The sequence below is a fragment of the Natrix helvetica genome (genome assembly GCF_964273705.1).
Source record: "Natrix helvetica genome assembly, chromosome: 1".
Classification (NCBI taxonomy): domain Eukaryota; kingdom Metazoa; phylum Chordata; class Lepidosauria; order Squamata; family Natricidae; genus Natrix; species Natrix helvetica.
In genome coordinates, this window is record NC_138548.1 from 347068005 (window position 1) to 347140093 (window position 72089).

The 72089-nt window shown below is 42.5% G+C and overlaps 1 protein-coding gene across 3 annotated transcripts; it reads right to left on the reverse strand.

Annotated features, from left to right (window-relative positions):
- Window positions 1–2356: 2356 nt before the first annotated feature.
- On the reverse strand, window positions 2357–43394 carry LOC309383736 (neural proliferation differentiation and control protein 1-like). Of its 3 annotated transcripts, none has more exons than XM_081936573.1 (9): window positions 43357–43394; window positions 24315–24467; window positions 16582–16695; window positions 13806–14021; window positions 10610–10676; window positions 10259–10343; window positions 8160–8236; window positions 7210–7303; window positions 2357–3482 (listed from the first exon to the last, which is right to left on the reverse strand). In XM_081936573.1, exons 1-9 carry the CDS (start codon window positions 43364–43366, stop codon window positions 3417–3419), a joined length of 882 nt encoding a protein of 293 aa, XP_081792699.1. In that variant the 5' UTR covers window positions 43367–43394; the 3' UTR covers window positions 2357–3416. The 3 variants fall into 3 exon arrangements, with proteins under 3 accessions (XP_081792699.1, XP_081792700.1, XP_081792698.1); XM_081936574.1 differs by lacking the exon at window positions 43357–43394 and adding an exon at window positions 40600–40634; XM_081936572.1 differs by lacking the exon at window positions 43357–43394 and adding an exon at window positions 28736–28813.
- Between the last annotated feature and the right edge of the window lie 28695 nt (window positions 43395–72089).

Here is a 72089-nt window from a genome sequence, read left to right on the forward strand (position 1 = left end):
GGTTATACAAGCAAAGGATGAGCACGTGCAGCTCCATTTGCACCAGCAACAGGTGCTTGTGCTCACAGGTAGCGCTCCATTTGCGTTTGCACCCGCCAGATGTGCAAATGGAGCTGTACACATGCAACTGTCGCCCACACGGAACTATCGCCTCTCCCCTCCCCCCACCAAGCTGAAAAGGTTGGGGAACACTGATCTAGGGTAACTTAAGTGCTATGCTCTTGATGCTCACAAAGTTGCAACACAATGAGGCAGGGACCCCAAAACACATCGGTGGCCCTCTTATAAGGAGCTACGCATGAGAGTGTCAGGCCTGGAAGCCATCTTTTGCATTAGGCCTTCCGACCTGCCACATTTAATGCTGTGGGAAAATGGGAGGGGGGATTATATGGAGCATGAGAGATATATAGTCAAAATAACACTCCTTTCTCAGAGAGTCAAGGACATCTTGCCCTGCAGCTGCAATGAGGTGACTGGGAGGCATCTCCAGTTGGGACGGTGTCCGATTGGGCCATGTGATGGACATGTGGGTGCTGGGCAGGGGCTTGGACTTTTATTTGGGTGGGGAAAACCTGGAATCTTTCAGATTCGGGTTTTCCCAGATGTGCCAATATGACATCTCTAATCAAATGGAACTTTGAGGAACTTCAAGCCTCGGAGTCTTCTTTCGTGAAGGGTGTTACTTGGAATCCTGACATTGAGCTTCTTTCTAGCCAAGAGGAAGGGAATTCAATTGCCCCAGGACTTACACATCCAAAGTAGGAATTTGAAACTATCAAAGGATCATTTCAAGGCAGAAACAGGAATATGTTTTTTTTTTAAAGTCATTTCAGTGTTTTGGATTCCTCCAAATCCTCCTTTTGACTTGACCGCTGATTTCAGTAGTTGAAAAATAATAAGAAAGAACAGCACATTGACACACAATGGGAGAGATTAGGTCTAAGTGTTGGGGATGGGATGATATTCAATAAGCATCTTGTCCCTGACAAACTTTTGGGAGTTTGTTTGCAGTCCCGAAAAAGAAACCCTCTACAGAAACATCTTATTGCTGTTCCCTCTCCTTCCTTTATAGACAATCCCAAAATCTGTTGGCCACAAACAAATCCACCTATGAAAAATCCACCTACAATTTCCACTACCGCTTCGGGCGAACCGGTCTGAACCGGCTGAATACCACCTCTGATGATATCCAATCCCCACAGGGCATCAGCTGCCACACTCTGTGATTGTCAGATAATTGAAGGGGAGAAAAATACTAGGAAGGAAAAACAACATCAGTTTCAGCTGGCTCCAGGATGGGTGGCGAGAACTTCAGGAAGGGTGAATCTCCCCTAGACTTTGCTTCTCGATCATTTTGGCCATTGCAATGGAATATTTTAGCATTACTCATTGCTTAAGACTCTTAAAAAAACAACAGCATGGTTTTATAAATACATACATAAATAAAAAAAACCATTGGGTCGCTAGCCCCAGCTTTGTTGAACTTGCAAGCTAAAATTCATCTAGAAGGAGTGGTGGTGTAGGAGATGACCAGGCTGAGCCCGAGAGGGGATTTCTTTGAGGGCCGGATCAGCATTGAAGTTCTCCGTCACGGGCAGGTAGTGGGGGGACAGAGCAGGGTGGAGACGGGACGGATGCCTCCAGCAGCATTTTACCAGCCAAAATGGGATGAGGGAGGTGCACTCAGCCCCCCAAGCCTTGTTTTCACCCTCCTCAGCCTCCAGCAACACTCTGCCTGCCAAAAACGATCTGTGCCGAAGCTGCCCGTTTTTGACCGGCAGAGTGCTGCAGGAGGCCAGGGAGGCTGAAAACATGCTGCGGCAGGCCCACATGAGGCCTGTTTTGGCTGGCAGAGGCACCACAGGCTGGTCCTTTGATATTTTCAGGCCAGCCCCATGGGCCAGATTTAAGCCACATCCGGTCCGCAAGCCTTGAGTTTGACACCCTTGCCCCAAGAGATCTACCATATTTTTCACAGTATAAGACACACCCTTTTCCCTCAAAAAAGAGGCTGAAAATCTCGGTGCGTCTTGTACACTGAATACAACATTTTGTTTTGCCTCCCAAAGCCTCACCCCTTCACCAAAATGGCCATGCATAGCCTTCTGGAGGCTTTGCAGAATGCTCCTGGGGACTGGGGAGGGAAGAAATGAGCAAAGAACGGGCCGTTATTTGCTCAGTTTTGCCCCCACAGCCCCCAAGAGCACTCTATAAGCCTCCTAAAGGCTATACATGCCCTTTTTTATGACAAGAAATGGGCCTGTTTTCACGAAAAACAGGTTGTTTTTTTGCTTATCCCCCCCCCTCCCCGCAGGGGCATTCTACAAGCCTCCTAAAGACTATTCATGCCTTTAAAAAAAAAAACAACCCGGGGCCGTTTTTGCAAAAAAACGGGCCTTTTGGGGGAGGTTTGCAGAGTGCAAAAACTTTTTTTTTAACTTTGCCTCTTCAAAACTTTGGTGCGTCTTATACTCCAGTCCGTCTTATACTCCGAAAAATATGGTAAGTCCAGCCCACCTTGAATTCCTTTCTTAACTCCTGCACATTCCCTTAATGGTGACTTGGCCAGATTTTTCTCTACAGCTTAAGGTTGCAATAAATCTTCATACTCATTTGAACTGCCTGAATCTCCTGATCTCACCAGTGCTTGACAGGTGGCCACAAATAGAAGTATGTGAAAAAAAATTTTTTTTCATTTAAAATGATATCTATCCAGCAACAGCACCCAAATGACTTATGCAGTTGTAGTGGGACAAGGGCTGTTCCAACCATGGAGCAAAGTGAGACAGGAGACTTATGTTATCATCATGAAAATGTAGCAAATTATATACTGTTTCTATTATTAATATTATTGCCGAGGAAAGGTGTTTTATGGGATTTTCCACCTCTAGTGACATGACAAATTGACTAGCTTGTATATTATATACAGTATGTGTATGTGTATGTGTAAGAGTGGACACCACTGATGAGCAAAATGCTTTGGGTCAATCTTAGATCTCTAACGGTGACTCTCCATTCTCTTTTTGTACATGACAAATGAAGTCTTCTGCTCCTTATATCTCCACAGCTAGATTGGATACAATAATAAACCCTCCCAGTTCGAGAGTTGATGGCATCAGGAGAGCTTGACTCAAGGTCTCCAAACGATCATAGGAACTTCCAGGATAAAAGTCCATTGTCAGAAGACCTTCAACTGAAGCAAAAGCTATGATAGAAAATCTCCTAAAAGCCTGAAAGCATTCCCCTAGTAGTAGCACAAGAGGATATAGGAATAGGTGGGATGGATATGATCTTCCTTCAAAGGAAGAGGACGGACAGGAGGCACCTTGGGGGGTGTTTGTACATTTGAATCTTTCCTACATGGATCCAGTAGATGACAAGATAAGATGAAGGAAGGAAGACAAACAGGAGGGAAATTAGGGGGGACATCGGTGGAGGGTGGAGGTGTCGAAGAGAGGGTTGTGGATCTCCATTTCTCCACTCTGGAAAGAGAAGAAGACACTCAATTAGTCAAAGCGTTCTTTTAAAGGGGGAAAGTGCATCTAAAATGTGTCTTACTACATTGCCATCTCCATCAGTGGATAGGCAAACTACAGGTTTGAATGTGTCCCTTTGAAAACAGTGAGATCAGCCCAACCTACCTCACAGGGTTCTTGTTGTGGGGGCAAAGAGGAGGAGGAAGGAGCATTGGATATATGCACTGCAGTGGTGGGAACCAGTAGTGGCACATTGGTCTGGGTTGCAGAACCAGCAGCGACCCAGGCTGGTCATGCCTCCGAACCAGTTCCCCAGTCACCACAGTCGCCACCACCATCTTGCTTTTGAGTTCTGTGCATGTGCAGAACAATTTACGATCGAATCCCGCAGCGTAAATTCAGCACACACACGTGTGTGTGCAAAGTGTGTCCACGAGCGAACCGGCAGTTACGCTGGCTAGAACCCACCCCTGGTGCACTGCCTTGTTCCTTAAACCTCATGTGCAGAGCAAGGCTGCCGATAGTGATTGGAATGTTTGGGCATGTGCTTTCCACCGAGAGATTGATGATCAGCCCTTGAAACCAAGTCAATTTTTTGCTTTGCAGTTGCTAGGAAACAAACCAAAGTGAACAAAGTATGAGCAAAGGAAAGGAACTACAGCCTTGTGTGGAGGAAGTGATGTTCGTGGTCACTCAAAGATCACGGAAAACATCTCAACCAAAGTCCATCAAAACCTGGAGGCAAATTCAAAACATTTCTGGATTGCTATCTCTTCCTTTAATCTCCTTACTTATTCTCCAGTTTTAAACCCCTCTCAGGTGGATACATCTGGTTAGTTACTCGATGGGACTATTAAAATGGAGATGACCAGACTTAGACGTTTAAAAACAGAAAAAACCAGAAGAAAAACCAGGGGCAAACTACTTCATTAGTATTGCCCAGTAGAAGTTGAGTTCAACTCAAAGGAGCAGCTGCTGCTTCTTCTTCTTCTTCTTCTTCTTCTTCTTCTTCTTCTTCTTCTTCTTCTTCTTCTTCTTCTTCTTCTTCTTCTTCTTCTTCTTCTTCTTCTTCTTCTTCTTCTTCTTCTTCTTCTTGAAATTTTAATGCTATTTTATTCATTTGTTTACCTCCTCCATGCACATGCATATGTATATGTTTATTTATTGTTATATTTGTATATTTTTATGTGTTTTAATTGTAAGCCGCCCCGAGTCCTTCTGGAGAGGGTGCGGCTAATCAAATAAAATTTGATTTGATTTGATTTGATTTTTCTTCTTCTTCTTCTTCTTCTTCTTCTTCTTCTTCTTCTTCTTCTTCTTCTTCTTCTTCTTCTTCTTCTTCTTCTTCTTCTTCTTCTTCTTCTTCTTCTTCTCTCTCCTCCTCCTCCTCCTCCTCCTCCTCCTCCTCCTCCTCCTCCTCCTCCTCCTCCTCCTCCTCCTCCTCCTCCTCCTCCTCCTCCTCCTCCTCCTTAGATACAGAATAACTCATTTTAACATATAGCCTGGAGCTCTACTACCTGTGATTCACAGGCAAGATATCCCCAGCCTCTTTTCTCCATTCCCTGGGGCCATCCATAATCCAGCTATTGAAACTGGTGGCAAACTGTCCAATTATGGCTTTCCCTCCCTATTTCAAAAGTAATCAGAAAAACAGGTGTGATTTAATGCTTCTATTTCTCTAAAAGGGAAAGGAAAAATACTAAAAGAGAATCAAATATTGTGTCCTTACTGCTTTCACGTGACAGTGCTTCTCATTACTCCAAAGGCTTAATATATATATATATATATATATATTTTAACAAGGCCTGGCTATACCTAGAAAAACGTTGATCATCTATACATATTAACTGTTTTGGTATATTCAATTAATTCCTATAGAACCACAGCTATCTCTGTATATAGATATCTACTGTCACAGTGCTTAAAAGGCAAAGGATCTTTATCAGCAAAAATATGCCTTTTTCTTCTGTGTGCTCTGTATTCTATTTAGATTTACCTCCTGATGTTCCTGTATTCCTGACTTTCTTGTCTGATGTAAATATAAACGTTGAATATATCTATTTATATAAAACTACAAGTTCCTGTCGGTGTCTCCGATTTCATTTGGAACCTGCTGCACAATTTCCTGGCAGGATCTTTATCAGCAGAAATAGGGAAGGGTGGAGAAATGGATCGGAATCAGCATAGAGCTGGAAGGGAACTTGGTGGTCTTCTAGTCCAGCCCCCTGCTCGAGCAGGAGATCCTACATACCATTTCAGACAAGTGACTGTCCAGTCTCTTCTTAAAACCCCCCAGGGATGAAGCGGCCGCAACTTCTGAAGGCTGAATGGAAGGTGGACGAATGGTGGTTTATTGCCTTATTATAACTAGGAATAGTTTCTTGGCTGGGCCTAAAGGTATGGATTGGGGGCAGGGGAAACTGGGGGTTGGAGTGTGTTAAGAGGTCAATGCAAAATATACATCCCAACAATCACAAAAGGACTACGATAAAGTTAACACATTACTAACATTTTCCAAAGAAAAATTCAGTCCAGTATAATCATTCTCTTGAAAGTTATCCTAGTGGTTTTGGGGCCTGTTAGATGTAAGGCCCCCAGAGCAGTTTAAAACATAAAAACTCATTAAAATAATACCAATCAAATTGCATGAAGGGTAGTCTCAGAAGCGCATTGACTGTTTACATGAGCAATTTGGCTAAGAATTGTTTACAAAGTTGTGTCTCCACTCGAGTTGCTATCGTTTAGCGGCGCACCTGAGGCTTTGTCTCCTATCTAGATTATGCTAGATTGTAAAATATGCGCCTTGCTTATTCACTCAGATAAGTAGATTATGTCTTGCTGAACTAAAGACATTAAAAGAGATAATTTATATATTTGCTATCTTTGTACACTGTACCTCTCCTCATTATTGCAAATACAGGCAGTGGTGGGATTCAGCCAGTTCGCACCTATTCGGGAGAATCGGTTATTAACTTTCCAAGCAGTTCAGAGAACTGCGCGCACTACCACTCGCACGAGCAAACGGGTAGTAAAATAAATTGAAACCTACCACTGATTCTGGTGTTGTTTCTAGCCTAATCTTTATTGCTCTACTTGCACAACTGCCTCTCCGGTTAACCCTCATTACATTGTAACAGCTAAGGCGAAGTGCCCATCGATGTGAGTGACATTGAGTTGACCACGCCCATCCAGTCACATGACTACCGAACCACGCCTACCCAGCTGGTCATTTGGGCAGAGAACCGGTTGCTAAATTATTTGAATCCCACCATTGAATGCAGGTAATCCTTGACTGACAACCGCAATTGAGCTCAAAATTTCTGTTGCTCAGTGAGACATTTGTTAAGTGGGTTTTACCCCATTTTATGACCTTTCTTGCTGCATTTCTTAAGTGAATTGCTGCAGTGATTAAGTTAGGAAGAAGGTTGTTAAGTGAATCCGGCTTCCTAATTGAGTTTGCTTGTCTAAAGGTTACAAGAGGGGATCACCTGACCCCAGGACACTGCAATCGTCATAAATATGAGCCAGTTGCCAAGCGCCTGAGTTTTGATCACATGACCACGGGGATGCTGCAACGGTCGTAAGTGTGAAAAGCAGTCATAAGTCACTTTTTTCAGTGCTGTCATAATTTCAAACCATCATTACATGAATTGTTGCAAGTCCAGGATTACCTGTACATACATACATACATACATACATACATACATACATACATACATACATACATACATACCGGTGCCAATCCAGGACATTCATATACCGTGTAGTCTCCACTTTCACTCTCTGATTCTGTAGGGTTCTGCTCCATTGTTTTGGAAGATTGTCTCCTGGGGAGAAGGACACAAGATAAAGTGATGGGATGTTAAAAGAGAGAGCTTCAACAGATAGACCAGACTAAGCAGTCCGCTTGACAGGAAGGCTGAAGCTCTTTTTATCGAGATCAGCCACAACGACAGAATCTTGCAAGTCTGATTGGGATGAAACACCTCCTGCTTCTTATACTCCAGTGAATAAGGGTGTGTTTGTGTATGTCTGACTGGGCCGCTTCCAAATGTTGTCTTGTTCTGGATTTAAAAGTGTTTAAAGAATAACAGAGTTGGAAGGGACCTTGGAGGTCTTCTAAACCCCCTGCTTAGGCAGGAAACCTTACACCACTTCAGACAAATGGATAGCCAACATCTTCTTAAGAACATCCAGTATTGGAGCATTTACAAGTTCTGGAGGCAAGTTGTCCCACTGATTAATTGTTGTAACTGTCAGGAAAGTTCTTCTTAGTTCTAGGTTGCTTCTCTCGACATCCCTGGGGCCCTGGCCCCTGACCCATGGCAAAGGTCAAGCGGGCGGCCTACTTACCTTTGATGAGCCTAGCAGAGCGGGCACGGTGTGGAGGTGACTGGCGAGGCAATTAGCTGGGTCGCGTGGCAAAGGCAACATATATAGGGCTGGGATGGGCGGTGTGAGTTTCGAGTGGGTGGGGTGAGCAAGCGTTGAGTGGGCAAGTGAGCTTTGAGCAGGTGGGCGGGGTGAGCGAGCAGCGACCGGGCGACCGGCAGGGCCAACCAGAGGACTCTACCCATTTGGCAAACCAGGTCAAATTTCTCCTACCGAACCTGTGCAAACTGGCTGAATACCACCTCTGATTTCCTCCCACCTCCAGGGAAAGTTCTAGAAAAGAACACTTACTCCTCGCAAGTAAGAAGTTTCTTCCGATGCTGATAGTGATGAACTTGACAAGACTGTGCTAGCCTGGAATCCATATACTAGGAAAGATGAACAGAAGATGATTAAGGAGAGCCTCATGACGTCAGGAAAATCATCTAGTCAAGCATCCTCCACCAACCCAATGTCTCTTTTGAAAGCCCATAAGCAAGACAGTTATGATGATGGAAGGTTGCCCGGATTCCAAGGAGGGAGGGAGTGCATTCCAAAGTAGCAATCAATAGACAATACAATTTAAATACCGTATTTTTCAGAGTATAAGATGGACCTTTTTCCTTCAAAAAAGAGACTGAGAATCTGGGTGCGTCTTATACACTGAATACAGCATTTTTTGCCTCCTGAAACCCCTTCCCTTCACCAAAATGGCCGTGCATAGCCTATATAAGGCTTTCAGAGTGTTCCTGGAGGCTGGGGAAGCATAAATGAGCAAAAAACAGGCCATTTTTTTGCTTAATTTTGCTCCCTCAGCCGCCAGGAGCACTCTACAAGCCTCCTAAAAGTTATGCATGCCCTTTTTTTGGACAGAAAACGGGCCTGTTTTCGCAAAAAAATGACCCATTTTTTGCTCGTTTTTGCCCCCCCCCCCACTCCCCAGGAGCACTCTACAAGCCTCCTAAAGGCTATTCATGCCTTTTTGGGGGGGAAAACGGGCCCGTTTTCATGAAAAACGGGCTGCTTTTGGGAGGTCTGCAGTGTGCAAACCCCTTTTTTAAAAATTTGCCTCTTCAAAATCTTGGTGCATCTTATACTCCGGTGCATCTTATACTCAATAAAATACGGTAATCTGTGATGGAGAAAAGGGGTGAAAACAGCTGCTCCTTAACAGTTCCCAGAATATATGGCTTGAATAATAGCCTGTTTTAATTTGGCAAGATTCTGTCTATGGGCGAGGAACAATAAAGAAAAATGCTTAGAAGAGCTTCAATATGTCTTTCCTGATTTTTGGAGCCCTGTAGGCAATAATGCCAATTCAACCTAACTCTGATCTCTGGGACATTATCCAACTGTCATCATGATCAGGGGTCTCCAACCTTGGCAACTTTACGACTTGTGGACTTCAACTCCCAGAATTCCTCCGCCAGTACTGCCTGGGGAATTCTGGGAATTGAAGTCCACAAGTCGTGAAGTTGTCAAGGTTGGAGACCCCTGATTATGACTACTAGAATATCCTCTGGAAACTTTGACTTTGGGTTTTACCAATTAGATAGCTTTGTTGTTACAGAAATGGCTAGTTTCTATTATTATCAAAAAGTAAAAAAAAGTTGAGGGTAGATCTTAATAACTTATCTTACTGCACCAAAGGAGTCAACAGTCAACGCCTTCTTCTTTTTCTTTTTCCCTTGCTTTTCCCCGTTATCCACTCCCCTTTTTCCTTTCCCAATTTTCCTAATATTTGCTTTTGTATTTTTTTTGTATGTCATATTATAAATTAATAAAACTGTAAGAAAGCAATGACTACCAGAATATCCTAGAACCATGACGGCGAATGTATGGCATGTGTGCCACAGATGGCACGAGGAGCCATATCTGCCCACATGTGAGCCATCAGTTCCGGTGCGCATGCATGCGCCAGCCCGCTGATTTTTGGCCTTCCGGAGGGGCCGGGAGCGGCTGTTTTCATCCTCCCCAGGCTTCAGGAAAGCCTCTGGAGCCTGGGGAGAATGAAAACTCCCCCCTCCCCATGCGTGAGGTGGGGAGGTCATGCACCCATGTGCGGGGAGTTGCGCACACATGTGCAGGTGGGCAGGTTGCATTGAATTGTGGCTGTGGGCACGTGCATGTGCACAATAGCACATACATACAATTTTGGCACGCCTTTCGAAAAAAGTTCACCATCACTGCCCTAGAATATCCTGCTTCCCCTCCCCCCCTCCTCATCTCCATTCCGTTGAACCCAATCTACTACGCCCCATTTGGTTGAGTTCGTACGATACGACGTGAACTATGATTTCCAAACCATAAAGACTGGCTGCACGCAACATACTACAGTTTATCCTGTCCTATAAGCAAAAGTCTTTCGTTAATCTTTTGTTAACAAATTCCATTTTGCAAAGCCAACGTACTGCACTGGGTTGATGGTATCGGTACTGGTTCGCCCGGGTTTCTGTGTATGCCATCTTTTGAGCCAAACGTACTTCTTTCTGAAGCCTGCAAATGAATCATAGAAGTTTTTAGTGAAATGCAGCAGCAGCAGCAAAAAATATGAATAACTCCAACGCATTGTTCTTGTTTTCCTGATTCATAGATCATTAAATCTGCAGCCCAGTCCACCCTCAGCAATGGGAAAAATAAGGAATGAAGGAAGTTACCGAGCATGGGAAGAGTTTCTCTCGTCTCAAACACGAAAATCATGATCCTTATAATAATAATAATGGAGAAACAATATATGACAAAGGGGACGATTAGATTCATACCTGTACCAGCAAATGGCTGCAACCACCAATCCAGAAACTCCTGTCACTGTACACATGACCACAAGTGCTGAAAGGAACACAATGAATTCTGAGTGTTGGACAACAAAATACTGCTTTGCTAGCTATGCAAACACAAACACAAACATTTCACTATTCAGCTCTTTCGTGACCCATCTTTTCTGGTTCCTTGAAGAAGACTAAACTAAGGAAAGAGTTAAAAATCTGAGGTGCTGTGGTCACTGTACACATGACCACAAGTGCTGAAAGGAACACAATGAATTCTGAGTGTTGGACAACAAAATACTGCTTTGCTAGCTATGCAAACACAAACACAAACATTTCACTATTCAGCTCTTCTCCTCTTTCGTGCCCCATCTTTTCTGGTTCCTTAAAGAAGACTAAACTAAGGAAAGAGTTAAAAATCTGGGGTGCTTAACAATATATAACTATGTAAAATTAATAAGAGTTTAGCGGGAAACTTGAATCTGAATCGCGCTTTGTCCAAAAAATAGGCTTTAGGGTGTGTGTGTGTGTGTGTCAAAGAATGGAATTTCGAAATATGTATACCACTAAAAAGAAGATATATGTAAAATTATAAATATGAAAGATGTTTATTGGAATGCAACTATCAATACCAGCAAATATTAAATGAAGGGTGCTCAGATGCTGAAATACAGCATGTCAATTAATTGGAGAGAGTGGAAAGGAAAGGTATAGGTAAGGAGAAAGAGAGGAGACAGGAGAGAAGGAAATAGAAGGGAGAGGAGAAGTAGGAGAGAAAGAAGGAGTGGAAAGAGGAGAGAGGAGAAGGAGAGAGGAAGGGGAAGTAGAGAAGAGAGGGATGACAGAGGGAAGAAAGTAGGTAGGGAGGAGGAGAGAAGAAGAGGAGATAGGACGGCAGTGAAATAGGGAATAATGGTATACTTGTGGTTATCTGCATGAAATTAAAATAAAATAAAAAAAACTACTTCAAAAAAAGAAGAAGACTAAACTAATGCAAACAGGTGCAAAAAGCAGCTTTAAAATTGACAAGGAAGCCACCAAAGTGCTGGATAGCTTCTACTGTCCAAGATCAACCATCCACAGTAAAAGAAGAAGCAGTCAAGAAATATGCTGCAGGCTAGCACTTAGTAGAGCAGCCATTCCATTGGTTAATTATTCTAAATTATCAGGAAATTTCTCTTCAGTTCTAGGTTGGTTTTCTCCTTCATTATTTTCCATGTATTGCTGCTTCTTCTGCCTTCAGGTGCTTTGGAGAATAGGTTGACCCACCTCTTCTCTGTGTTTCTCCCTTGCATTCCCTGTGATACTCTGTGGAAATGAAAATTGGATTTTGAAGAAGCAGGATAGGAAGAGCATGGACCCTTCTGAACTTTGGTACTGAAGCAGAATTGGACTCCAATTATCCCACTTTGGACACATGATATAAAGAGCTAGCTCTTTAGAGATGGATAGAAGACAGAAGAAAAGGATGGAAAAGATCCAGCAAGGGTGATGGGACTCAGCTACAGTAACGATGTGAGTGTGTTAAAATACCAAGTTAGAGGTAGATTGTCATGGGGAAAATCCATCCATGTGGTCAGTAAAAGTTAACAACAACTTGAGAGCAATCAGTCAGTCAATGTCAGTCACAAAGAATCAGGACCACATGCTAAGATCTAGTTAAGTTGATGTATTGCTCATGCCTATATATAAGGATCTAGTCAACTAACGCTCAGCACTAAATTGGTGCTAGGTAAGAGTTTACATAATTCAAGATGGGTTAAATTTAGCAATAGGACTTAGACATATGCTGCTTCACAGAGCTTTACAGCCCTATCTAAGTGGTTTACAGTCAGTATATTGCCCCCAGTAATCTGAGTCCTCACTTTACTGACCTCCAAAGGATAGAAGGCTTAGTCAACCTTGAGCTGATGAGAAATGAACTGCCAAATTGCAGGCAGCCGGCAGGCAGCAGAAATAGCTTGCAGTAATGCGTTGTAACCACTGCTCTTCTTAGACTGCTTATGGCAGCGATGGCGAACCTTTTTTGGCTCGCGTGTCACAAGTGGGGGGAGCGCAGGGGGGTCATGTGCGGGCATGCCGCACCCATAATGCAATGCATGACCCCACAGTGTGCATGCGCGCACAACAGGCGCGACCCCCCCATTTTTACATGCTTTTTTCACCCTCCCCAGGCTCCAGAGGCTTTATAGGAGCCTGGGCAGGGTGAAAAGAGCCTCCCTCGCCCCCCCAGAGGCCCTCCGGAGGCTTCAGGGACCATCTGGAGACTTCCCTGAAGCCTTCAGAATGCTTAAAATGACCCTCCGAGCAAACTGGAAGTGACTTCAGGTTTGCTCGGAGGGTCGTTTTAAGTGTTCCGAAGGCTTCAGGGATGGCCCGGAGGTTTCCCTGACGCCTTTGGAGCGTTTAAAACGAATTTCCGAGCAAACTGGAAGTCACTTCCGGTTTGTTCGGAGGGTCGTTTTAAGCTTTCCGAAGGCTTCAGGGACCGTCCGGAGGCTTTCCTGATGCCTTTGGAGCGTTTAAAATGACTCTCCGAGCAAATCGGTTTGCTCGGAGGGTCATTTTAAGCGTTCCGAAGTTCAGGGAAGCCTCCAGACGCTCCCTGAAGCCTCCGGAGGGCCTCTGGGGGGGCAGAAAATGGGGAAAATAGGAAAATGGGGGCGAAAAAATGGCTTTTAAAAACAGTGAACTTAGCTGGCCAGTGCGCGCATGCGCGCCGGCCAGCTGACAGGGCAGCACCTCACGTGCCCTGACAAATGGCTCCGCGTGCCACCTGTGGCACACGTGCCATAGGTTCGCCATCACTGGCTTATGGGAATCTAATGACTCTAGGCCAGGGATGTCAGGGGTGCCTCTAACAGTGAAAACGGAGTTTGGGAAGGTTGCCCGCAGCAGAGGGTTGCAGGAGGCCATAGTGGCTGAAAACGGAGCTCGGGAGCCTGTTTTCGCTGGAAGAGCACTCAGGTCACCACAGGAGTCCCCAACATGAGTGATATCAAGCTGGCTATGCCCACCTTGGCCACGCCCACTCCAGCCCCCTGAGGTCAAACACAACCCTGATGCAGCCCTCAATGAAATTGAGTTTGCTCTAGGCTGAGTACTCTCTTGACTCCACCTCCAGACTCTGCCTATTCTTCTCCTACAGTCAGTCAGTCAGTCAGTCAGTCAGTCAATCAATCAGACTACTCACTGAGAGTCACAGCTTTATTCATGCTAGTAACTGGAGGACGCAACCTCTGCTTGAAGTCCACTCTGACTCTCCTCGGTGGTGTGGTGGCTGAAATTGGAGTGATTTCATATGACTGAGAGGAAACTGGAGAAGTGTTCCCGGAATAGGAGACACTGGTTGGCTGAGAAGTCGGGAAGTCAGTCTGAGAGCTGGATGGTTCGAATACCTCAGTAATGCCTGTAAAATCAAAACACATTCATTTTAAAGAATGTCATTTTTTCCCCTGCCTGCTTTCTATTCACTGCTGTTTAGTACCAGATCCTGCAAATTTGTCTGTGAGACAAGTCTTTGTAATAGTTTCATCCATCTAGCAGCAGCGCTAAGCCTAAAATTTGGCAATAAGCAGTAGTGGGCTGCTGCCGGTTTAGACGGGACCCGAACAGGTAGTTCCGAGTGCTGGTTGGCCCCACCCACCTGCCCTGATCTTATCCGATCCTAGATATCTCAATTTCCGGCTCGTTTCCCCCCACCCCACAGGTGTGCAGGAAGGCGCTCCCATTTTAAAAAAACACCCTTGTTTTAGGGTGTTGCGCGCAAGTGCGGAAGGCATGAGTGCGTAGTTTGCATGTGCAAAGTGTTCATGCATGCACGCTCACATTTTCGGCGAACTGGTTGTTAAAGTATGTGCAGCTGACCTCTGACAATAAGCCATTCTAAACAATTTTGGAAATCTGGTCCAGTAAGCAATGTTGCTCAGAGATGATAAGGAACTGACAACAAGTGTGACGTTCTGTCTTTAGTCTATGAGCTAATTTTTATTCTAGGTGAGAGAAGTAATTAAAAAATAATAATACACATCCCCATCCATTCAGCTGTTTTCCTCCAGATATACAATAGTAGAGGGATCGCCTGGTGTCTATCTTTCTATTCCTGTTCGACTGTTCTACTATCCATCCATCCATCCATCCATCCATCCATCCATCCAGTTATCTAGCTATAACTGGAAGAACTGAAGGCAGCTTCCTTTAGGGTTGTTTATGCAAACTCTCAAGTACTGTTTCCTGTGGGTTTGGAGCAGGATTTCTCAACCTTGGCAACTCTATGATGAAGGGTAGACTTCAAGTCTAGGGAATTCTGGGAGTTGAAGTCCACTCATTTTAAAGTCACCAAGTTTGAGAAGCATTGCTCTGGAAAATACTGTGCTTTTTGATTGAGAGAGAATGTAAATTCTTGCCTGTAGCTCATCTGCTTTCCCCTCTTCCTTATTTTCCCTGCCTTTTGTCCTTTTGCTGCTATTATTGTTGTTGTTGTTATATTCAGTAAACATGAAACTCAGTCAACTGAACTTTTAAAAATGTATCACAAATGTCATTGACTGGCTCTGATGCTTCATATGGGTTGTTGTTGTTATTATTATTTACATTTGTTGATGTTTAATCAATAAGCCTAAGAAATACTGAAGTAAACAGTCTGTTTGCTTGCTGTCATCTGGATGCGGGGAATGACTGGGAGAATGCTGGATGCTGTTTGAACTGGAAATGATCTCATTTTCCAACACAGCTAAGAGATAAAAATAGATAGTGGATAAAATCATAATGCATATTCTATCTTTCCCAGGCAGTACAAATATCAGAGAGACAGGGAAATAAAAAGAGATATAGACTTGCTGGAATGCTTTGGATCAAAAGTTATTGGAAAGTAGACATTGCCAAGTAATTTGAGGTGTGGGGGTGAAGCACAATCCAATGTCAAGCTCTCCAAATTCTATGCCAAAGTTTCCATGACAGTGGCAATCAGAAGACCCGACAATCTCTTGATTCATGAATCATTCCATTTCCAAGGCATTATTATGCAAATACTAAATGCACTTAAGAAATGAATGCAAAGCAGATGCTGATCTTTACACGTACTCCTTGACCTACGACCACAATTGAGCCCAAAATTTCTATTGCTAAGCAAGAGGGTCGTTAAGTGACATTTGCCTTTGTCTTGCCACAGTTGTTCAGTGAATCACTGCAGTTGTTAAGTTAATAACACAGTTGTTAAGTGAATCTGGCTTCCCCGTTGCCTTGGTTTGTTGGAAGCTGGTTGCAAATAGCAATAGCATATTTAGCATACTTAGACTTACATACCATTTCATAGGGCTTTACAGCCCTCTCTAACCAGTTTACAGAATCAGCATATTACCACCACCACCCCCGAATCTGTGTTCTCATTTTTACAGACCTCAGAAGGATAGAAGGCTGAGTCAACCTTAAGCCTGGCCAGAATCGAACTACCAAACTAGGCTGCAATATTGCTTACTAACCATTGTGCCACTATGGCTCTTAAAATGGTGATCACATGACCCCGGGACACTGCAACCATCATAAATTCATTTCTGTACCAGTTGCCAAGTGTGCTAATTTTGATCACGTGAAGCTGATCAAAGCTTCACGTGATCAAAATCACGTGAAGTAAGCTACAACAGTTATGTGAAAAACAATCATAAGTCAGTTTGTTCAGTGCCAGTATAACTTCAAATGGTCACTAAAGGAGTGGTTGTTAAGTGGAGAACTACCTGTATGCAGTCACTTGCCCTGCCTGTGTGTGTGCGTGCGTGCGTGTGTGTGTGTGTGCTTTCTTCCTTGATAGTTAGTTACTTGATTAATCTGCTTGATGGTTTGAAATTATTAAAGAGAATTGGGCCCCTTATGCTAATTCCTTGCATTAGATAGAACACACACACACCCAAACACACACACAAATATTTTTTTCCCTTTTGGAGAAAGAAAGAAGAGTTGGTGAGTTTACGTACCAGGTATGGTGGTCTCCATCGTGGACAGCTGCAATGCCTTTTCATGCTTAGCCAAAAGATAACGCAAAAGACCAGGCAAATCTTTAGGTCTCTTTTGAGTTTTGAGTTTGCTTTCTGAAAGAGAGGAAATGGAGGGGGAAGTGCGGTCAGTAAACACACACACACACACTAACACTCACTAGCAGTGCAAGTGTTTAATGTTTGACATTCAGTGTCATGTTGATGTGGAGACTCTAGAAAGAGTGCAGAGAAGAGCAACAAAGATGATTAGGGGGCTGGAGGCTAAAACATATGAAGAATGGTTTCAGGAAATGGGTATGTCTAGTCTAGTGAAAAAGAAGGACTAGGGGTGACATGATAGCAGTGTTCCAATAGGGGCTGCCAGAAGGAAGAGGGAGTCAAACTATTCTTCAAGGCACCTGAAGGCAGGACGAGAATCAACGGATGGAACCTAATCAAGGAGAGAAGCAACCTAGACCTGAGGAGAAATTTCCTGACAGTGAGAACAATCAACCAGTGAAACATCTTGCTTTCAGGGGTTGTAGTGCTCCATCACTGGAGGCTTTTAAGAAGAAGCTGGACATCCGTTTGTCTGAAATGACATAGTGCAGAGAAGAGCAACTAAGGCGATTAATCATCTTTAAGATGAATCATCTTTAATCACCTTAGTTGCTCTTCATATAAAACATATGAAGAATGGTTGCAGGAATTGGGTATGGCCGGCTTAGAGAAAAGAAGGACTAGGGATGACATGATAGCAGTCTTCCAGTATTTGAGGGGCTGCCCCAGTAAAGGTAAAAGTTCCCCTCGTATATATGTGCTAGTCGTTCCCAACTCCAGGGGGAGGTGCTCATCTCTGTTTCAAAGCCGAAGAGCCAGCACTGTCCGAAGAAGTCTTCCATGGTCATGTGGCCGGCATGACTAAACGCCGAAGGCGCACGGAACGCTGTTACCTTCCCACCAAAGGTGGTCCCTCTTTATTCTACTTGCATTTTTACATGCTTTCCAACTGCTAGGTTGGCAGAAGCTGGGACAAGTATTGGAAGCTCACTCCGTTATGGGGCACTAGGGATTCCAACCGAACTGCCGACCTTTCTGATCGACAAGCTCAGCGTCTTAGCCCCCTGAGCCACTGCCTCCCTGGGGGTTGGACTAGAAGACCTCTAAAGTCCCTTTCAATTCATCAGGATGATAATGACGATGACGACGATTCTTCATCACTCCGATTGCCATCCTACTGCACTGTTTTGAATCGTGAAGTTTCCAGAGGAAGCTAAGTAATAAAACCAGATCTCTGCTCAGTTGAAGGTGCAGTCAAGATGTCAAGAGGAAGCGAAGAGAGAAGCAAAACCGTCTGAAAGACGTGAGAGTCACAAGAAAATGTAACAGTGGAAGGAGTCAACCTTTACAGCATATTCCTTTACAAGAAGTCCTTGACTTACAATCATAATTGAGCCTGGCAATTGAATCATGACGGTGATAAAGCCACTCAACATGAATTTTACAATCTTTTTTTTGCAGCGGTTGTTGAGCAAACCTATTGCTTGCTATGGGGCGATTTTTGCAAGAAACCAGAATCAAATGTCAGTTTCCAGAAAAAAAACCATTGTAAATAGCAGTCACATGACTGTGGGGCACTGCAAACAACCATAAATGTGGGCCAGTTTCCAAGTGCCCAAACCACAGTCACATGACCACGGGATGGGGAGAATTACACACTTTAGAATCAAGTTGTAAATAGGTTTTGGATGGTTCATTGTAACTTTGAACAGTGATTGGTCATAAGTCCAGGACAACCTGTACACTGTGGCTGAAAAATTCTGGAATTTGGTTTGACCGGTGGCAAATCATTTTCTAGTTAAACACAGGGGAGCAAAGACAATAGTTTCACTGGGATACTGTGTGCCTTTAAATCAAGGGTCTCCTAACTTGACAACTTTAAGATGCATGACTTTCAATTTCCAGGATTCCTCAGCCAACCATGCTAGTTTGGGAATGCTGGGAATTGAAGTCCACAAGTCTTAAAGAGGTCAAGTTTGGAGACCCCCGATTTAAATGATGGGTTCATATATAGTGGGTCGAGCAGAAGGAATAACCATGAGGAACAGGAGGAACAGCTGCAATCCAGACAATTGTCGGATAAAGGAATCTGAGTCTGGTACAGAACTGTAGAATACAATAGCAGAGTTGGAAGGGACCTTGGAGGTCTTCTAGTCCAACCCCCTGCCTAGGCAAGAAACCCTATACCATTTCAGACAAATGGCTGTCCAACATCTTCTTAAAGACTTCCAGTGTTGGGGCATTCACAACTTCTGGAGGCATTTTCTGTTCCACTGATTAATTGTTCTCACTGTCAGGAAATTTCTCCTCAGTTGTAAGTTGCTTCTCTCCTTGATTAGTTTCCACCCATTGCTTCTTGTTCTGCTCTCAGGTGCCTTGGAGAATAGTTTGACTCCCTCTTCTTTGTGGCAACCTCTGAGATATTGGAACAATGCTATCATGTCTCCCCATGTCCTTCTTTTCATTAAACTAGACATTCGCAGTTTCTGCAACCGTTCTTCATATGTTTTAGCCTCCAGTCCCCTAATCATCTTTGTTGCTCTTCTCTGCACTCTTTCTAGAGTCTCCAAAACTTTTCTACATCGTGGCGACCAAAACTGAATGCAGTATTCCAAGTGTGGCCTTACCAAGGCATTATAAAGTGGTATTAATACTTCACATGATCTTGATTCTATCCCTCTGTTTATGCAGCCTAGAACTGTGTTGGCTTTTTTGGCAGCTGCTGCACATTGCTGGCTCATATTTAAATGGTTGTCAACTAGGATTCCAAGCTCACTCTCATAGTTACTACTGTTGAGCAAGGTACCACCTATACTGTACCTGTGCATTCCATTTTTCTTGCCTAAATGTAGAACCTTACTCTTTTCACCATTGAATTTCTTTTTGTTAGATAGCGCCCAATGTTCAAGTTTGTCAAGATCCTTCTGTATCTTAAGCCTATCTTCTGGAGTATTGGTTTTTCCTGCTAGCTTGGTGTTATCTGCAAATTTGATGAGTTCCCCATTTATCCCCTCATCCAAATCATTGCTGAAGACGTTAAAGAGCACTGGGCCTAAAACAGAGCCTTGGGTTACCCCACTGTAATTTTAGAAAGAGATTCTCTGACAAAACCCTGCCTGGTTCTCCTGAGGGGAGGGGAGAGTGTAAATGTATTCAGACTTGCAGGATTGTATTTCTTTAACCTTATAATATTAGCATTCATAAATTTACTACTCTGGCCTATCTTGAAAGATTGGCACCATCCGCCTAAGTCAGTGGTGAAATTCAATTTTTTTTACTACCAGTTCTGAGGGCATGGGTTGGTGGGCGTGGCAGGGAAAGGATACTGCATAATCTCCATTCCCACCTCACTCTGTGGCCAGCCAGAGGTGGTATTTACCAGTTCACCGAACTACACAAAATTTCTGCTACCGGTTCTCCAGAACCTGTCAGAACCTGCTGGATTTCACCCCTGGCCTAAATCAAGATGTACCTGCTTCTTATCAGAAATTTTACTACTAAAAAGCTAAATGGAAGTCAAGCGGAACATGAAGAAATTTAAGTATGAAAAAAAACCCCGCACAAAAATCCAACCATCCATCCTTTTCCCAGCAGTTAATTTCACCAAGAGCTCTCTTTTATTAGCTGGTGGAATTAAAATTGCCCGTTTTATGATAATGGTGATGAGTTATGACAAGCAATATAAAAGCACTTCATAAAAATAAAGAGGTACGTCTGCAACTTGCCTTCTGCCACAAAACAGCTTCATAATCTCTTTTTATTGGAAAAAGACAGAAATCAGAGGAAGAGAATATTAGGGTTTGCAATTGCTCCTGTTCTGACCCAGGGCTTAGATCAGAGGACAAATAATGTATCCAGTCTTTACAATGTTGGCAGAATTTTCAACTCTTGTTCTCTGATCTTGACTGGTAGCTTCTGACCCTTTAATAACACGCCCATCTCCAAGTGGAGGTAGAGAGAGGGGAGTGACAGATTGCAAGGTCATCACTTGGAGAAAAAATCTCTTTGGGTGTCAGAGTCATAACCAGCCCGGAATACCACTAGTAGGAACTGGCTGTGGAGCACTTTATAAGCCATGATCACAAGCAAAGAATGGTTACTGGGAGCATTTTTTATCTAGCCCACTTTGCTTACTAATGGCCAAAAGCTTCAACTGTGCACCGTTTGCACAGATATGTTGACCTTCAGCTGTGAAGACAATCATGTAAAAACTGCAACCCTATTCAGTTCCAGTGCTTTGTTTCTTGATTCTTGATCTTAACAGAACAACAGAATCGGAAGGGACCTTGGAGGTCTTCTAGTCCAACCCCCTGCTTTGGCAGAAAACCCTACACCATTTCAGACAAATGGTTCTACAGTCTCTTCTTAAAAGCCTCCGGTTATGGAGCACCCACAACTTCTGGAGGCAAGTCGTTCCACACCTAATGAATTGCTCTTTTAGGAAGTTTCTCCTCAGTTCTAAGTTGCTTCTCTCCTTGATTAGTTTCCACCCATTGCTTCTTGTTCTACCCTCAGGTGCCTTGGAGAACAGCTTGACTCCCTCTTCTTTGTGGCAACCCCTGAGATATTGGAACATTGCTATCATGTCTCCCCTAGTCCTTCTTTTCATTAAACTAGACATACCCAGTTCCTGCAACCGTTCTTTATATGTTTTAGTCTCCAGTCCCCTAATCATCTTGGTTGTCCTTCTCTCTAAAAACCACCTGACTGGTTTTAGATGATGCTTTGGAATGGAAACACATGTGGAGCTGTCTTAGTGGCTCTTGATTTTGGTCCATAAACTATTTTCTTTCTGGCTCTCTCCATGGGATAGATCCATGATGGCAAACCTATGGCACACATGCCACAGATGGCATGCGGAGCCCTCTCTGTGGGCACATGTGCCATCGCCCAGCTCAGCTCCATTGCACATGCTCCCCTCCAGCTGATTTCTGGGTCTCTACTGTGCATGCGGAAGATGTGCGTGCATGCACGGGGGAGGTCGCGCACACATGTGCAGGGGGAGTGCTGGTGATGTGCCCCCCCGTCGCCCATCTTTGCTCCCAGGAGTCTTCAGTGAGGCCTGCTAAGACCAAAATGGGGTGCACGGTTTGCGTACGCATACACAGGGGTGTGTGTGTGGCATGCAGGGGGGTGTTGTATGTGCATTGCATTATGGGTGTGGGTACACACGCATATGCTGTCACATGTGCATCAGTGGTGAGTTTCGAAACTTTTTAGAACCTCTTCTGTAGGTGTGGCCTGCTTTGTGGGAGTGGCTAGCCAGCCATGTGACCAGGGTGGGGGTGGCTTGCCAGCCATGTGACCGAGTGGGAGTGGCTTGCCAGCCATGTGACTGAGTGGGAGTGGCTTACCAGCCATGTGACCGAGTGGGAGTGGCTTGCCAGCCATGTGACCGAGTGGGAGTGGCTTGTCAGCCATGTGACTAAGTGGGCATGGCCAACTTGTAAAATGTGATGAAACTCATTTAACAACGCTCTTGCTTAGCAACCAAAATGTTGGCTCAAAAACTCTGGCATTTTAAGTACGCAAGTCTTAAAGCTGTCAAGTTACAAGACCCTTGCACCCCTAACCCTTTAGAAAAAAAAACCCAGGGGTGTTCAAACTTGACAGCTTTAAGACTTGTGGACTTCAACTCCCAGAATTCCTCCAGAAAAGGGAAAAAATATGTACTTCATAGTCAACTGTCAACCTCCAGCTTGAGAATCCAAAGAAAACTTCGTTCCATTTCCAAAAATCTTAACTGTTTATTGGATACATTGCATGGTAATGTCAAAGGAAAACTAACTCTGAAATTCCCAGACACCCGTTCATAGAATTAAACAATAATTTTCCCAGCCAAACCCTCCAACCTCCATGTAAACAAATTCACTTTGCTAAGGGAACCGTCTGCTTCAACTCCACACCTGCTACGATGTCCTTGAAAAGGTTTCAGGTTCTCACAGTCTTCAGTGGAATCATAGAGGTTTTGTTTCTCCATCTAACCCATTCTAAAGCAACACCTTCCCCTCCTTAGTCTAATGGCAGTTGAAATGAAGAGGCACGCAGCTGCCAAAGTTTCATTTTTGATAGCAACAATTTTTGAACCAGGGTACCTCAAATGGGCTAACTTACAGAACATCTCCAAAATCCAAGACTCATGACTTCTGGAGAATAATATTTGGGGAAACTGTGGCTGTTACTGACTGCTGCTATGCATTTCTACATTCTGTGACAGTTCCCAGCCAGTCTCATAATCCTTTGCTCCCTACCCCATCCAGCAGCAACCACTTGCGTGCGTTCTGGGAAGGGAAAGGGAGAACAAAGGATGGGACGGGAGGGGAGGGCAGGGAACTCAATGGGGAAACTGGCAGGAAGTTGAGTTTCACTCCTGCTCCCACTGCTTTTTTGCCTGGGTCATTCTGTTGTTTTTCTGTTTAGGTAAAGAAATACTTCGGAAACAATGACACAGAATTGAATGCTCTGTTTAGTGGCTAATCTTACTCTCCTGAAATGCTATGGTAGATATGTAGGAGAACAATCCATGACACTGGAAGATTTTACCATCAGAGCTCTTATCCTTCAACGCAATTTAATAGCACCCACACAATTTAATACTGGAATTCCATGATTTAATGGGGGGCAAGAGACATTCTTCCCCGTGCTTTTTCCCCAATCAGTTTCACCACGATCACCACAAATGGACTTTCGCACCTCCATTATAGAAGCATCATTACTATCTTTTCTTCCTTCAGTGCACCAGGGAAAGTTAAGTTCCACTGCTAACCTACACAGGGCTGGGCTTCAAAAATTTCAGCAACAGGTTCTCTGCCTGGTTGTTGGGTGGGTGTGGGTGTGGCCATGGTGGGCATGGCCTAGTTGGCCTCCTTCATCACAACGGCGGGGTGTGTGGTTCGCCTTCCCCAGGCTTTAAAGCTGCTTCCCCCAGGCTCCAGGGGCCCTCCGGAAGCTGAAAATGGGCCCATTTCCGGCCTTCCATAAGTTCCGGGAAGCCCATTTTTCGCCCTCCCCAAGCTCCGCATTGTCACTGAGTTTATTTGGTTTGCCAGCTGTGTCTACATTCTGAGTTATAAGGCAGAATGAACTGTTTCTTATCAGCAATGATTTACTGCGCATGTCATACATTCCATTCCTTCATCTTTACTTCTTCTTTGTCTGTATGCCAAGGCAGACAGGAACTCTGCCAAGATGTGATTATTAGCTTAGTAAATTTGTATTTTTACTTTCTTTACAATAAAATGTTTTTCTTAGAAATGCCTCAGGTTTATTTTTGCTTATTTCAAAAGTATGCTTCAAGGATTTGCCACGATCTCATACCTCGTAAATCCAGGGCTCAATTCACACCCTGACACGCATGGGCCCTGTACTTACCTAGCATCCAAAATGGGCCATGTGGAGACTCCTGGGAGGGGCAGAGTGAGGTGGGCAGGGCCAGCCATGGGTGGGATCTGGAGGTTCTCCGAACTGGCCATAACATTAGCTATAGGTTCTCTTGAACCCAGACGAATCTGTAGCAGCCGACCCCCGACCCTACGCCCTTTATTAAACTCTAAGTTGAAAGTCCTCTTCCCTGCCATGAACCTCTTGGTCAGGTTGCCTTGCTCTTCCCAGTAAAAGTTTGGAAAACTCCAACCCTGCTGACACTTCAAGCTTTCAAACCCCACAGGACTTACCATGTTTTGAGCCTTTTTTCGGCACACAGTTTCCATTGGGATCCTCTTCATGACCGGGGAAGCAAGAGCCACAGCTTGGTGCCCCATCTGGCCCGCAGCCCATTCGCTGGTGAAGTAGGCAGTTGATCTTGTACCTGGCAGGGCAGAGGGGGTCTGCAAAAAAGAGCACACTAAGAGTTAGCCATAGCACTTCAACTTATATACTGCTTCACGGTGCTTTTACAGCCTTCTCTAAGCGGTTTACAGAGTCAGCGTATTTCTCCCAACAATCTGGGTCCTCATTTTACCCACCTCGGAAGGATGGGAGGCTGAGTCAACCTTCAGCCGGTCAGGATCGAACTGCCAGCAGTGGGCAGAATTAGCCTGCAATATTGCATTCTAACCACTGTGCTACCACGGCTCACAGAGATAAGGAACATTTGCTTTAAAGATAATGGCATTGATGTCATCCATTCAGTCATATCCAACTCTTGCTCAGGGGGTCTCTCCACAGTTTCCGATCTTGCACTCCTCTGAGTTTTTCCTATGTTCTGGCTGGTACTAGCTTCGATGATGTCTGATCATTGTGTTCTTTGATGGCCTGGTTGCCTTTTACTGCAAATTCATCCAAAGATCATTGCTTTCTTCAGTGAATTCCCCTGCATGACACGGCCAAAGTGAGCGAGATGCCCTTTCATGGTTTTGCCTTCTAGTTGACAAAGCTTTAAGGAAGGAAGGCCAATTCCTTGAAATTGTCTCTGCTTTGCCAACCAGCTTCATTCTCGGTCCAAAGTGCCTCCAACTTCTTCCTCATTTTCAGGCATTCTGGAACCTTGACATTTAAGGTCTAAGCAACATGCCATGATGAATCCCCTTGCTTGCTGAGAATGATGGAAACTGGCATACAATAAATTGCACAAATTAGCATATTATGATAGAATAGATGAGTTGTAAGGGACACTGGAAAATATGCAATCCAAATCAATTCTCAAACCATAGTACAGGTAGGTAGTCCTCAACTTACAACCATTTGGTTCGTGACTGAATGGTACTGAAAAAAGTGACATGACCATTTTTCACACAACCGTTGCAGCATCCCCGTGATCCAAATTCCGACGCTTGGCAACTGGCATGTATTTCTGATGGTTGCAATGTCCCGGAATCATATTATTCCCATTTGGGACCTTCTGATCCGTAAAATCAACGGGGAAGCCAGATTCACTGAACAATGATGTTATTACTTAACAACTGCAGTGACTCAATAACTGTGACAAGAATGTTGTAAAATGGGGCAAAACTCACTTAACAACTATCTTGCTTAGTCACCGAAAATTGGGGCTCAATTATGGTAGTAAGTCAAGGACTACCTACATTCCCTCTGGTGGCGCAGTAAGCTAGAATGCGGTACTGCAGGCTACTTCTGCCGGCTGCCGGCTGACAGAAGTTTGGCGGTTCAAGTCTCACCAGGCTCAAGGTTGACTCAGCCTTTCCTCTTTCTGAAGTGGGTAAAATGAGGACCCAGATTGTTGGGGGAAATAGGCTTACTCTGTAAACCTCTTAGAGAGGGTTGTAAAACACTGTAAAGTGGCATATAAGTCTAAGTGCTATTGCTATTCCCTGTGATATCATATAGAAGTAAAAAATAGAATTTGAAGGATCAGGATAGGAAGAGTCTTAGACTTAGAATAACAGCTGGGAGTGACCTTGTAGATAATCTAATCCAACCTCCTGCTCAAGCAGGAGACCCTACACCATTTCTGACAGATGACAGTCCAGTCTCTTCTTGAAAGCTTCCAGTGATGAAGCTCACACAATTTCTGAAGGCAGCTGTTCCATTGTTGATTGTTCTCACAGTCAGAAAATGTCTCCTTATTTCCAGGTTGAACCTCTCCTTGATCAGTTTCCACCCATTATTCCTTGTCTGGCCTTCAGGTGCCTTGGAAAATAGATTGGCCCCCTCCTCTCTGTGGCAGCCCTTCAAATATTGGACCTCCCTAAAGTGTGCAAATAAAACTAGACCACATGTGGAAACTAGACCACATGTGGAAACTAGACCACATGTGGAAACTAGACCACATGTGGAAACTAGACCACATGTGGAAACTAGACCACATGTGGAAGACCACATGTGGGGTCAAGAGAATAAATAATTGCATCATCTCTAATCATGTTATGTGTGATGAAGCAAAGCTTTTCCTCAGACCCTGAAAGAATAAATCAATTGTACTAGACAATAGCTACCAGGAGAAAAGACATTCCAGAATTTGGATGGTGTGTTGCTGTTTGAAAAATCAAATCTTGGCATCCCACCTGTCTCACCTCTGAAAGGTTAGATTCCCCCACCTCTCTCCCCTCCAGGACAGGTATACCTTTGCCAACAGCTTTTTATGAAAGACTGCAGAATCCATGACAAAGACGAGATGCTCAAACTATTTCCCAAAGCACCAAAAGTAAGACAAGAAACGATGGATGGAAACTAAAACCGAGGAAAGAAACAACCAAGCACTAAGGAGAAGTTTCCTAACGGTGAGAGCAATCAACCAATGGAACAGCTTGCCTTCAGATGTTTTGTGTCTGCTCCATCACTGGAGGCTTTCAAAAAGAGACTAGACTACTATCTGTTTGAAATGATATAAGGTATCCTGCTTGAGCAAGAGGGTTAGACTAGAAGACCTCCGAGCTCCCTTCCAATTCTACGTTTTCTATGTTCTATGACTGTGATGGCGAACCTATGGCATGTGTGCCAGAGATGGCATGCAGAGCCCTCTGTGTTGCTAGCTGCTCTTTTGGTTTCCGGCGTGCACATGCGCGTCGGACAGCTGCTCTTTCTGTGTGCTGGAGTGCCGGAAACCCAAAGACCAGCTGGCTGGGTGCACATGCATGCACCAGAAACCCAAAGACCAACTGGCCAGCATGCGCATGTGCGCCGGCCAGCTGATCTTCAGGTTTCCGGCATGTGTGCGTTCCGGTTTGGGCACTCGGTGCCGAAAACGGTAGCCATCAATGTTCTGTGACTTCAGTGTCATCCAATCATTGTTTTGAACTGTATCCAAAAAGAGACCGAAGACATAGAGGACACAATTCTTTAACAGCAATCTTTTTTTTTTTTTGGCTTGATTGATTCCACTAAAATAAACAATTCTCCCTAAAATCTGCAAACAAGAGAGAGAGGCTGATCTATGAGCCACCGGTGGTGAATAAGCTGCAATTCCATTCTTTCCTTCTCTCTTCAGGAGCTCCTTTGAAACAAAAATCCCCTTTGAAAAGGATGCTTGGTGCTTCTTCCCGTGCGCTGTATGCGCTGATACAGAAGGATTGGTACCATGGGTAACTAAACCTTGGGGCAGGAGATGAGGATGGGCATCAGATAAGATTGCTTTCTTCATTCCACCGCTTTTCCTGGGCTATTGTGGGCTTCCTCAGGCAGAAATAAAACTAGTCCAGCAGCAGCTAGCTTGGCACTTTTGTATAGACGTGAGCTGCACCTGTTGAACATCTCCTGGCCATCCATGTGTTAAAAAGTACTTTCGTGGGAAAAAAGAAAGAGGAAAGAGGGCTGGTTCTTACTAATGGGTGAATTTGTGAATTGGAACAAAGGGTTTTGGATGGAGAAGGAAGGTGGCATGTAATGGGTGAGTCACAAGCCTTTGTTCTGTTCTGTGCTCGGTGAATTATAATGATGAAGGTTGGCAAGAAACTTAAGACCTTTGGAAAGGAAAGACAATTTCTCTTGGGGCAGAGAATTCTTGAAGGGGAATAAGCAACAATTCAGCTGAGATCAATCTTTGGAGCCAAGACCAATATCTAGAAATCCATCAAGGACAAGGTGTCCCCCCTACGCCACGATCCAGCCCCAAATTGATCTATCATATCCTGGAAGGGATGTCATCTGTTTGATCCGGGCAGAGTGGTAGATTTGAAGAAAGCAACATTACATTTCTTAGAATGACTCAAATAAGTTACAGCAAAGATGCCATGAAATCCCTGTTCCTTCTTATCCTAGAACCAAACCTAGGTTGAAACTACTGCATTCCATTCTCCATCCATCCATTCGTTCATCCATCCATCCATCCATCCATCCATCCATCCATCCCAAATAACCAGCAAACCCACCTCTATTTGTTCCTTCATTCCAAGGCTTTGCCGTTCTCTCCTTCCTCCCTATATTCCTTCATTCCAAGCCTTTGCCATTCTCTCCTTCCTCTATTTATTCTTTCATTGCAATCCTTTGCCGTTCTCTCTTTCTTAGCCTTTCCGCTTTGGGTGGACTGTTTCTCTCTCCTTTTGTTACCTCCCCGCCCTATCCCCTTCTGCTCCTACATGTCTCTGCTTTCTCTCCCTTCGGCAGTCACTCCCCTCCTCTTCCCTTCCCGAATCCCCCACGTTGCACCCCCTCCGCACCTCCGCACCCCCCCCCACCTCCAACCAGGTACCCCCCTCACCTGCTTCCCAGTTGGCCCCCGTAGTAGCCAGGATTGCGAAAAATCCCAGCCATCCTGTGGCTTGGCTCAGCATCATCGCCTTTCAAAGAAATAAATGAAACGGGGAAGGGGGAGGGAAGGGTAAGTAGTAAGCTGGAGAGGGGGCTGTGCCCCTTCGCAGCTCTTGGCATGGAGCCCAATACGAGAGAAGAACCTGCTGGCCAGGCCGGTGGGGAGGGACTGCGGATATTTATGAATGAACCACTGAGGATTGGAGGATGGATGGGGAGGGGGGGGTGGATAAGGATGTAGAATTGGACAGAAGAAAAATGTCTCTGAATATTTAGCTCGCTGGAAAGGGGGAAGGTACAGGAGACATTGTGATGTGCGGAGAGCTTTAGACTGACAAGTTAATTGGATGAGCTTTTACTAAATATAATGGATTCCACTAAAATCAATGCACCGTTGGACAATTAGAGATCTGGGAATCATCCAGCTACTATCTGGCTAGGGAAGAAGTGGGGGGGGTGGGTGGAGAACCTGTAATGTAATAGCCTCATTGTACGTTTTGGTGCCCACATCAAGCATTTTGTACAAGTATTTTCTAGAATCCCAACATCCCTATTACCGATGTAGATGGTTTACTTCACGCTGCATTTCAGAACTAAAGTTTTCAGGATTCTCGTGGGATTTAAAAAGCATTCTGGTAATACATCTACACGAACAGAGGTTTTGGGGGAAAAGGTGAAAGATAAACTGATGTGAGTCGGACGATTTCAGTGGTATAAATATCTGTTCAATCAATCCATCAAGGTTTAGCACACGCAGGTAGTCCTCGACTTACAACAGCTCATTTAGTGACCATTCAAAGTTGCAACGGCACTGAAAAAAGCGGCTTAGGACCAAAATCTCAAGGGGGGGGGGTGTCACGTGATCCAAATTTAGCAACTGCTTGGCAACTGACTCATATTTATGATGGTTGTGGCATCGGGGGTGGGGGGTGGGAGTGGGGTCATGTGATCCCATGTTTCCATCTTCTGATAAGCAACGCCAACTATTCACTTAGCAACTGTGTTACTAACTTGGCAGCTGCAGGGATTGACTGAACAACTGTGGCAGGAAAGGTCGTCAAATTCACTTAACAACTTAGGAACAGAAATTTTGGGCTCAGCTGTGGTCGTAAGTCGAGGACTATCTGTACACACGTATGTACGCATTCATCACAGTGATATAGATTTATAGTTCCACTCATGCCAATATAAGCTTGATATGAGCCACAGGCCACTATTTATTTATTTATTTATTTGTATTTTGTATTCGTAGATCACCTCCGTCCCTTAAAGATACTCTCAGCAATGTATTTCTCTAGTGTTTCTCAACCTTGGCAACGCTAAGACACGTGGACTTCAACTCCCAGAATTCCCCAGCCAGCTATGAATTCTGGGAATTGAAGTCCATGTGTCTTAAAGTTGCCAAAGTTGAGAAACATTGTTTAATTACCCTATGTACACTTTGCCTGGTAATATGTTTTACTAACTTCAATGAAGCATATTTTTATCCTAGTGCACAATGATGCACTAAAGGTCACTTGATAGTGAGATGGGCGTCATATACATTTAATAAATACATACATTTCTACAACTAATGGAAACAGAATTCTGTTTTTATGCGTCACGGAGTTCCACCGAGCAGTTGGAGTTGCATCATCATTGCAAGGTACCAAAGCTATGCACTGAGAGTGCAGTCTCTACATAGCTATACAATAGTAAGCAAGGCAAGCCCCATTGGGTTAATCAGAATGTATTCACTGAGTAGATTTACTCATTATAGTTCACCTTGGAAAGCCCATCAGCATGAACAGAACAGGCTAGCAAACTTAGGCATTGTAGTCTCCTGGCTAATGTAATATAGAATAATAGAATAACAAAGTTGGAAGGGACTTTGGAGGTCTTCTAGTCCAACCTCCTGCTCAGGCAGGAATCCCTATATCCCTCTGGCCATCATAGCACTCTGCCAGCCAAAAATGGCCCCGTTTCTGGCCTCCCAGGGCCTCCAGTCCAATAGCACTCTGCCGGGTCCATTTTTGGCCTCCCCATTGTGGGTGGGCGGGGCAATTTCGTGGTCCCACGCAGGCCAGATTAATGGCTTCAGCAGGCCATATCCGGCATGCGGGTCGTAGTTTGAAGACCCCTGCCTTAAACTGTCTGGTTTGTTGTTAACTTACAGGATTTTTCTCACAAAGGCCAAGCTACAGAGGCAATTTGGTGTAGTGGTTAAACTATCAAGGTAGCAACTTGGAGAATGTGAGTTCTAGTCTTACCTTAGGCATGAAGCTAGCACCCTGACTTTGGACCAGTCCTTGTCTCTCAGCCCTCAGAAGAACGAGGCAAGGACAAACCATTTCCAAAAACCTTGCCAAGAAAATTTCAGGAACTAGTCCAGACAGTCAATAAAGGTTTTTTTTTGGGGGGGGGGTTGTGACTCAAAGGGGGAGAGAGAGAGAGAATCTATATCCCAAACATTCTCTGGCAACATTTTTCTGTCACATTCATCCATTCACTCATTAATTAATTAATTAAAATCAAGAAAATGTTATTGGGATGTATCATTTAGGTGAGATGGGGGTGTACCCTCATCTCACCTAAATGATACATCCCAATAACGTTTCCTTTATTTTGTCCCCCAGCCCATAAATAAGAAAATTTTAGTTAACCTTCACTGTATCAGTATTAAAACTTGCATTGTCGGCCTTACTCCAGCATCCTTCAAGAGCTGTTTAAAGAATGGCCAATCTGTTACACTTTTCTCCCACTGCACTGGAGATCTTGTCAGTGACCAGAAACAGGTGTGATCACATCTGCACTTATTGTCTGTTTCAGGCTGTTGCCACTCCCGTCAAGTTTCCAAGTAATACATCCCCAAAATAAGAACTCCGAGGCAGGCATATTCCTCAAATAACATTGTCAGGTTTCCGAAAGATGCCCTAATTAATTCATTAGCCTCAAGCCATGTTTCAAAAGAAAACCAGTCGTTTATTGGGAGCACCATTTTGGCAATACCGCTTTGCATTCAGATCTGAGCCTCATTTGAATTACAGCTGAACTTTATCCCTGTTCCTTCCCTCCCCTCAGTCTGTGTCATAAATCACATTTCCCAATGAGGTGCACCCCTCCCAAGCCTGCTGTAGTGATCTGAGATCCGACTCTAGCTGAAAGTATGCATGGAATGCGCTCCCCTGTTTCCTCATCATGGCAACTTCATGAGTTGACAAACATTTTATTGGGACATATCATATTGGCACACTTGGTGGAAAACTGGCTCGGGTTCTTGCCAGTTTTCCACCCAATTAAAAGTAAAATTTTGCCCCCAAAGACACCAGTCACATGGCCCAATCAGCATACAGTCCTCCAGTTGCTGGCCATCTTCCATCTTCTCTGCTCAAACACCGGGCAGAAACGTCCTTGACTCCCAGGGGAAAGAATTTTATTTTGGCTACAACATCCCCAACTATCTCTACACCCCGCTCCCTGGCCCCTTAGCGCCAGGCTGAGTCATCCCTGAAGCCAGGCAGGGGAAAACCTTATAAGAAAGTTATGAAAAAGAAAATGGCCACAGTTAAACCAGCTTCAGGGTTGACATCCCCTCCAGTCCGAGGACAGCCTTGTTATTGGTTTTCTGCTGTTAATTCTCTAAGGAGAGGGATGCAGCAGTGCCCGTGGTCAATCAGAAGTTAGCAAAATAGCTCTAGTCTTGCTGGTGCGTTAACTCTACTGTACAACGTTTATCATAGAGGCAAGGCTGAATTAACAGAATAATGGAGTCAGTTCCCTCTGCCATTGCCTTCCAAACGGAGCAGGGAGAAATCTGAAAGTTGACATTCCTATATAAAGGAAGGAAGGAAGGAAGGAAGGAAGGAAGGAAGGAAGGAAGGAAGGAAGGAAGGAAGGAAGGAAATAGGTATGTATGCATGTATGTATGGAGAGAGGGAGGGAGGGAGGGAGGGAGCTGCTTGGGATGGGACTTGGCAGTCTTCTGGACTCCTCTCCCTCTTTTTAAAAAATTGAAAACTTTATTTAGCTCAAGTTATGACAGAATGGAGAAGGGAGGAGGAGAAGGAAGAGAAGATAATTTAAAGAAGAGGAAGATGTTTTAAGGAAGGAGAGGAAGAGAAAGGAGATGAGGAGGAGGAAGAAGATGTTTTAAAGGGGAGGAAGAGAGAGGAGGAGATGAGAAGGAGGAGGAAGAGAAAAGGAAAGGAAGAAAAGAAGAAAAGGAGGACAGAAGGAAGAAGAAGAGAAGAAAGAAGAGAAGAAGAACTATGGATGACCAAGGGAATCCTGCAATTAGAGTCTAGACCTGCTCAGTTTTCCAACAGTACCATAAGTGATGATTACTTTCCCCACCAGCTAATTACATGAGGTAGTGGAGGGATTACAGCAAAACTAGAGCATGCTTTGCCAATTGCATGTGGGGCATGCAAAATACAAGTCAGCACCATTCATCACTAAGTAACAACAGATGCAGTAGAGTGCAGTTACCTATCGGCAAGAGAGGAGGCAAATTTAATTATTTCTGCCACTCAGTGTTGAATGAATAACTCTTTTAACACAGCAATGGGAACAGACCCTTGGAGTGTTGAGCAAACGCAGCAGTTGTAAAGCATATTGCAGAGTTTTAGATACAGGAAGGTATTTAACCAGTTATCGTGGTTGATGTAACTGATATAACTGACACATTCTCTTCTCACCCACCCATGTTTCAATGCTTATCCAAGAAGCTACTCAGATAAACAGCAAAATGTTTCAAGCGAAAAAGAAAAGTCCAGACTCAACTTCCAGCCAACATTTTATATATAACTTTTATATTTTTATGCCTATTTGTACACCACCAAAAGTCATTCTATGAGGGAGATAGGCAGTTTCTAAATATAATGCATAAATAAATACATGTGGATTATGTGGACAGTGTCCATGTAAAATTACTTCTTGACAGGAGAGAGGAAGGGGAAGTAGAGAAGGGAAGGATGACAGAGGGAAGAAAGGAGGTAGGGAGGGGGAGGAGAGAGGGAGAAGAAAGTTATGGATAAGGTACAAATATGGTGTATGGAGAGCAGAAGAGCCAATAATTGTTTTGGGGAGTTGATGGTAAGATGAATTGATGTAAGCATTTAATAATACAATAAAAACTAAAAATTAATAAAATTACTTCTTGACAAAATGAGAATAAAATTGAAGTAAAAGGGCAGAAAATAAAATATATAAGGATTGTGAAAAGGATGAGCAGAAGAATAACTAAAATACAAAATTAAGTTTGGAGGGGAAAATGAAAGAGCCAAAGACAAATGATAAAAAAAGAAAAAGGATAAGAAAAGAGATCATTGAGAGAGCAGATATGAGAGTGAAAATAAATAGATAAAATATAAATACATTGAAAGTATGGCTCCTACTACATTGAACTTTAAAGCATTGATTTTGAAAATAAAAGCCACTAGAGTTTGGATAGATTAGCTTGAAAAGAAACAGGATGTGCTACTCTCAAGCTTTGCGACAGAAAACAGTGCAGAGATATTTTCCTCATTGTCTCTCCTTGTGACCGAAAGGATCACAAAAATTTGAAAAACCAATCATTTCATAGGAAGATAAAATACCGTACTTGAACAACAAAAGCATCCAAATTATGCAAAAAAAAAAGACTATGTAAGATTCTTGTTTCACTTAGTGAGCCTTGATAACTGTCTGATAAGATTAAAAGCTATGTAGACAAAAACAACTTTGAACATAGCATCAGTCATCCACATGATGTAATGGGGAAGTAAAAAAGGAACACAAGCATTCTTCAAATAATTGTGAAGAAGATAAATGCTTCTTATGTAGCAATCTCATCATGTGGATCTACTCCTTCAGTTTCAAGGGGGCCCCTGAACTATTAATGGGACATTAACTACAGACTCCCTCATGAATGAAACTTTGCAACTAATTCCCCAGATGACTTGATTTGAAAGTTTTGAAAACAAGATAAATAAAAAAGGAAACAGCAATAGCAGGTTAATTGCAGTGCTGGAGGCAGACTTATTTAGTACCACCATTGCCTTCAGAACTCCCAGGTATATGGAATAGTACAAGAGGAGACAACAATATTACATCTTGCGATAGGGAAATTGATTCATGAAAGATGGCTCACTATTCAGATGTCTCCTTTTGTGTAGGGAAACAAAAGCCAACCAAAAGGCTTCATCACTGGAGATTTTTGAGAAGAGATTGGACAACCATTTGTCTGAAATGGCATAAGGTCTCCTGCTTGATGGGGAGGATGTTGGACTAGAAGACCTCCAAGGTTCCTTCCAACTTGTGTTATTCTTCCTGGAAGAGCCATCACACCCTATGAAGGTTTACACTTAAAAATGTTATTAATAACTGGCCAAGAAGGACCCACGGTTTGGCTTAAAGGGGTGGATATTCAATCAGTCAGATAGAGCTGGAAGGGACCTTGGAGGTCTTCTAGCCTAACCCCCTGCTCAAGCAGGAGACCCTATGCCATTTCAAACAAGTGGCTATCTACTTCTTATGAATGCAACTCAATGTAATAGTAAAGGATTGGGATGTACTATGTAGCTGTGGCATCCGGCCCTCTCAATTCCAGGCAAATAGATGGGGAAGAAATGGAGGTAGTGACAGATTTTATTTTCCTGGGCTCCAAGATCACCGCAGATGGGGACTACAGCCAAGAAATTAAAAGATGCTTGCTCCTGGGAAGGAAAGCTATGACAAATGTAGACAGCATACTGAAAAGCAGAGACATCACCCTGTCAACAAAAGTGCATATAGTCAAGGCTATGGTTTTCCCAGTTGAAATATATGGCAGTGAAGATTGGACCATAAGAAAGGCTGAACGCCAAAGAATGGAGGCCTTCGAACTCTGGTGCTGGAGAAGACTCCTGCAAGTCCCTTGAACTGCAAAGTGATCAGAGCGGCCAGTCCTAGGGGAGATCAACCCTGATTGCTCTTTAGAAGGCCAGATCCTGAAGATGAAACTCAAGTACTTTGGCCAACCAATGAGAAGGAAGGACTCACTGGAGAAGAGCCTGATGCTGGGAACGATTGAGGGCAAAAGAAGAAGGGGACAACAGAGAATGAGGTGGCTGGATGGAGTCACCCAAGCAGTGGGCATGAGCTTAAATGGACTCCAAAGGATGGTAGAGGACAGGAAGGCTTGGAGGAACGTTGTTTATGGGGTCGCGATAGGTCAGACATGACTTTGCAACTAACAACAAAAAGACAACTGGACTTTCTTTAGGTTTTTTTCCCTTTAAAAATGTTTTGCTTCTCATCTAAGAAGCTTCTTTAGTTCTAACTGAGGGGTGGAGAATGGATAGCTCAGAGTGCTAACGACCACATGACTACCAAGCATATAAATCCTTCCATTCCACACCTGACAGTTATTATCAGTTTACTTTGGACAAGTGTTATGTGGAACAGTTTTTCTTCTTACACCAGAGGTGGGGAACAATGGCTCTTTTATGACTTGTGGACTTCAACTCCCAGAATTCCTGGTTCGGGAATTCTGGGAGTTGAAGTCCACTAGTCATAAAGGGGCCATCGTTCCCCACTTCTGCTTTACACCCTCTAAAATGATATCTGGTAAGAGTATTTGCAGGAAGGTCAAAATGGTGACTGACATTGCATGATCAAATCCCCCCCCCTTATTTTTTAATGGATATTATGAAGCCTATAAAAAAGAAGACAAGACTTTTTGCATTTGCAGGCACCATTTTGACTTTTCTGACCTGGGGGTACCCATGTTCTGCTACTGACACCTAAATACTGGACTCCTGTAGGAAATACTCATAGAGCAAGAAAGTATTTCTCTGATTGCATCTCAATGGGAATTCAAACAGTGCTCCCCATCCCAGGGTAGAGCTGGAGAAAGCATTACCTGTTGAATTGCTGACAGGTTGCGCAACAATTCTGATAAAGAATCCGTGCCAGAAAGGACCCAAACAAAACCCCAACCCGCCCCAGCGTTCTCCTTGTTTCACAAGGCCTGGTGCAGCCATGTCATCTTTATTTCAACGCCAGTGGTTCCCATAGCAACTATTACTCCTGGTTGCCATACGTTGTTCCAGCCCAGGCTCCCTGGTTGCCATAGCAATGGAATGACATGAAGGAGGAGAATAAGCTTCATTGCTCTTGATGGAAAAAAATGATGCAGTTATTGATGAGATGGGCAATAAAAACAACCATTTCCAGCTAGATATTGCAGAGAATATTGGAGGGAAGAGGAATTTCCAGGCTAATTTGGTCAAATTAAGTGGGCTATATTGAAGAAAAAGTGGTTTCTATTTATAGTGCCAGAGTGGCCTTGCCCTAAAATTTGACAGAGGAAAGCGGCAAGAAAATTAGCCCATGACGATGACTGACGGACAAATAACAGAAAGAAGGATGTTATTATCTCATCATGGCAAGCTGAAGGCAGAAGGATCACACTGACATATCTGCATTAAATTAACAGCAAAATTAATAACATGCAAGTCAGGCAATGCATTTCAAGTAGACAGTTTCCCTATTTCTCTTTGAAAGAGAAATTCATTGAGAAACCAAGGAGAATTCATGGTTTGTGTTGTTTCTCAAAGCAATCACCATAAAATCAAACCTCTGTAGGCTTACTTGTGAGTAATATCTCAGGGGTTGCTACAAAGAAGAGGGGGTCAAGCTATTGTCCAAAGCACCTGATGGTAGAACAAAAAGCAATGGGTGGAAACTGATCAAGGAGAGAGCAGCAACCTAGAACTAAGGATAAATTTCCTGACAGGTTGAACAATTAATCAGTGGAACGATTTGCCTCCAGAAGTTGTGAATGCTCCAACACTGGAAGTCTTTAAGAAGATGTTGGATAGCTATTTGTCTGACACGGTATAGGGTTTCCTGCTTAGGCAGAGGGTTGGACTAGATGACCTACAAGGTCCCTTCCAACTCTTTTCTAAGTCAAGCCTCTTTTCCTTATAGCACGAGGGGAGCACATTTATAGTATTATAACTGGCTATTGGAGCTGTCATTCACAACGGGCATCACCTCCCATTTTATTTTCTGCAGGAGGAAGAGATGAAGAAAAAGAAGAATTGAGGAAGGTTGGTGGAAATATAGGTCTGAACGCTCCAGTTCTCAGCCCAAGGAAATCATCCAACTAATTCAAGACACAGAACTAGAACTGATGTTCTATAGACACTAGATTGGTAGAAGCCATTCTGCTGTGGCTACAGAATAACAGAGTTGGGAGGGACCTTTAGAGATCTTCTAGTGTCCAACCCCTTACTCAGGCAAGAACCCCTGTGCCATTTCATCTAGATGGTTATCCAATCTCTTCTTAAAAACCTCCAGTTATTTTAAGAAGTCTAAGAACAAACTTCAAAGAGGCTAGCTCAATTTTTTTTCACAATGCATTAAAACATTAAAAATATTTGAAAGTATTAAAAAAATAATGCTTTTGAAAAGTGACAGTGCTGTTCTGTATTTTCCTCGTGTTCTGCCAGGTGATATTAGAGAATAGAATTACAGGGTTGAAATAGGGACTTTGGAGGTCTTCTAGTCCAACCCCCTGCTCTGTCAAGAGACTCTATACCATTCTGTAAAAATGGCTTCAAATCTGTTCTTAAAATCCTCCAATGATGGAGCACCCACAACCTCTGAGGTGATCTGTTCCACTGATTATTTGTTCTGTCAGAAAAATTCTTAGTTTTAGGGTGGGTCTCTCTTTGATATGTTTCCATTACTACTTGCCCTGCCCTTAAGTGCTTTCCAGAATATGTCGATTCCCTCTCTTCTCTGTGACAGCCCCTCAAGTACTGGATTACTACTGCTATCATGTTATTCCATTCCTATATACTTACACACACCCAGAGCCAACATAATGCAGTAATGGTGAAGGAGTTGGGCTAGGAATGGAGAGATCCAGCTTCCACTCCACCTCTGAGCCAGAAAAAGATGTTAAAATACCTCAGGAAAAAAGTATCTCAGAATAATCACCTATCAAAATAGAAGAGAGAAACAAAAGAATGGCCAGATTGGGAAAAGGTTTTGTGGCGGCAGGAAAACCTATAAATCTGTTGAATGTTTCCACAGAGCATTGTGCTGATGCTTTAATGTTGGAAAGCCAACGATAAACAGAAAGGAAAACCATTATGGCTAAGCCTGGATTTTAGCATCCATCAACTTCAAAGAAGAATAAAAAAGCATCCTGAGACGGCATAAAGGATATGCTATAGGTTACTTGACTGTTCTTTTGCTCAAAATGTCTCCCCTTTGTTGGTTGGACCAGGTTATATTGTATATATCCAACTATGTTTTGCAACTATTGTATATATCCAACTATGTTTTGCAACTATTGTATATATCCAACTATGTTTTGCAACTATTGTATATATCCAACTATGTTTTGCAACTCAAAATATACCTCCCCCCCAACATTAGGATTACTACCGACCTCCGCTCCTTCCGTTCAAAACTCAAGACCCACCTTTTTCAACTAGCCGGCCTGGCTCAATTATAGTTCAATTATAGTTCCATCTTTATCCTCCTGGCAATCTTTTAAATTTGTAATTTTATATTGGGGTATTTTAATTTTTAATTCTATTATGACTATTCCTATGTATTGTACTATGCGATTTTGATACCTCCTCCGTGAAATGTTTTAATTGTATAATATGTGTTTTTATTTATTGTACGCCGCCCCGAGTCCCTTCGTGGAGAGGGAGCGGCTAACAAATCTAATAAATTCAAATTCAATTCAATATGTTTTAAGTCTGGTGTCTGTTTTCTAATGTTGTAATCCATATCTAAATTTACCCCATTCTGTGGCAGTTATTTCTGTCATGCTTTTTATAGGGGGAAAATTCTCTCTTGGTCACTACTGGAAACATGAGTTTGTCAGTTTGATATGCCTTTCTTGAAAACTTCCTTATTTCCCCTAAATACAGGTAGGTCCTTGATTTATAACACTAACCTGTCCATTACAATTTTAAGTCGTGGTGGTTATAAAGCAAGTCACCATGTGACTGACCCACTTTTATAAACTTTCTGTGGCACTCATCAAGTGAATCCTGTCATTAAGTGAATCCACAGTTAAGTCAAACTATTCTCCAAGGCACCTGAGGGTAGAACAAGAAGCAATGGGTGGAAACTAATCAAGGAGAGAAGCAACTTAGAACTGAGGAGAAACTTCCTGACAGTTAGAACAATTAATCAGTGGAACAGCTTGCCTCCAGAAGTTGTGAATGCCCCAACACTGGAAGTCTTTAAGAAGATGTTGGATAGCCATTTGTCTGAAACGGTATAGGGTTTCCTGCCTAGGCAGGGGGTTGGACTAGAAGACCTCCAAGGTCCCTTCCAACTCTACTATTGTATTGTATTGTAAGTGAACCCATTGCTTGCTATGGGGCATTATTTGCCAAATAAACACCAGGTTTTCTGCAAAGATGTTGTAATTGAAGTCGTGCAACAAAGAAGAGTGGTCAACTTCTTCTCCAAAGCACCTGAAGGCAGGACCAGAAGCAATGGATGGAAACTGACCAAGGAGAGAATCAACCTAGAACTAAGGAGGAATTTCCTGTCAATGAGAACAATCAACCAATGGAACAGAAGTTGCCTTCAGAAGTTGTAGGAGCTTCGTCATTGGAGGTTTTTAAGAAGAGACTGGACAGCTGCTTGTCTGGAATAGTATAGGGTCTCCTGCTTGAGCTGAGGGTTGGGCTAGAAGCCCTCCAAGGTCCCTTCCAACTCTTGTGTGATCTCAAGACACTGCAAACGTCTGCAAACACAGACCAGCTGTGGAGTGCTCAAAATACAGTCACATGACCTCAGGGCAGCCAGACATTGGAACTGGGTCATAAGTACCTTGTCAGTCATAATTTTGAACAGTCATGTTTTGGTGAAACCTGCCAGGCTGCTGCAAAGAAGAGGCTGTATCCTGCTGAGAAAACTCCGGATGCTGCTTTGTAACTATCCTCCAAAGATAAAGTGAGTGATACACGTTTGAAGGAAATTAAATCTTTCAAATCAACCCCAGCTCATGCTGACTTCAAAGGCCCATGCAAGAAGCTCTCTTGGAACCCAGCAACAGTGGGGGTCGTTATCTTTGTTTCAAGGTGTTTACAGTATTCAACTCTCCAGTCTAGTAGTCTACACCTCTGGAAGCTTTTGATGGTTCTCAACCAAGGAGAAATCTGGTCGATCTTATCAGAGTCCAGAGAAGAGCAACCATGTGCTGCCACCTATTGAGACAGTTTAGACAACGGAGTCTCTGCTTTCTTTTATTGTAAAAAAAAACATCTGGATCCTCTGAATTCAAGTCTTTAATAAATGTAGTAAATGGAAACTATTGTCCAGAAGTTTGTATTGAAATGTTAAGGTAATCAGTGAATAGAAGGAAACATTATAGCAAAGAAGAACTCACAAAATGCAGAAACTAAAGAGTTAGTTGAAGATTGAGAATTCCTAGGACTAAGTAGATAATACAGGTAGTCTTCCACTTACTGTCAATCCTGGAGCTATCTTTGAACATCTTCAGGGTTGCCTCAGCGAAGCCGGATAGAGCTGTGGGAAAGGGAGGGTGAGGAGTAGAGATAGCTGGAGGAATATGTAGCCAAAACAACATTCTTTCTTCTGGGAACCAAGGACATTCTCACCAGCACCTGGAGGGGTGTAGATGGGGCCTTCAGGAGGGGGATTGGATTGGGGCACTGATGGTTGTGTGTAATGGGAGGGAAGAACTTTGAATTTTGAATTGAGTGGGGAAAACCCGGCTGGGAGATTCAGAGTCGGATTTTCACCAGCTGTGCCAATATGACATGCCTAATAAATCTGTGTAGGGATGCGGTGGCTCAGTGGCTAAGACGCTGAGCTTGTTCATCAGAATGGCCGCCAGTTTGGCGGTTTGAATCCCTAGTGCCACGTAACGGAGTGAGCTCCCGTTACTTGTCCCAGCTTCTGCCAACCAAGCAGTTCGAAAGCACGTAAAAATGCAAGTAGAAAAATAGGAACCACCTTTGGTGGGAAGGTAACAGCGTTCCATGTGCATTTGGCATTTAGTCATGCCAGCCACATGACCACAGAGACGTCTTTGGACAGTGCTGGCTCTTGGGCTTGGAAACGGAGATGAGCACCGCCCTCTAGAGTTGGGAACGACTAGCACATATCTGTGAGGGGAACCTTTACATTTACCTTTAATAAATCTCTATTTGGAGTTTTGATTTCATCTGGGCTGTTCCTTGGAATCCTGACATTTACAATCATTCATTTAGTGACTGTTCAAAGTTACAACAGAACTGAAAAAGATGACAACAGGTCCTCACACTTACTAACAACAGCAATCCCCCCAAAGATCATGTGATCAAAATTTGGCTGTTGGCAACTGGCATGTATTTACAATGATTGCAGTGTCATGGAGTCATATGGATCACCATTTGAGACGTGCCCAACCAGTTTTTGGCAACAAATGTCATGATTCACATAACATTGATTTCTTAAAAATCATGGCAAAAGTTGTAAAATTGGACATGACTCACTTAGCAGCCACCTTGCTTAGCAATGGAAATTTGGGTCTCAATTGTGGTCGAAAGTCAAAGACTAGGGGTATAGAATTTTGTTATTCAATTTCTTAAACAGATTGCTTGCCAAGCAAAATTGAGCAGTTTAGAGAGGGTTCAAAGCAACAGATAATGAAAAATAAAATCATAGCAATAAAAGCATCTGAGTCGGGAACAAAGAGACATTTCAAACTGTTTTAGTTGTTATCGAGATACTAGGATATTGTTGTTTAGGCTTAACATCTTGAGCTTTTTTTTTTTAATAAAGAACTAAATGAGGGAGCAGCCTTACCTCTTGCCTCTTAAGAAGAATTAAAAAAAGTTCTTTTTGATAAATGAATTCCTTAGGCAAGAGAGATTTGCAACGGGGATAAAAACAATCAAAATAGTGGCTACAAGTATTGATCAAAGCTTCCTTTTTTTACACGCATCATGGTTTGTTTTAACCTCCTCCCTGCAGATACCTCTGCCATTAAGCTTTGGTTCTCCAGAATTCAAGCTGATATTAATTCATTATAATTAGTCTTACAATACCTGTATCCCCACTAATATTTGAGTGTATACCTTTTATAGACTTTGTAGAATCATCAGACTGAAAGAGAACATCTAATCCCAGGCTGGCTGGGGAATTCTGGGAGTTGAAGTCCATGCATTTTTAAGCTGCCAAGATTGAGAAACACCGATCTAAGTTATCAGGTCAAAGAGGAGAGGGTCAAACCTGCTCAAAGGAGGAACTCCGATTGAAGCATACCAAGCTATGGTTAAATGTTTATGAAAATTCTCAATCATCCAGGTCATGTTTGTCCCAAAGGTGTTTTTCAAAAGGGAATTGGACTTTCTTGGTTCAGTTGGTTTGGACCAAGAAAGTCCAACAGTTATCTTTTGAAAACTATCTTTGGGTCTTTTTTTCCCCATCACATCTATTCAATGACATCCATTGCTTCTTTGGTAAACAATTTGCCAAATTGTTCCTATTAAAAATGTTTTTCCTGGACTTGACTATAAATCAGATATTGGCCTTCTAGGTGACATTTTTCAGGTACGGCAAGAATATTATTATATTGACCTTCATTCATCTGGTCCCAGGGCTAAACTTGGTCAATTCCTCCCAACTGGCTTCATAATACTGCTTCGCCTCTGGACAGAACCTATTTTTTCTTCTTGATGTGTGGTGCCTGAAGAGAACATGCTACTCAAAGTAGATCCTGACTGTCCTGCTTTCAGATTTGTTACACACTCAAACACAGGTGCTATGGTGATAAGCAATTTACTCAAAGCTGAAAAGAAAACAATAGACAAGTAATATAAAACAAAAAAAGTTTAGGACAGAAGCTTGCTTTAATGGGTTACTTTTAACGGGAACATTCAGAAGAATAGTCCAAATCCAGTCCAGAGTTCAAAAATCCAGGTCATGGTGCTCAGTCAGTTCAGAGGTCAGAATTTCATGCAAGAACCAGATAACAGTTTCTTCCCACGAGGAATCATGGCTCATGATTGCCTCAAACTGCAGGAAGATTTCACTAATTTACTTCCTTGCTTGGCAAGGAGCCTCATAGAACATCTCTGCTCTCCTCTCTACTCCTTGGGTGCAAAGGTTTGCTTCCATCATTATCTTACTGCTCCAGCTTGTTTGTACGGTCAACCGTACAAACCCAAGAAGCTGTTACAAACTTTTACTTATGAAATGTAACCAGGTTCCCACCAGTCTACCTAGCAACTTGCATAAATAAAAAGTTTCAAGTCCAGGGAGTCAGGCACAAGACAGGTCAAATGGTTCCAGAGTCCAAGGTATGGAAGATGTTAACTGGTCAGTTCCTGAAGTCCAGTTGGCACAAGGTAAAGGGGCAAAACAAAGTGAAACAAGGCTAGGCAAAGAGTCATAGTAAAAGTTTTTCCCCCAACATCAATCCTAACTTCAAGTTCTTCTTAAATAAGAACAGCCCCGTGTTTCTCATTCGGGTAGATAGGGTTGCTTCCTCATGAGTAGCCTTGCTGACCTCAGCTGTTCTTCCCTATGTTCTGCTTTATGTGCCCTTGCATCAGGAGGAGTGGCAGTTTGTCTTCCTCATTGGTTTAGTCTAGAGAAAAGAAGGACTAGGGGTGACATCATAGCAGTGATCCAGTATTTGAGGGGCTGCCACAAAGAGAAAGGGGTCAACTTATTTTCCAAAGCATCTGAGGGCAGGACAAGAAACAATGAATGGAAACTAGTCAAGAAATACAGAAGCAACCTTAGAACTAAGGAGAAACTTTCTAACAGTGAGAACACTTAACCAGCTTGCCTTCAGAAGTTGTGGGTGCTTCATCACTGGAGGTTTTTAAGAAGAGATTGGACAGCCACTTGTCTGAAATGGTATAAAATCACCTGCTTGAGCAGGCCCAGAAGACTCCAAGGTCTCTTTTGCTCTATATTGATTGATTGATTGATTGATTGTATATTGGTGCCAGTTGTTTGTCTTCCTCATTGCATAAATGATGGCAGCTCTTCTCACTGACTGCCGACTGGGCCCCACTTTCTCTGCTTGCTCAGTCGGCGGTTCAACTGGTGTTGATTGCTTGTAATCCATGGACATCTCAGGAGCTGTCTCCCTGTCATCATCAGACTCAGAATCCAGAGCCTCCGTGTGCTAATAGTGCCTATCTTTGATCAGCCGCAGGGAATTCTTGGCTTGGGGATCTCCTGAGGGTGACATTCCACAGTCCTGCTGGAGCAGTTTTATCACATTCAGAGTCACGGTCTGTTTCCTGGATTATAACATTAACCTACAATAGTGGCCAAAATTGTGGAAACCTTTTGAGGAAAAAAAGTGTATTTTTGAGGTTTGAGGGCTAATTACACCACTATTTTAGAGTAGTACCATAAAATTACATATCAATGGAAAGATAATTTAATCAAGAATGCAATGGAACAAAGTTTGTTCAATTAACTATTCTTTGAAACGTTACAGGCAGCAATAAAACCCAGTTAATAGAAGCAATCATTCAATCTTGGTTTCACATTATAACAGATGCAGAACTGCAAGTCTTGGTTTACTCCATGGGAAGACGTTGTAAGGCTGTAATTCATGCTAAAGGTTACCCAACTAAGTATTAAGTGACACGGTGATAATTTTTGTATATCTCATTTTTTATCTATGTTTCACTTTGTTTTATAACTGCTATTCTAATAGCAAATCCTTCATAAAAGTTATTGCATTACACTATTGATTAAATGATCTTTCCATTGATATATAATTTTATGGTACTACTCCAGAAAAAGTGGCATTAGTGATCAAACCTCAAAAATTCACTTTTCCCAAAAGGTTTCCACAATTTTGGCCACTACTCTACTTATTCTATTTGCCATGACTGTAAGTTCAAGCACTCCATCTCATTGGGCAAAATAGAGAATAAGTTAAATGCAAGGTACTGAACAAAGAATATTAGCTTGGAAGAGGCAAAAGGCCAGGTTATTAGGACCTATCCTCCTTGTGATCTGAATTACGTGCATATAGGAGGTTTTGTTTGATGATTTTTGCTCCCTGACACTGTATCTTCATCAGCTTTGCTCACCACATTATTATCGTCTTCCATTAAAACATTAAAACTGCATTTCCACAACAGTTAACATTTGGAGTCACTTCTTGGTGGTTGATGAAGGGAAAAAGAACAAGATTGGCTTTTAACCAACAAATTGCATGTCAAGGAACCAATTATATGATAAAAAATCACCACATAGCAGGAACAGCAATTATTTTAGGTTATTACCTTTCAATTTGTTCCACTTGTTTTGCATGTGTTCTTTTTCTGATTTTTTATTATGATGAGTTAGAAGAAAAGGCAATACATAGTAAAAGTGATAATGGTAGTAATTATGACAGCACAAGAGTGACACTCCTATGAAGAAAATTCATTCAGAATAGTGACTCAGGGTAATAAAACAGAGAAAACAGGAAGCTCCATATATTAGTAATATAGATGGTCATCAACTTACAACAGTTCATTTAGTGTCTGTTGAAAGTTACAATGGCACTGAAAAAGTGACTTATGAACATTTTTCATGCCTACAACTGTTGCAGCTTTCCCATGGTCACATGGTCAAAATTCAGCTCCTTGGCAACTGGGTTCATATTTAAGATGGTGGCAGTGTCCCGGGATCATGTGACCCCATTCTGCGACCTTCTGACAAGCAAAGTCAACGGGGAAGCAAGCTTCGCTTAATAGCCACTACACTGATTCTCTTAACAACTGTGCAAGAAAGGTCACAAAATGGGGCAAAACTCAATTAACCCCACCCCACCCCTTAGCAGCATAAATTTTGGGCTCCATTGTGGTCGTGAGTAGAAGACTACCTGTATAAACTAAGCCAATCTTTCAATATATTATTAAATCCAAACTATCGTGACACATCGTTCCTTTGTTTCATTTTTTTTTCCAATAAAAGCACATTTCAGAAATCTATAAGAGAGATCAATAGATCTCTTGGATCTATTTAATATTACAATACGCACCTCTTCCCAGTTGTGTAACGTCTCTGCTGAATCCAGGATTGACAAAGGAGCAATTCGCCATGAAAAGTCAAATTCCATGTTTTGGGAGTGTACAGTTATTCAGCTTCATATTTACATGTTTAAGTATATTTTCTTGCCTTTGCCATGTTGTTTCCCATGATGTTGCCTTCATCAGAAACCGTTAATGAAGCTAGCATAAATTATTCTCACTGCATGGATGGCTTTCCCCTGTTATCCCAACGCCATCCAAGGTCAGCCTGAAGGTACGCAAAAACCACTAGATGCAATCATTAATTATCTCGGAAGGAAGTCATCTGAGAGAACCAAAACACAGAGGCAAGATAAGGATAGCGGTGGGAAAAGGCCCAGAAGCGTGACACTCTACCCCAGTTTTTCTCGACATTGATAACTTTAAGATGTGTTGACTTCAGGCTGGCTGGGACATTCTGGGAATTGGATTGCACACATCTTAAAACTGTTGAGATGGAGCAACACTGGTCTACTTTGACAAGCAACTCTTTGTGTTTCAGAGGCAGAGATCTTTTTCAGTATTGTCCCACAATTCATAATCTTTTCAACTGGAGATCATCAGAAATAAAAACTGTGGATCCTTTCAGTGATGTGTACCCCTCTTGGCCTGGCATTCCTCTGCCAAAGAAGTACATGAAGACTCTGTACAGAAGATGGTGTTGTCATCCAGGTGAACTTCCAGTGTTGGGGCATTCACAATTGCCTCCAGAAGTTGTGAATGCCCCAACACTGGAAGTCTTTAAGAAGATGTTGGATAGCCATTTGTCTGAATTGGTATAAGGTTTCCTGCCTAGGCAGGGGGTTGGACTAGAAGCCCTCCAAGGTCCCTTCCAACTCTGCTATTGTATTGTATTGTATTGTATTGCATTGTATTGTATTGTAAAACTGGTCAATGGTTTTAAAAGATCCCAAAGGTGCTTTTTCAAGAGGCAAACTGGACTTTCTGGTTTTTCTTTGAAGATGTTTCACTTCTCATCCAAGAAGCTTCTTCTTCAGAACTGAAGTTGCCTCTTGAAAAAGCACCTTTGGGGACAGCCATGACCGGGATGAGGGAGAATCTCTTTTAAAAGGTCTTCTTCTTCTCTTTCACATCTGCAAACTACCATGATCCCTGTGGTGTCAGCAATGTGGCATATAAGTGTAGACTTTAAAGGGACAGCCATCCACAGTGATGTGAAGCAAGCTGGCTGGGGAATTCTGGGAGTTGAAGTCCACACATCTTAAAAGTTGCCAAGGTTGAGAAACACTGCTCTAATCAAACCCACCTGGGGACAAGACATTATCAATAAAAGCAAATCAGGCCCAGTGATCTAAAGTAGGGCTCTCCAACCTTGGCAAGTTTAAACCTGGAGGACTTCAACTCCCAGAATTCCCTAGCCAGCTCTAAGAGTTGAAGTCTTCCAGGCTTAAACTTGCCAAGATTGGAGACCCCTGATCTAAAGTATTTTTTTTAATCTTGTTATTTTTATTCTGCAGACATGGAAGGAAAGATTGAGAAGAGTTAGCTTCCCGTGATGGTTTTCTTCCCAGCAAGAAAATGAAAATGAGGAGATAGGTTGCAAAACAGTGTTACTCCTGGAGTACAGAAACGTAGCTCTGACAGTTTTGGCCTCTTTGCTATGAATTTTTGTGGTTAGACTGTTAAATGTTGGACATAACACTGAGTTTGGAGACAGGGAAAACAGGAGGTAGGCTAATTGCTGACTAGTAGAATTGGAGATTAACTGTTTTTCTTTTTACATCTTCTAAGTAGATAATTCTAATGTTGTGTCTCTTTAAAGACAGTCAAAGATACCAGAGAGCTATTGAAGAAATTTCATTGATAGAAAAGGAGAGGAAGCCTTTTCTACACTTGTGTGATATACTTTTTCTTATAACTAGAGAGGTACTTCTTGACTTACGACCTGCAATTGAACCCAATTTTGGATGGTTAAGTGAGACATTTGTTAAACAAACGGTTATAAATTAAGGATTACTTGTAATTCCTGGGCAGCTTCCTCTGGCTGGTTTTAAAACCTGAACTACCTCACTAATCTCAACAGGTATTGCCTTAAAACCTGACTAGAATCAGAGCATGGATTATCACAGAATGTGAGACTAATTGGTATGGGCATAATAGTTTAATCCTGATACCTCTTGAGAAAGTCTCATTAGTTTTGAAGCAAAAAAGGATCTATCCGACATATTAATGCTAGTTTCTGATATTAACCATAATTTATGTTAATTTAGAGAAAATCTCTCAAGATATTAGCAACTTTAAGTAAAGTAGAAAGGCAGAGCGTCAGGCAACAAATCAAACACACACATACACCTTTCAAAGACTGAATCCCATCACGTATTCAAAGCCTATCTAGAGTCATTTTTTTCCAAAGTGAAACTGCAAGAAAAAAATTCTATAAATGTTAATGAATAAATATTTCTATAATTGCCTGTGCTGAATATAGATTGAAGGAAACTGGATTGGAAGAAGATAAAATTGAAGGAAGAGGCATTAATAACTTTCACTACACAATGACACTCTTCTGTTGGCAAAAAAGATAAGCTCTATTAAATTAAGATCATGGAGTGTGTGTGTGTGTGTGTATAATATAGATATATGTATATACAATGTGTGTGCATATATGTATATGTATACACACACACAGTGTGTGTGTGACAACAAGTATAGCAAGCATCCTGAGAAGATAAGCAGATGGTGTAGTGTAGATAGCTTCTGTCTTTTAGGATTGATGATCAATAGTAAAGGAATCAGAAGTCATATACTACAGAGTAGCACTTGGTAGAACAGACATGAAGGCTTAGAAAAAGATATTTATTAAATTTATATGCCACCCATCTCACTCTAGAGAGATTCAGAGGCCATTGTGTTTCTATACCTACAAAGATCAAACTCATGCGGGCAGTGGTATTTTCTATGATACTCTTATTAAAGTGAAAATTGTATTTTGAAAAGGAAAGACTATTTGCACTTCTGAAATTTGGTCTACTCTAGACTCAATACAATACAATATACAATAGTAGAGTTGGAAGGGACCTTGGAGGTCTTCTAGTCCAACCCCCTGCCTAGGCAGGAAACCTTATACCGTTTCAGACAAATGGCTATCCAACATCTTCTTAAAGACTTCCAGTGTTGGGGCATTCACAACTCCTGGAGGCAAGCTGTTCCACTGATTAATTGTTCTAACTGTCAGGAAGTTTCTCCTCAGTTCTAAGTTGCTTCTCTCCTTGATTAGTTTGCACCCATTGCTTCTTGTTCTACCCTCAGGTGCCTTGGAGAATAGTTTGACTCCCTCTTCTTTGTGGCAACCCCTGAGATATTGGAACACTGCTATCATGTCTCCCCTAGTCCTTCTTTCTCTTAAGCTGAACATACCCACTTCCTGCAACCGTTCTTCATATGTTTTAGTCTCCAGTCCCCTAATCATCTTTGTTGCTCTTCTCTGCACTTCGCTGCACTCGAGACAAGACCATGGATAGCCGAGAAAATAAATGGATCACCAGGTCAATCAAGGTATACAAAGGGCCAAGTTGAAAAGGTCACACTTGGAACACTTTTTGCAAAGACCAAACTCCATAATGTTTGGGAAAGGCAAAAGAGAAGCAAAGGATAGCCGACGGCAAAGTGGATGGACGATTATGGCAACAATAACTGGCAATGCCATGTTGCTGATAGAAGATCCTAGAGAAAGGTCGAATTTATGGTTGCTAACACTCCACACCAACTTGATGGCACCTAATCAGCCAGCCAACCAATCAGTTATTCTTCTCTTTCAGCTGCCTTAATTAACAACTGAAAGAACTAAGAGTAGATAATAGGAATTGCTCTGCATATCGACATTCCTAGTCTTACCTCATAGCTAAAGCAATTACTGAACACAGAAATACAGGAAAGCCAAAGGCTCTTCTAGTCTAGCAGATAGAATTCAGACAGCTGAGTCTGGTCATGATCGCCTATAACCTTTCCACGTTTTCCCTTGTAGGTTGAGATAGGTTGCAGATTGTTGTATATTATTTTGAAAGCTGCCTAAGATTGGATAACATAAAAAGAAAGATGTAAGTAGAAACATGTTAGCTTCCTGTATAGATATTTGTTAAGCATTTAATACAGTACAATACAATACAATAGTAGAGTTGGAAGGGACCTTGGAGGCCTTCTAGTCCAACCCCCTGCCTAGGCAGGAAACCCTATGCCGTTTCAGACAGATGGCTATCCAACATCTTCTTAAAGACTTCCAGTGTTGGGGCATTCACAACTTCTGGAGGCAACTTCTGTTCCACTGATTCATTGTTCTACCTGTCAGGAAGTTTCTCCTCAGTTCTAAGTTGCTTCTCTCCTTGATTAGTTTCCACCCATTGCTTCTTGTTCTACCCTCAGGTGCCATTTGCTTCTTTAGAGCTTGGCATCTAAAGACTGGATTCTTATCAGGTCAGCACTAATTGAAACCTAGGTCACATAGTAGCAATTCTATATGGATCAAACTCACCTGTTACAGCCAATTGGATGCAACCAAAATCCAGCGGCCATAGTAACCATGGTCTAGAACAGAGCAGTTAAACTCCTGGCCCTTAGGCCAGATGTGTCATGTGTTGGCCTCACCATGCCTGGTTTAGCAAAGGGGAGGGGGGCAAAGTCCCAATACATTATGTCATGCTGCTATGAGTTTGACACCCCTGTGCTAGAACATGCTTTTTTCAAAGTACCTACCTCCTCTTGGTCACTACAAAGACTTACACATCTGTTGTTTTTATACATAAAAAAATATGACTTGTACTACAGGTAATCTTTGACTTATGACTAATGGAAGCCGGAATTTCTGCCATATATCACAACAATCCTAAATCAAGGCACCCACACAAACGGCCTGATTTATGACATTTTGTTTGCAGCAACGCGGTGGTTGTTAAGCAAACCCGTTGTCTGCCATGGACTTTCTGTTGGAAAGTGGAAGAAAAGGCTGGTTTTCCACGAAAAGCATTGTAAATTGTGGTCACAGGGCCACTGCATGCTGCAAATGGCTGTAAATGGGGGCTGGTTGCCAAGTGCCCAAAATGCAATCATGTGATTGTGGATGGGCTGGCTGATTGAACTTCAAATCTGGGTGCTAGGCTCATGTAGGAAATTATCACCTAGCCCTCTCCCAGAAAAATGAAATATCCTAGGAAATATTGAAAAGGCAGAATATTATATTTCCTGGAAGTGAAAAAGGGAGAAACACATTTTAAACACAAAGTAAATTCCTGCAGCTTCCGGCCCATCCCCACTTTGTCAATGGGCCATTAAGAAGGCCAAGCTAGTCCACTTTACGTAATGAAGAGTTCTCCCCATCAGCTCCAGGGGATGGGATTAAGGCAGGATAATAAGCCTTTACTCAACTGACCACATGGCATCTGAACTCAATCAAACCTGGATTCAAAACAGCCTAGAGGGTTGCCCTTGCATGGGCCCATGGGAGTCTGACAACCAATCAGAATACACTTCTTACACAGGAAACAGAGAGGTGGGGCAGAACAGATTATAAAAAGCCTAGCAAGCCCCTTCTCTTCCCTTCTCTTCTTCTCCACCAACATTGAAGCATGTGATCACCTTTTCTGTTCAGGGCTCAAGCCATGTGGTCCTGTCCACCATTAAACCATCTTTCCAAGCAGCCTCCATGTCTCCAGTGTCTTTTTCCCCACTTGGAGCCGAACCCAGGAGGACATTTCTTCCAACACTCATTTGTTATAACGTCGAACTATTGCTGGTTGCAAGCTGAGGACTACTTATGTGCAATAGAGCCGGAGCTAACTGGAGCATAAAAATTAAAATAAGAGTCCTGGATTGGGAGTGTAAGCAACATTAAGCAAAGTGCAAAAGCAAGACATTGATTATGTATCATCAAGTCATTGTTGACTCTTAGCAACCACACAGATAGCTTTTCTTCATGGCAGCCTATCCCTAACCTTCCTTTCAAGTCTTCCACTGCAATTGAGTCCATCCACCTGGCTACTGGGCTTTCTCTTCTCTTTCCTTCCAATTTCTCCAGCATTGGGGCCTTTTCCAGAAAGTCCCAAAGATGCTTTTTTTCAAAAGGCAACTGGATTTTCTTAGTTTTTTTTCCTTTTGAAAATGTTTTGCTTCTCATCCAAGAAGCTTCTTCAGTTCTAACTACCTTAACTCTAAGTTAACTAAGTTAACATCCAACGCTAACTAACCCTAATTAAGAAACTTCTTGGATGAGAAGCAAACATTTTCAAAGGGGGAAAAAAACCAAGAAAAAGCACCTTTGGGACAACCATGATCTGAATGATTGAGAACCTTCATAGACGTTTTCCAGAGAGCTGGGTCTTCGCATAATATACCTGAAGTAGAAGTAAAATAATATTAAACAAAGAAGAATCTAGAGAAATAAAAGGCACAGGGAGAAAAAAAGGTAGCTAGATCTAGAGGAAAGGTAGCTTGTAAATGCAAGACACATTTTGAAGGCTAATTAAACTGATCTTGGTGCTGTGAACTATTTTGTCCTAAGAATATCTGGTTTCAAATCCTTTCTTAGCTACGACTTTCTAAAGCTATACACAAACTTGATCCATATTTTATGCTAAGCCCAGGTTTCTTGAATAAGCAATAGTTTTCGGGATCTAAACATCACTTGATAAACTTCGATTTACTGACTGGCTAGAAGAAAACTCAAACCAAACCAATCCCATTATGGCTTAGCTATACTTTTCCAGTCTACTCTACCTCTACAGTTGGCTGTTGGTTGAGAATTTTCCCCAGATCTGGCAAATGAATCTCATCAAAATGCCAGTTACGCTTCAAGGTACATCCAATGCAAAGTGATGCCTATTGGCATCGCACCCTTGGCCAGTCACTTACTCTCAACCCAACCTACCTCACAGGTGGTTGTGGTGGTGAAAATAGGCGAAAGAAGGCCTATTAGCAATGTTCACCCCCTTGAATTGTTTGTAAAAATAACATAAATAAATAAGCTTCATGCACACATTTATGCACTTTGAGGTGACAGAGCAGAAGAATTTTAGCTATAACTCAAGCAAAGTTCAACAGACCAGGATATAGTACTTATTAGGGCATTGAATTTAGTAGCTGAATGAGTAAAGTGTACAAAAGGCCAGAACACACAGTTGTAGTAGATGAGATCTGCGCTCTAATTGGTTGTTGTAAGTAGAAAGCGGGAGTTTCCCTTTTCCCCTTCCTTTTTCTTCTGGGTTGGGTTGTCTTGTATGCAATGGGTGCCCAACTCGCCATGTCACGTTGTCGCCATGTGAAGTTTTGCGACGTTTTCCCCATTCAGGGAGCTGGGGTGGGCGTGGCCTGTGCGCGACGCTTCCAGCTAGCGACACCCCTGTTTCCTGTTTGATTTATCTTATGATGTCCCTGTGTTCCTGACCTTTTCTTTTTCTTTTTTTTAATTAAAAAGTTTTTTTTATTAAACATAAATTAAAACCTTGGACACAGTGTAAACCATCCTGGCAGAGTCTATGCCATACATGTTAAGATATGCATTTATACATTGTAGCCACCATGTTTTTTTTAACATTTGATCCATCCCTCATTTACAAAAAAGAAAAAAAGAGCCTATTTCCAGCCGTGTTGGTTTGTGTATATCTTGTACATTCTCACATTTATCATTTCATACATAATTCTAGTCTGCGTTCTATGAATCTTGGCTCATGCCTATTTGGGCCTTTCCCTTTTATATCCCAACCACCGATAAAATTTATCCCGCCTCTTCTAATATGCGGATTCATCTTTATTCTTCAATTGCCACGTCAATTTGTCCATTTCAGCGCAGATCAAGATTTCTCCTAATTATTTCCCCTTCATGTTGAGTGTTCCCCACCTTTTCTGAATGATGACACAGACTGCTGTAAATTTAAACGTAAAATTATATTTATATAGACATCGCAAGTTTGTGTTGGAGTCTCTGACTTTATCTGGACTGCAGTTGCATAATTCCATGACCGTCCTCAATATCCGAAGTGGTGAAAGAGGGAGAGAGAGAAGAGGAAAGGCAGCCTGTTTGGCCGTGTTCTATGTAGGATCCTTAAAATCAAACCATCAGTACAGAACTGGCCACCGCATCCCACAAAGGATATCGCGGAACTGGGAAACGCACATATACAAATACAGCTCAAAGAATGAGGTCGGTGGGAATAAAACAGCTCCTTTTTGTATGATTTGGGATTTCTAAAGAATGGGATGACACCATCAGGATCTCTTGAATCAGACAAGGCGTGGCAAATGCAGATGGACAGTTTTCCTTTCTTCTCAACAAAGTAGGACTTCAGAGCACTCATGAAAGAATAGAAAAGTGAATACCTTTTGATACAACACATACTTCAACTGGAATTTGCAGCCCTGAGGAATTCATGCAGGACAGGTCCTATCAATAGCTGTTAATCTTAATGGCTCCGTATTATCCCTGAAACCTTAAGCTGCAAACCTTAAATCTCAACTTCTAGCCAACAACAATGGAAGAGAAACATTGCTTTCTTGTCTTGGGAGTTTCCTTCTGGAAGCTGGTTATGTCTAACTTAATTCAATCAACTCAATTTAAGATAATGCCCGACTCCAAGGCACTCTTATTATCACTGACTTGGATTTATTTATTTTATTTGAGGTATGTGATCAAGTTGACAACAACTGGAGGATTCCACACATCGCCATTTTTTAATAAAAAAAATATCACAATAGCAAGTAGCTCCAAGTACAGGTAGTCCTCGATTTACAACATTGCCGAGTCACCATTCAAATTTACAACCATGAAAAAAATGACAGTGTCTCACACTTATGACAGTTGGAGCATCCCAGTGGTCACATGGTCAAAAGGCAGACACCGGGCAACTGATTCGTGTTTATGACAGTTGCAATGCCCCACGGTCATTTGATCACCTTTTGCGACCTTCTGACAAGTCAATGAGGAAGCCAGATTTACATAATAACCAGGTTACTAACTTAACAACTGTAATGATTCACTTAACAACTTTGGCAAGAAAGGTTGTTGTTGTTGTTAGTTGCGAAGTCATGTCCGACTCATCGCGACCCCATGGACAATGTTCCTCCAGGCCTTCCTGTCCTCTACCATTCCCCGGATACCATTTAAGCTCACACCGACTCGATCCAGCCACCTCGTTCTCTGACATCCCCTTCTTCTCTTGCCCGCCATCATTTCCAGCATGAGGCTCTTCTCCAGTGACTCCTTCCTTCTCATTAGGTGGCCAAAGTATTTGAGTTTCCTCTTCAGGATCTGGCCTTCCAAAGAGCAGTCAGGGTTGATCTCCTCTAGGACTGGCCGCTTTGATGGCCTTGTAGTCTTCTCCAGCACCATAGTTCAAAGGCCTCAATTCTTTGGCGCTCAGCCTTTCTTATGGTCCAAACTTCACAGCCATACATTACAGCTGGGAAAACCATAGCCTTGGCTAGACACACTTTTGTTGGAAGGATGATGTCTCTGCTTTTTAGTATGCTGTAAGGTTGTAAAATGAGGCAAAACCCACTTAGAAAATGTCTCACTTAGCAACAGACATTTGGGGCTCATACGTCAAGGACTATTGGTATAAAGCAAATCATACTTTAAAGAAAAGCATGTAACTAAGAAGCATAAAATGCCAACTGAAGACCAAACAATGGTGAATGAACTAAACCTCAGAGGTTAGCCACTCTGGGAAACAGAAGCTTTGAATTGATGGGTCATCCCTGATCCTGATCTTCTAAGATTGATGGAAGGATGACCTATTCATAGCTCACATGCACACCCTAGTGGCCAAGGGTTGTAAGACAGGCTCTCTAACAAAGAATTTGTAGTTGAAAGCCAATCATTTTAAGGTTATTATTCCAGGATGTTTTTCTGCATATTTTCAAAGCTGACCGACTTTACCCCGTGCAGTGTCCAAACGGAAAGCTGCAGCCAAGAAACCAGATATGACTTAGAGTCATTATGCGATGAAAAGAAATATACGTTTTCCATTAGGCCAGGAAGATTTAATAGTTCTCAGAATTGGGATGGTGGCAGTGGTGAAAATCTTACATCTATTGAAAGAAATGTCCTTCTGGGTTCGTCTCCAAGTGGGGAAAAAGACACTGGAGGCATGGAGGCTGCTTGGAAAGATGGTTTTAATGGTGGACAGGACCACATGAGTCCTGAACAGAAAAGGTGATCACATGCTTCAATGTTGGTGGAGAAGAAGAGAAGGCAGGGCTGAGATGCTTAGTCCCTGGTTTTATGCCCTCTCTGGCCTTTGATCTTGAGCTTGTCTTCTGATTGGTTGTCAGACTCCCATGGGGCCATGCAGGGGCAACTCTCTAGGCTGCGTTTTGAATCCAGGTTTGGTTGAGTTCTCAGATGCCATGTGGTGAGTTGGGTAAAGGGCCAATATTATCATGCCTTAATCCCATCCCCCTGGAGCTGAAGGGGAGAACTCTTTATTATGTAAAGGGACTGGCTTGACCTTCTTAATGGTCCATTGACTAAGTGGGTGGAGGCAGGAAGCTACAAGGAGCTATTCTCTCTTTAAACATGTTTCTTCCTTTTCACATCCAGGGAAATGTAATATTCTGCCTTTTCAATATTTCCTAGGATATTTCATTTTTCTGGGAGGGGGCTCGGTGATAACTTTCCACAATCCCTCCTTTTTTTTTCAAAACATGTGAGTGGAATGGACATGTTATTGACAAAAGATCAAAATTTGTCATATCAGGGAAACTTAATTTTTCTGATGGAAAGGCATTGAGAGACAGCAGAAGGATCCCTTCAGTGGCTCCCAGAGAGCTTTCAACCATGAAGGTCTAGCAACCAGGGCACAATTTCTGGAAAGAAATTTACAGTATCCAATTTTCTATGCCAATTAGTATCAGATATCACTTTCTGTGAGTTTCCAGACAGGTTTCAAGCAAGCAGAAATCCCAAAATTCTTCGCAACTATGGCTTTGCCTTTTAAAAAACTACAGGCTGCCCATTTCCAAGGGATGGTTCTTGAAACTGCCCTAGCTCTTATTTTAGTGAGGCCAAATTGAGTTTAGCTAGTGTGCAATCCAGGCTATTTAGTATTTTTTTTAAAATACACACAATGAGCCCGGGGACTCCTACTCATGAGACCACCTGTGCAACATGTCCTGCTTTACTGGGCAACTGGGCAGCATCATTTTTTTGAAGTCACTGTCAGGGTTTGAGTTTTGAAGATCCTTTCTGCTACTCTTCAAGTGGGGGAATTGTCTGAGGGGAATTGACCCTCCCCCATGGGATTAAAAGGGAGGTATCACTGCTTAGGCTTTTGTGCAAGGGCAAAAATCAACCTAGGAAAAGCTTTGTGTGGAGTTAAATCAAGGAGATAGTTTCAATCTAATTCTGAATGGGGCCTGTGTGTGTGTGTGTGCAGCTGCTTCTACAATACAGAAAATACAGACATTTTGGACAAACTTTCCCTCTCACTAGACAGAAATCTAAGGTGTTCAGAACTTGCTGTGCTAGCCATTCTCAAATACAATTCTTACACGAATACATTAAACTGATTACAATATAAATGAGACAGGAAAGAAGACCTTACAATTTCTGTGAAGGAGGCAAAGAAAGAAAACTTTACAATCAATTTCCACCCTCCCCCCATAGTCTTTACAGCTGTCTTCTGGGGATAGAAGAGAGTCTTTTGGTCTTTACTTCTTCATCTCCTTCAGGGGCCTTTCAGTCTGCTAGGGTGGCATGCTTGGTTTGGTGGTCAGGCTGGTGAGTTAGACTTCACTCTGGTTGCTGGACATTCAGTGGAGGACTAAATCCAAACCCAATTCCTGGCTCAAATGGATGGAGGGTCTCCTCTAGAGGCATCTGGAGCCATGTGCTCTGCTCATCTGTGCAGGGCTGAAAGACATGAGAACAAGGTCCCCTCCCCCACAGAAAAGGCATTGTTGAAGGACCAGAGGCAAGGGAGGGGCGTGGGGGGGCAGATAGCCTGCAGGCAGAGCCCGAAAAATAAAACCATCAGCTACTAAACAGACAAACTGGTAAGACCATGGGGGTATCACAGATGAGAAATGAGGCCTGGATTCACATGCCTCAGGAAAGAAACGAGCAGGCAAAATCATTTAAACACACAACAAATGCAAGGATAAAACTCTTTCTGCAAATGAACTCAAAATACTTCCTGGGCCGTTACCCCAAGGCATAGGGAAGGAAGGAAGGGGGGAAAAAACCCTTCTCTTTACTCTGTTTCTGCTGGCCAAACAGACACAAAGTAAAGACACCCCCCCCCCCCACCTTCACTCAGTTTTCTGGGCCCAACAAACTGAGCGAAGGCAATTTCTGCCAGTTTATTCTTTTCTTTCTTTGAACACTTTAAAATTCTTGTCTTTTTTGGATTGGAGACATTTTATAGTTACAATTACCTTGAGGTTCCACAAAGACTTAAGACACACATTTACACAAGGACAAGGAGAAAATAAGAGGGGGGGAGAGAACTCTCAGGTTTACACATCCTAGTCATTCCCAGCACAAATCTGTTAAATTAGGGAAGGCACAAATCTTAACAAACAAACCACGTGGTTGCATAGAAGACAGAGAAAGAGACAGACAAGAGAAAAAAGAAACCCCACCATTTTCCCTTTTCTTTTAAGTACCTTTTTAGCCAAATTAGTTTTTCCTGTATCATCTTTCAGCAAAGCCCATTTTTCTACATATCTGTTTTGCTTTCCTTTTTTTCATTCCGGCCAGGACAGGCATCTGCCTTTCGTCCCAGGCCCTGAACAGCTCCCCTAGGGGGGTTTCCGTGGCCGCCCATGAGCTACCGCTTCCCACGATCCCGCTCAGATGTGGGGCTCACTTCATCCTAGCCAGGCTTGCCACTTCATATTCCCCACTTCGCGTCCTTAGAGGACCTTTCACACCCTTTTAAAGGGACTTTTTTTCTCGCCCTTCGGAGGGACTTTTTCGCACCCTTCGGAGGGACTTTTCGCGTTCCTCACCGCGGGAAACTTCTTTCGCGCCCTTGCACGCAGGGACTTTTCTAACAGTTTTCAAGTCTTGGGGAGAGACTCAGGAGGACCAGCCACACAGCTACCCAGGAGGGGTCCTGTGTCAGCGGGTATGTGCACCTCCTCTTTTCCTCTCTCTACGCACAATGGGCATTTGCTTTTTTTCTCTCACAGGACAAAAACAGCAACAACAAAAAATAAAAAAAAGCATTCATTTTTCCATCCATTGTCACACACACTAGTCACACACATGCAGGCATACACACATTTCCCACGCTTTAAAATTAAATTTTTTAGAGAATTAAAATTTAGTGGTACTCACCTTCTTTCCAGGCAGCCTTTGAGTTCAAACTTCTTTCCAGGCAGCCTTTGAAACCTAGATCCAAATGGCTAAGTCCAAGATAAAGTCCACCCACAGACTCAATGGGGTCTGTGCCGGGATGGGAGGCTTACCTGGGCCATATCCATTGATTTTTTTTATAATCTGTTCGGCCCCACCTATCTGTTTCCTGTTCCTGTGTAAGAAATATATTCTGATTGCTTGCCAGACTCCCATGGGACCCTGCAAGGGCAATCCTCTAGGCTGAGTTTTGAATCCAGGTTTGGTTGAGTTCTCAGATGCCATGTGGGGAGTTGGGTGAAGGGCCAATATTATCATGCCTTAATCCCATCCCCCTGGAGCTGAAGGGGAGAATTCTTTATTATGTAAAGGGACTGGCTTGGCCTTCTTAATGGCCCATTGACAAAGTGGGTGTAGGCACGAAGCTACAGGGAGCTATTCTCTTTTAAACATGTTTCTTCCTTTTCACATCCAGGGAAATGTAATATTCTGCCTTTTCAATATTTCCTAGGATATTTCATTTTTCTGGGAGGGGGCTGGGTGATAACTTTCCACACATCAAAATGCCACACTTTGGAGCGGGGGAATCAGTATGCAGGTGTATATTCATTCAAATCTGCTCACCTTTTATTACTTTATATCCATATGTTTTTCCTTATCAGAGTAGATGCACAAATATTATCCCGGGTGGAAATATAGAGTGTAAGGTTTTGAATGCCCTTTGGAAAAGGCTTTCTCTTCTTCCATTTGCTTTTGTGTTGGGTTTATTTTTCTTGCAGCATTGTTTGCATCACTTCAAGATAGGCTCCATAACTGCCTGCCTCTGTAACACTGACTTATTTAAATCCAGACAGAGCTTTTTCCCCCCGACCTTGTGATAGTTTATCTAAAATTGAAACCTACCTACCTACCTACCTTTATTTCTTTCCTTTCTTTCTCTCTCTCTCTCTGTCTGTCTCTTTCTTTCTGTCTTTCTTTCTCTCTCCTTCCTTCCTTCCTTCCTTCCTTCCTTCCTTCCTTCCTTCCTTCCTTCCTTTCCTCCCCACAACAACCTGGTAAGACAGAGAGAGAGAGAATGACTGGTCCAATGTCCCCCAGTTGACTTTCATGCCTAATACTGAACTACAACTCACCATCTCCTGGTTTTTAGACCAGCACCTTCACCATGACACCGAACTGGCTCAGTTCAGATGGCCATGATCTTTGCAAGGCTTAAATTTAAATTTAATAATTTTAAATAAACAAACAAATTCTGTAAACGCAACTTTCCCTCAAAGCTCTGGGTAAGGTTGGAGTGGATCACGGTATATTGTGTGTTCTTGTCATGATATATGTTAGTTTCCCCTATGGCAGTGATGGCTAACCTTTTTGTCGTCGCATGCCGGACGCCATAAAGCAATGTGCACATGATCACCATGCGTGCCTCGTGCATGCGTGTGTGACCCCCGTGTGCACCCCACCCCCATGCATGCATTCGCGACCCATGCGCTCACCATCCCCGCACATGCACACACACACCTCCCCGCATGTGCCTCGCCCCTGCACATGCACACGCAAACACCATGCATGTGCACATGACCCCATGACCCCCACCCCCTGTGCGTGCATGTGCATCTCCCACATGTGCCCCCCGCGCATGCATGGCACAGACCCCAAAAACCAGCTGGCCGGCAGGAAGGCGCACACATGCGCAGTGGGGTGGGGTGACGGCTCGCATGCCCACAGAGAGGGCTCCATGTGCCACCTGTGGCACGTGTGCCATAGGTTTGCCATCACGGCCCTATGTTGTTGTTTTTTAAATTGTGTTTTGGTATTGAACTTGCTTTAAATTTGTTACCACCAAGAGTCAGTGCTGAGTTTTGCAGTTGTAAATACATAGAAATCGTAAACAAATCCTGCATCCCCTGAGTGAACGTTGGTGCAAAGGGCATGGTAACCTTTTTGGTGAACTGGGGCTTAATTCTTTTTGTTAGATACTCATACCAACTACAGTGGTTTCCACCAAGGTCCTCTGTTCCGGCGGGAACAGAGGTTTAATCCTATTGGTCGAAGGGTCTGACAGCTCCCTATAAAAGGGCTGCTGTCAGACTCAACCTTCGCTGGGTTGTTCTCACTTGTTGTACTTAATAAAGAGCTGTTGTTACCGTTAAGCCTGTGTGTGCCTATCCATTACCCGATCTAACACTTTTGCTTTGTTTCTAGTCAATTTCACTATCACTGAATAAACAGGCTGATTATTTTTGTTTCAATAAGCAACAGGACCTGAATTCTTGTCCCATCCTACTTCTGGGCTCTACTGAGTCATTCTTACTCTCAGGCACACACGCAGAGAGGTTCTCACACACATACACTGCAAATTGTAACTCCAGTCCAAGTTATTGCACAATTCGCCTGACTGCTAAATATTATCTAATCTAGCAACCCTTTCCCAACGGAGTGGCAGTAATCACTGCTTTTCTTTGTTTGCAAATGCATAGATCATGCATTTGAATGTGTGAATGGAGGGAGGTGTCAGGCCAAAAGAAGCAAGAACAACATATGGAATTACTTCTGAGTAGTTTCTTTATCGTTTTTCACCGGAAGACAGAATCTTGCCAGACTAAAGCAACTATCTGCATCACTCTAGCTATATAGATGTGTGTGAACTGTTAGGGAGGGTCCGTCTTGGTCCTCTTCCTGCATACCAGACTTTCCAAGCTCCATTACCTCTCTTTGCCCTCTGGGAAAGATCCCTTCCCTCTTGCAAATTCAGACTACATTCTACTATTTTACATCAGATGTGTGTGTGTGTGTGTGTGCCAGCAATTTGAGAAATATTAAAAAGGCGGAATATTATATTTCCCTGGATGAGAAATGGAGAAACATGGTCTTGGAAAGCAGCCCCCACCTTTCTTAATAGCCCTCAGCAGATGTCAGCAGTTAAGAGATAAAGAGATAGTTACAGTGGTAGGTTCCAGCAGCCACTACTGCCAGTTCTCGCATGGGTGCACTGTGCGAGTGCACACACACTTCATGCACACCGCGCATGCACAGTGCAATAAAAATGGTTCTGTGCATGTGCAGAAGCAAAAAACAAGATGGCCGCGCCTATGGTGTCACCGGGAGAACTGGTTCAGGGGTGTGGCAGGCCTGGGTCTCTGCCGGTTCCAGTGACCCAGGCTACCAAACCACTACCGGTTCAGCCGAACCGGTCTGAACCGGTAGGAACCCACCACTGGATAGTTAGCTCTATTCATAAGCAAATACCCTCAACCAAGATCCCTCAAAGGTAGGATTAGCAGTCAGCCACAATAGGAATTGCCCAAAGCCCCTTCATTGCGTGATCTCAGTTGCATCACCTCCAGCAGTTCAAACTTCAACCAAACGTAGTTCAGACAAACTCCTAGGATTTGTAGATGGCCCCATGGGAGTCTGACAACAGCCAATAGAATACATGTTCTTGCACAGGAACAGGAAGCTCAAGGGCAAAGCCCAAGAGAAGGTATAAATACCCCCTACTCTCAACTCCATGTGGTCAGCTACCCAGAATCACACGTGCTTGGTGATTCTGCTTCATCAATAAATGGACCCTCTTTCCAATCAGCCTCCAGCCTCCATTTTGTCTTCAGGGCCTTTCTCCCACATTGGAACTGAACCAGATAGATATTTTTTTTCCAACAGAAGATTTTGGTGGAAGCATCTGAAACACTACAGGTGGTTGTGGTTCTTTCCAAGTCACATGTTTTGAACTCTCCTATTGGACAGCTGGAAGGAGTACTGATTGGTTCATGGTGTTTCCAGAGGGGTCTCAAGAGTTTTCAGGATAGCCATCCTGAAGAAGGTGGATGGTAAACTCTAGAGCTGGGGGACATTTATACCTTCTCTTGGGCTTTGCAAGAGAAGGTATAAATACCTCCTCTTGCAAAGCCCAAGGGACAGGAGTATAAGGTCCCATATATATGCAAAGGGGAGAGAGAGAGAGAGAGGGAGAGAGGGAGGGAGGGGAGAGAGAGAGAGAGAGAGAGAGAGAGAGAGAGAGAGAGAGAGAGAGAGAGAGCTGTGTTGGAACTTTGCAACAAGCAAGGAAAAATATTGATTGCAACTGATAAATAGAAAAGTGGGTAGCTGCTACTGAGACATGGTAGTTGGGAATATCTATGGGAAAGGCAAAAGTATGAAATGTTAGCCATAACTGGATGCGCAAAGCTTCAACTTTTTTGTGGGTTTTGGAATGCATGTGGATGTGATCCACATCAAAAAGGGAGAAATTTGATTGCCTGTTGTGGTTCCCCTCTTGAATTTTTTTTAAACATTCTGAAGATGTGCTTGCAATGGCTAAAAGGGAGTCTAGATTCTTTGGCAGTCCTTTACGGACTTTCTGTTGGGACTGAAGAAATGATGTTTTATGCATTTGTTTATAGGTAAAGAGATGGGATACAGGATGAAGAGATAAATGCTTGTGACCTTGGAAGGGTTAAAGAGGACTAATGTCAGCGTTCCAAATATCATCCAAAATTAAATCAGAATCCAAGGCAGAGCTTTCCTCAAAGTTTCAATTTAATAAGAGAGACATGTTGGTACAAACTGTGGAAACCCGAATCTGAAAGCTTCCCGGGGTTCCCACCCAGTTGAAAGTTCATGATCTTGCCCCCATACCCACAAGTCCATCACATGGTCCAATCTTCCATTGCCACGCTGGTAGTTCCATCCATCCAGTTCCAGTAAGGCTCAGAGGTGTAGAGACAAAAGATGACCTTGGGCTTCTAAAAAGGATTTTTTTTATTTTGACAACAATACATTCTACTCCTTACTAGTCCTCCTTCCAATTCCCCACTAAAGAAAAAGTATAGTAAAATATTAGAGAGTGTGGCAGGCCAAAGATCCAGCAAGGAATATGACTGCAGGCCTGACACCTAACTTTGTTTATAGTTGTTGTGATGAAGGTTGGAAGTCACTTCTTTATATTTCTTCCTTTCTTTAATATATTTATACTTTTCCTTTTCCTTTACATTTTTCATCTTTCTCTTTTCCTTTGTTTTCCTTTTCCTTTCTCTTTCCTTTTCCTTTTCAATTTTTATTCTTTCTATTCTATTTTCTTTCAATTAGATTTAACAATTGGATTCACAATTATAATAAACATTCTTTTTTTGTGCAAAACATTATTTATTGAAAAGAGATTAAAATACAAAGCAAAATAATAAAATACACCCATTTACACCCGAGACATTAACAAAAAAACTGTTTTAAAAACAACAACACTTATACACATGACATCCTCCCCAACTGAATGCTGATTGGTATAATAACAACAATGTTGGTTTTCCACCCCTTGAGAAACAGGCTAAAAGAATGTTAAGATGTTAAACTACTGAATCTACTTAGAAATTGTTAGCCAGTCATTGGTAAACTAGATTAATAACAAAGTAGTTAACAGAAAAAACCCCAAAAAACCAACAATAATGAACATATATAATCAACATTCTTAAGAATATATATATATATATACAACTGTGTTATATAAAAACACAAAATGACTGATAGCTTAACACACCCAGATAAGAAAGCAGATATGAAGGGCTATTCTGTTATCTTCACAGGAAACATGTCACAAAACACGTATTTGGAACTGGCTTTACCACTCCAAAGAGGCATATGCTGGTACATCCCACCTTTTGAAAGATATCATCCACAAAAACTGGGGCAGGTGAGTTGATTTTCAACACCAACAACAACAGATCCAAGCCATCACTTTGAATAATTTTATTTTGTGACTTAGATTGATCAGCCATCTGATTAAAGTAATCATCACAAGAGGTTTACAGTACAGACCCAAGCTTGAAGGATCATGGCATTGGCTCCCAAACACAATTACACATAAGGTCATTTATCAGCAGACGGAGACCATAAAAAACAACTAATTTGACCCAAAATCATTTGCATTGTATTGTATGTAATCATAATACCACACGAAATAAGCTGCTACTGAGAGCTTACAGCTTGGAAGTATGACCCAGAATGGGGTGTCAAACTAGATTTCTTCAAGGAGCGGATCAGCATTGTTCTCCTCCGCGGGCTGGGGGGAAGGAGAGATGGGACAGATGCAGTGGTGGGTTGCAGGCGGTACGCCCCGGTGCAGGCGTACAAGAGCCTGCTCGGAGCACCGGATACCATTCCGGTACAGTGCTCTGGAGGGCCCACCTGTCCGCCCGAGCTCCTTACCTGTCTTTTAATGCTTCCACGCATTCACATGGCACGTACAGTGCCTGCGCAACGCTCTGCTGAGCAGCTGGAGCATCACGGAGGCTCATGGAGGAAGTAAGACGCATGTGCATATGCTGCGTGTGTCCATGTGGACGCCGCCAGGCCTGTTCCAACTGTACCAGTGGGAATGGGATCCGCAACCCACCACTGGACGGATGCCTCCTGTAGCACCTTGCTGGCCAAAGTGAGCCACCGGGGGTGGAGGGGCAGGTACGGGAGCCTCTACACAGCCAGTGTTTGGCTGGCAGAATGCTGCTGGAGCCCGTAGAGGCCAAAAATGGGCTGCACGTGGCCCATTTCGGCCAGAAAAGGGCACCATGGGACAGCCCTTTTATACTTTCAGGCCAGCCCCTCAGGCCGGATTTAAGCCTTGAGTTTGACAACCCTGACCTAGAAGAATGTTTCTCAATCTTAGCAAGTTTAACATGTGTGAACTTCAGCTCCCACAATTCCCCAGCCAGCTACGTCAAACGGATGTTGAAGCACACATATCTTAAACTTAATGCCAACCATCTCATTAGCATATGCAGCAAAAGAAACTCCTGGGACGTTGCTTTACCAAGAGTACAACTCAGTGGTGGAATCCTAAATGGTTATGCTTATGCTCGCGCACCTGAGGCTTCTGCACACGTGCAGAAGTATCTGGGCGGGTGAGCGGAGCCTCCTGCCGCCGCCACTACTAGTTTGCCCAAGCCAGGCCGAACCAGGAGCAACCCACCTCTGGTACAAGTTCACCAATAGATCCATACAGCACAGAAGTAGCAAAGCTAGCTCTGAGATTTTTGCGCGAAAAACAGCATAATTATTTCCGCTTTTTTTTCTTGGGCCACCCATTGTCCATTGTTCACCAATCCAGCATGTGCTTTTTGTTTTAGGAAACCAGTCTGCTCCTTCAGAAAGTTCCCATTACACGGCCTTGAAGTGTCAGGATTTTCTCAGGCTACAAACGGCTCACATAAATTCCTCACCTCCCTCCCAGCTTCGAATAGATTCCAAGCATTCCCTCCCCCCTCCCTTTTTTTCCCTGTTGTCAAGTTGCCAGTAGAGGTGCGTTATGAGTCAGCCTTGACAAGGATGAAAAATTGCAGCGTAGAATATTGCGTTAAAATCAAGCAAGGAGAGAAGGTTGTTTGTATAGGCTTAAGTTCAGAATGTACAAACACATCCTTTAAACTTACTGAAAGCACATTAAGTTGCAAAGGAACATTCACCAAGAAGAAACTCTTTTTGCTCACAAGTTCAGAATAAATTTTGTCATTATGAAAGTTCTCCTTCGTGAAGAAATGAAGGTAGCTCTCAACTTATGACCACAACTGAGCCCCAAATTTTCAATTGTTAAGTGAGTTGGCTCCATTTTATAACTTTTCTTGCCACCAGTGTTAATTGAATCCCTGCAGTCGTTAAGTTAGTAACACGGTTGTTAAGTGAATTTGGCTTGACAGAAAATCGCAAAAGGTGGTCACATGACCAGGGGACACTGCAACTGTCATAAGTACATGCCAGTTGCCAAGCACCTGAGTTTTGATCATGTCACCCTGGGGATGCTGCAATTGTCATGTGAAAACTAGTCATAAGTTACTTTTTTCATAGCCATTGTAACTTCAAGCTACCTGAACATCAAATCTATATGATTGATATATTTGATATATATTTTTAAAATGCAACAACTTTTTTTTCTACTGAGCAATTTATGGACTAAAATGCAACACAAGGGAGATAAAACATGATGATTGGAGTTTAGATAGCAAAGAAATTATATTTACCTATTTATTTGCTTAAAATTTGAATGCCTTCCTTTGCAATCACATTTTCCTTGGTAGTTCACAAGTCTCTCTTCATGATCGGGAATCCCACTGAATTCTGAATTTATTTTTAAGAAAACTGTTACCAAAAGTAATATTTATTGTAGATCGTAAGTAAGACCATGGAGCCATGGAAAACATAGAGCAATTATTTCTGCGCCATTTCCACAGGCACAGTTGAATATTGAGACTATGCTAATGCTCATGCTGATGTTTGCTTGTTTGTTTGTTTATTGGATTTATATGCATGGATGGATGAGGAATATCTGAGACTTCTCTTTCCATCAATGGTCCACCAAGTGGCCTGTGTGGCCAGTTCCCATGGCAAATTACCAGTCCAGATGTTTCCAAAAGTCAAACGTAGGTGTCTCATAAGAAGCAGCGATGAGACTAAAAAAAAAATACAATACAATAGCAGAGTTGGAAGGGACCTTGGAGGTCTTCTAGTCCAACCCCCTGCCTAGGCAGGAAACCCTATACCATTCCAGACAAATGGCTATCCAACATCTTTTTAAAGACTTCCACTGTTGGGGCATTCACAACTTCTGGAGGCAACTTCTGTTCCACTGATTAATTGTTCTAACTGTCAGGAAGTTTCTCCTCAGTTCTAAGTTGTTTCTCTCCTTGATTAGTTTCCAACCATTGCTTCTTTTTTATTAATTTTTTATTTTTGGATAAACACAAACAGACAAAACACAACAAACATCACCAAAAAAATATCTTCCATTACCCATTATAAAGAGTGTGTCAATTGGTTACAAAGAGCTTTCGTGCATCCCTTCCACCGTCATCACCTACAATTCATATCAAGTTATATGTTTTAAATTTAATATATTTATATATATATATTACTGTCATCGTACCTCAATCTTCTTATGACTATGATTGTTTTTACGTCCCTTTATATAAAATATTCCAAAATTTAAAGCAAAACCACATGATGGCATTCCGTTATCTATTCTCAATATCATCCAGCAACATTACATCTTTATGACACTTTCTAAATAAAAATAATAATTATGTTTAATAACAAAGTTTCTAGACCTCCTTTCTTAATCACTGTTTACAGTTTACATCCAATTCCCCTTTTGTCATGTCAATACAAATATTACATTATTATCATTATCAATCATTTATTTAACAGCATCCATCATCATTTCATTTTTTTTGGTCTTAGTTTAACTATTTTTTTAAATATTATAAGCCTTTATACATAACAAAGTTTCTAAACTTCCTTTCATGATCACCATTTAGAATTTATACCAAATTTCCTCTTATCAAACCAATACATATGTGTACATTGTTATCATTATCAATTATTTATCTAACTATATCCATTATCACTTCATTTTTAATATAATGCTCTAATTTTAACTAAATTTAACTAATATTTTGTTATTAGTTTTCATATCTCAACCTGTGTCTTTCCAGTAATAGTGCAGTCTTATGTCTTTTGCCATTTGTGGAATTAGTCTTCTGGTTATTTCCTGAATCCAATTTTTGTGGACTTCTCTTAGCAACTTGTTGCTTTTTGCATATCTTGTAAAATCTCGAGCCCCTCTGTCCGCTTCTTTAATCAGCTTATCTTTGGTTATCAGTAGTGCTTTTATCAAAGTTTCTCTCCTTGGTTCCATCAATTCTTCTCTTTTTTCTTCTTCTAAACCTTGAAATCTGGGGTAGAGCTCCTTTCCATCTATCTTCCCTTTCCATGTTCCACTCTTTCCATCTCCAACCACACTCAGTTCACTGTCAGTATCCACAATTATCTTTTCCTCTTTGTTCATTTTTCCCTTGGGTTTTTAGGACTCTAACCTCCACTTTTTCCATTTGCTGGATATCTTCAATTTTCCCATCAAATTTTACTGCATTACAGTCTATATTTTCCAATCTCTTCTCAATTCTCTCTGTTGTTTCTAGTGATTTTTGAATTTCAGACATAATCTGTTGTAATGTTATGGTTTCTGTTTGATGATATGCCATATATCCAACTAATAAACACTGCCACTCTAGTTCCAAAATAAAATGTTGTGCTCACTTCTCTCCAGCTGCCAAAGAAACATCCAAAAGCACCTGTGTAAACCATCCGTGCTCTTCCCCTTATCTTTTCTATAAACAAGCTGAAACCTTTGAAGTGCAAAGTCAAAATGATCAAAGAGAAAAAAGAGAAAGCAATATTTCCAGGACTCAGCCTCCAACCTCCAAATGGCAGTGTAACTTCCCTCTGATGTTACTACCCTCTTTATATTCCTTTTATATCTTCTTTATATTCCAGGCTTAAAAGAAACAAAATAAGGAGCAAAATAAAGAGAAAAAAACCCTCCAAATTAATATCATAAAAATAAAGAAAAAGATTTAATCCATAGGTTAAAAAAAAGAAATAGAAGAAGAAAAACCAATACTTTCACTTTAAAAAGTAGGAAATACTTGCAAAACTTCTGTCCATAAAAAAAAGGATAACACACTGTCCAATATAGCTTAATTTCACCGCTTATTTTTCTTTTCTTTGCAAGTTTAACTTAGCTCTGATTTTTGGGGGGGGGCAGTCTCTTTTATAACAATAAAATTTCCTCACCAGATGGACACACTTCTCTTTCCACTTTCCTCCCGTTCCAGAGTTGTCCCAACTTCAGCAGCATATGGCTGCGCTTCTGGCGCCGACAAGAAGAGATTCTCTTGGATCAATCAGGGACTTTGCGATGTCCCTGAGGTCAGCAAGATGTACTCTTCCCTGTCACCATCTCTTTGGGATGGTTTAGGTCCAAAAGGACCATCCAGCGCCAAAAGTATCGACTGCGATCTCCGAGCTCCAACGACGTCGTATCATTGCGACATCAGCTCCTCGTTCTCCCACCCACTGCTTCTTGTTCTACCCTCAGGTGCTTTGGTGAATAGTTTGACTCCCTCTTCTCCTATGGCAGCCCTTGAGATATTGGAACAATCTCTCCCCTAGTCCTTTTCATTAAACTAGACATACCCAGTTCCTGCAACCGTTCTTCATATGTTGAGATTGAGAAGGAAGAAGTCTTCTAATAGCTTGAAGAAATAAATCCACCTGCCTACGGTAGATATTTTTATCATTGACTTGAAATTTCAACTTTTACCTCTTATAGGCAGCTGAAAACAGTACAAACGTTTTAAAAATTACACGTCCCTCATATATTCTTCTGCATCAAGTTGGATTTCCTCTGGCCACAAACATATCCCATTTGTTTCGTGCAGGGGTGGAGAACCTGTGGACTTGCCCTTGAGCTTCCTGTTCCTGTGGAAGAACATGTATTCTAATGGCTGTTGTAGGGGTTATAGCTAACTTTGTAGGTTGTCTAAGTTAAGTTTGGTTGGAGCCTGCAGGGTGTGGTGCAACTGAGATGATGCAATGAAGGAACTTGTGTTCTGAAAGGGTGTTGGGCAATTCCTCTTATGGCTGAGGGCTAATCCTATTCTTTCTTGGATCTTGGTGAGGGTATTTGCTTATGAATAGAGCTAGCCATCTCTTTATCTCTTAAGTGCTGACATCTGCTGTGGGCTATTGAGGAAGGTGGGGGCTTAATAGTGAGTCTGCTTCCTGCCTAAAAAAACATGTTTCTCCATTTCTCATCCAGGGAAATACAATATTCTGCCTTTTTAATGTTTCCTAAAATATTTCATTCTTCTAGGAGAGGGGAGGGTGCTAAAATATGGGGTATTATAGTTGAAGGGTAATGTATGTCCGCGTTCCAAATATCATGCAGAATTAAATCAGAGTCCAAGGCAGAGCTATCATTAAAGTTCCAATTTAATAAGACAGACATGTTGGCACATCTGTGGAATCCCAAATCTAAAAGCTTCCTGGGATTCCACCCAGTTGAAAGTTCATGATCTTATCCCAACACCCATAAAACCATCACATGGTCCAATCTTCTTCGGCCACACTGGCATCTCCACCCAGCTGGTTCCGGT

What these genes read in the sequence shown, in the direction of transcription:
- LOC309383736 (XM_081936572.1), bottom strand. Translation starts at nt 28,811, where the DNA reads ATGATGCTGAGCCAAGCCACAGGATGGCTGGGATTTTTCGCAATCCTG. An exon ending in GATGGAGACCACCATACCTG is followed by an intron (nt 14,022 to 16,581) that starts GTACGTAAACTC and finishes TTGATTTTACAG; the next exon opens with GCATTACTGAGGTATTCGAA. An exon ending in AAACTTCTTACTTGCGAGGA is followed by an intron (nt 7,304 to 8,159) that starts GTAAGTGTTCTT and finishes CCTTCTCCCCAG; the next exon opens with GAGACAATCTTCCAAAACAA.